Below are 72089 nucleotides of genomic sequence, written 5' to 3' on the forward strand. Positions count from 1 at the left end.
TTTGTCCGGCCAAGTAATTAATGCTATTTGCGGCAAATCTATAATAAGTCACGTGAAAAACAAAAACGGATTGAGCCCTTGAAAGAAAAAATAAGCATAATAGACGGCCTTACTGCTAAGAAATTTTCTACCAGGGTGAAAGAAATGTTTGAAGATGCGAGATGGTGGTTATCTCTAATTTAAGAGCCATGCTCTTGTCGGTGTAGCATTCTCCATTCTTATCTATCAAAGGCCAATTCCTTATATTGAGAGTTATTTCTTCTTCTTATCGTGTCGATGGCAAACTAAATAGTATCGGCCCAAAACTTGGCAACAAGTATGGCGCTATCTGCAATAATTTCGATGCCGTTATGGGACGAGACTGAAGGGGCAAGGATACTTAATAAGATACAACGAATTTATTAAAAACATCATAGAAGGAAAGCTACAAAAAAGAGAGGAAAGAGATGTAGGGGAAGACCAAGAAGAGATTACATGGAACAGATTAAAGAGAAGGCGAACGTCGTGTCTTATAAGGAAGTCGTTTATGGTGTAATGCATAAAAATATTAATATTGAAAACATATAAAGTATATACACAAAATATATACAATAAACTCTAGCTAGAAAATTATGACACTATTCTTAAAATGAAACACGCGGAAGAAGTCACAGCCAGAAAGATGTTTCCTGCGAAACAATAGTCAACAAAACATGTTGAGTTGAGATACGACGGAGTTGCCCATTAGAGGCGTTAGCTGCTGTCTGTACTTCGTATAAGCTACGAGAATTTGTAGTACTCTTGAAATGTCCCATTTTAGTGGCGGAACCAAGAAATTTCCTGTTTCGTTACTGGAAAGTTTACATCGGAGGTTTTGCATAAGCATACGATGCCATTTACGAGGCACACTAGACGTTTTGTAGAAATACGTTAAGTTTTCATAATGAAATGTCACAACTTATACCTGATCTTATACGTGCTGCTTTGGCAATACTTACTTAAATATTTTTCGTGAAACTAATACTTAGTCAAAATTTGTTTCGTCACTGTTTAAAGTTTTCTTACAGAAAAATAATGAGTGAGTAGTCGTTACTTGAGCCATGTCAGGGGCCTTTAGCAGCTCAATAATATCCCTAAAACCGGGGTTGATGAAGTTGGTAATCCACCTCACAACCCACACGATTAAAGAAGATAAAAACTGAGTTGTAAAAATGACATAATTAAATAAAATAGCAAAATAATAAGTAAGTAGGTAGGTACATGATTACGAGAAGAAAGATGATCATAGATGCCTGATGTCTCGTATAAATATTTACATACACGAAGCTACTTACACTGTAGCTACATTTATAGTGTACCAGCGGACTCTGTACAGCAAACATCGAGGGCTTTGTCCAATAAACACAGCAAATGCTATCTACGGTAGACAGATGTCGTACGGCTACTGGTTGAAGCCCTCGATATAAACCGCAGCGCGCGCGGCGCGGTTGCTGTGCCGCGAGGGCTGGTATACTCGTAACCTTTGCGCTGCAGTGTTGATGGATTATCCTCTCTCTTCTTTCTCTAATTAACAACTCAGTTAACATGTATAATGTATCTATTGTTGCAGTGCAGAGTAGAGAGCGCGTGGGGCGCGTGCGCGGCGCGGGGCGTGCGGCGGCGCGGGCGGGCGCGGCGCAGGCGCATGGCGCTGCTGTACCGCGCCACGCGGCTCAAGGACCGCGTCGACACGCACGTGTTCACCTTCGTGGTCACGCGCTCCGCCACGCGCGAGCCCGACCGCGATGTCACCTCCAAGGACTTCTGCTGCGCGCACCAGCGCTGGGCCGTCGCGTTCAGCCGCTCCGATACCTCGCTCGGTTTGTTTCTGCTTTAATTCAGAACGTAATATAAGCTCTCGACTATGTCTCAATTGGAGTTAAAGGTACATCCATCGCAACATGAACTAAGTACCCACACCTCACCGAGTTTCTGTTAAACCAACGTTATGGTAGTGAGCTATATCGCCGTCTAGGTCGAGTCAACTGACAACTGCACTTAAGATAAGTAAATTAATAACTCATTGGTGCAAGTCTGGTACCGGGGTACGAAACGGTGCACCCCGTTTGAGAAGCAAGTCATAGAGCCTTTTTTTTGAAAAAATGTTACTTATACATTATGTATGACAATTGACATACATACAGATTGTCTCCATTCATACTTCCGTTTCGCGCGAAGGGTCCAGGTTCGATCGTCGGGCCAATTTGGGCCATTTTACTTGGATCTGGAAGTCCCTCCACCCAACACCAAAACATTTCAATCATTAGGATTAGAATCAGTGGAAACAGCTAGCAGTACTTATAACTACCACTATTTACTTTATTGAGTATAATTAATACATTTAGAGGAAAGAAAATGAAAGCGCTTATTATTTATTTATTATTTGGGTTTGAGAGGATTCGAACTAATGTAGCCCGAATGGCCACTGCGACCTAGCTAGATCTATTGTAGCCAAATCCCTACACATATTTAAAACTCCTGTAGACCAATCCGTTCGATTAGATCGAGCGTCTTTTTGGGAGCAGGCTCCATGATCTCCTGGGGATCCATCATTTGGCCCCCCAGTGCTCGGCTTCTACTGTATATGAGAGCGTCACAGCTGCACAGCAGGTGTAATGGCAGGTGAAAAGAAAAACAGAATCTGCATAAAGGGGACTCGGTCAGCTCCATTCTATGTAGGTGCTTGTTGAGTCTACAGTGTTATTAAGATCCCTACCCGTCCCCTAGTAAGAGTAAGGAAATGAAAGCGTTAACCACTTGTCTTGTCTTCAACAGGAGTATACCTCGTATGGCGCGGCGCTTGCGAGGGCATGCGCGTGTACGTGGACTTCACGTTCACGCTGCTCAGTCGCGACCACTTCACGGCAAATGAGGGGTTCTCCGGGAAACAGGTCCGCTTCAACGCGGGCTGCGCGGCGCAGGGCCGCGGCCGGTGTGTCTCGCTCGCTGAACTGAGGTAAATAACTGTCACTAATGTTTCGAGGAACAGCTGTCACTTACATAAACAACTTCCAAAAACACAAAGAAAGTCAAATATAGATCCTCGCTAATAAAGTCAGATCTAGCCTATTATAAGAGTAACAAAGATCTTTCGGCGATGGTCAAAAGCAGAATTAATGCCTTCCTAGGAAACGTCATTGTGATGGAGGCTTTATAATCCGCACGCGTGTTTGCGTGTTTTTTTTTTAATCCGTGAGACGAAACCATTTCCAGTATGTAGATAAAATTTTATCACGGTCATTTTATCGATTCTAACTATAATTATGTCATTTTGTGTCGATTGGTGTTAATAAGTGAACCCAAATAAAACAGAACAACATGACTTATCACGAACGACTTACAATAAAATCATGTAACTCCCATGTTAGATGATTACCAAACAAACTTATCGATTTCAACAAAATTTATTGAATCGATCGATAATTTTATCACGTTGCTCGTGTAAGCCCAGCAGGCGTCGCTACGAGAATCGCCAATAGCGTTAGCGACGGCAGTAGGAAACTTTTTCGGCAGAACTCCCTTTCCATTAAATAGTGACACCCGTGTGACGGAGGCTTTATAATACTCCGTGAAAAGAACGATTTATCTGGCGAGTTACGATTCGTCAATAGTAATGTCAGTTGGAGAATCTATAGGCTAGTTTCCAACTAGTCAATTCAGTCACTTTTTACTAAACGTCAAAACACGAAATTACTATGGAATTCGTATGAAAAAGCACACTGTGTCGTCATAGAAATATGTGATGAAATGTCGGGCGTTTTTCTTAATTAAAATTCATAAATCGATTAATCGATTAAAGAGAAAAAAGATTTTTCGTTAGTTTTAGATCTGTCTTTATTTAGTAATCAGAATTTCATAATTTATCTTGAACCTAGTACACGATCCAATTTCAGCAGCGCGTACAGCATTTCTATGAAAGTCATTCTAAGACAGTTGTTGGTTAGGCGATGCACCTCAGCGCCCTCTATCAATGTCCTCCAAGTACCACAAGATCCTTAGGCCTTATTTTTGGATCGCTCGCTTTCAACTCACGTTCGAAAATATATAAGTCTACCCATCTCACGCATCACATCGGAACTTGTCATTTGGAAGATGACATAGGTAGATATCACGCATGCGAATTGGAAATAAGATTCCTTGTCGGTCTAATATTTCTTGACATTCCAGCACCAAGTTCGCGGACTCGCGCGGCGAGTTCCAGCTGGAGTTGACGATGTCGCGCGTGCGCACGCTGTACTCGTGCGAGTTGCGCGCGCCTCGGCTTGACACGCCACCCATCGCCTTCGCAGGGTTCGACTGGTCCGTGTCGGCTACTGGAGGTGCTGGCAAGGCAAGTACTCAGACGCACCTGACAGCTATCAGACTAAAGGCGGAAAACGTAGTGTAGCATACCTTGGGCTAGATGGAGTAAAACGGTGAATGGTTCTGTAATATTGGCCAATTCCCTGTCGATTGGCAACGCCATTATTGTTTTCTTGTTTTTGTTTTTTATTACTTAGGCTATTTATGCTTTTATTTTTTCCCCTAAATCATGCATAGCAGCGTAACAAGCTTTTGGGTAGACAAGTTTAATATCGTCTTTTTATTAGCTATTTCCTTATCGTAACAATAACATTAGCTCTTGTCGGTATACGTAGTATTCTTCATTTAAATTCGAATATTGGTCTTTATTGTACCAAAATAAAAGAAAATTAGAAAAAGCATATTTCTGACTTCTTTATAAGACACGACGATCACATTCTCTTTAATTTGTTCCATGTTATCTCTTCTCGGTCTTCCTTTTCCTCTCTTTTCTCCTATCTTGTCTGCCATGATGAGTTTCGCAAATTTATCGTGTCTTATTAAGTGTCGAATCATCTTGTCTCTTTTATCCCCGATAACTTTAAATATTATTCAACCCTTAATTTTGCCACCAGGAGCCCCTAACTCTTCGCCTCGCTCGTCTCTCGGGCGAGGGCCAACGCTGCCGCGTGAGATATGCGCTCGCTCTCGGCGAAGGCGAGCGACGAGTTCACTCTGGGCCGCTGGAGTGCGTGTGCGACGCCGACGGGCGCACTCCGCCGTGGACGCCCAGGCCAGCTGCACGTTTGTCGCACAAGGGTATGCGGCTGACCATCGAGCTGCTGTGGGCGAGGGCGGTCGCTGAGCTGGCGGTCTCTGCTGCCGGGAGAGCTGCTACCTGCTACGATCGGGATAAACAGGTAAGGAAGGATATTGTACAGAGAGATAGGCAGATTCAACTGTGAAGGTAAACACAGAAGAAAACAAGCAGATACTACTACTTGAGTGTCCGTCAGAATTGCCAGTACCTACATCTACTATTCCAGACACCAGAAGGTAATATTATAACACCTCTCGTCAATCCTCTATTGTTCCTAAATTCCTAACATTTACTAACATGACATTAATCCTACATCAAAATGTTTTGTTTGTATATCCTGTAAATGCACACACTATTCTATTGTATAACCCCTTACGTCCCCAGGCCTGGGCCCTGCGCTGCGACACGCACTCCGAAACGGTGCGCCTGCACATGCTATACCGCGACGTGCACCACGTGCCGCGCAACCACCTGCGGTACGTCAGCTGGTCGGCGTGGCTCGTACGCTCCAACGCGGCGCCTGGCGAGCCTGATGCTGAGGAGCTGCCTGGAGCACCCTTCGAGCATTACTATGCGCAGGTACGTGACACGTTACATATATTTTTTTGACGTAACTTATTGTAGATTTGCCGCAGATGGCATTAACTACTTGGCCGGAAAGCGCTGAAGCTCTTACCCGGTACAACATTTAAGACAACAGGCCTGAGAGTGCCCAGTTGGGCGCGAACTTCGGCTCAGGGCGTCGTCTGAGAGGAAAAATATTTGAAAGAATTAATCGACCCTACTGGGTCGATAGCGATAAGCGCTGATTGAGGGAGACACGTTATAGAAGACGTTGCCGAACTATCGATACCTGGTTCTAACGATTGCTGACCTTGAAAATCATCTATGTCGATAGTATCGACGGCCAACAAAATCGATGATTGCGTGTCTTAGTAAATAATAAATTTCTCATTGAATCTCGTTTCTCAACAGGACAGCGCAGATGAAGGTTTGATGATGGAGACTTCTCTTCGCGTGGAGGACGTATCCCGTCCGGGGCCCTTCTTGCACCCGGGCGGAGAGTTGCGCGTACGCCTCGAATGGGGCGACACTTACCTACTCTTCCAGGCCACTTACCACGTCTATGATGACTTGATCCGATTGCATGCGCATCAGATGAGGTACGTGAATTTATTATTGTTTGTAGCTTTAGTTCGGTTTAAGGAAATTGTAAAGGTGACCAGGGGGTTAACCAAGTTGCCTACGATTATAATCGTTTGCAACTTAGGAGTAATAAGATTTTCAGATATAAAAGAATTTCTAGATAAATGGAAGTAAACAGACAGACAGACAGACGTGTTAATAAACAGACTTGCCTGAAAAATCTCTGTATCATAATGAAATCTGTCGCCAAAGCTAGTAGCGTCAAAAATTTATAATAGCCAGACGGATATCAAATTGAATTGATTTGTTTTTTTATATGAATTGATTTACATTCTATTAAAATTCCAATCATGATAACTAATTCTCATTACCATAACGTGGTTTCAGGCGAGAGATCGCAGCGTTGCAGTCGGAAAACTATGCGCTGGAGCGACAGCTGTTCAGCTACCAGAAGAGCCTGGCATACGCGCAGGCGCAGGCGGGCGAGCCGGCGGCGGAGGCCGGCGGGCGGCGCTCCCCGGCAGAGCGCAGCCTCTCCACTGACACGGAATACGCGTAAAGCGTCTGCGCAGTCCGCGCTCCCAACGCCGCCTGGGGCCACAAAATGATGATGACAGCGGGCGGCGGGTAGCGGATTATGAAACATAATCTTTATAGCCCTTGCTGGCGGTTCCATGGTCGCCACAACTTCTGTCCGCTGTCATAGAGTTTGCACCCCCAAGGCGCGCATGCGCGAGTCTCGCTCTCTCTCTCTCGCGTGCTCGCTCGCGCCCTCTTCTATCTTTTCGACTGACTCTGACGTTTTTGAGCGATTTATCTATTTTTCTAGACGTTTTATGGCGAGGTGCGCCTCGTCCGCACCGCTTCCCGCCGGTCGCCTGCACTCTCGCCGCTCGACTCTATCGATAGCCGATTATTATACTCGACTACTTTTCTATTCGTCTGTACATAAAATATATTTAGATATTATATATTATGTATATTTCTTAACTTGAAACTCGAATTCATATACTGCAACAGTCGATTTATGAATAAAAGTCCATAAACTTTGGTTTTTGTGTTTTATTTCCCGCTCTTAAGAAGTGTTTGCCAGTGCATCGCGAAGACAAAAGAACTGGAAGAGTTCTTATGCGAATGAGCACTCATAAGTGGAGTCAGTAGGGAGAGATGTGTCAATAAGATGGTTTTATTGAACGGGGGAAGTTCTGGCGGATTCGCAATAAGAATGGAAGCGGCGGCACCGCCAGAGTCAAGTGTTGGGGGAGTAAAACGACGAAGATGCGATAAAAGCGAACGTAAAGAAAGTTTATCACGATGTTATAATTATACAGTTATGGTAAGCGGTAAGTATGACTAATACCAACAGAAAAATCATCTTACAAATAAAAATATAAAATAAATAGTAGTAAGATGCTTATCTACAAGGTGTAAAGAGGTTGTCTTAAGCTGGATAATGTATGCCTATAGAATAGCCTCCGCAGGTGTGATGCTCTGTCGCGGAGCCACCACCTCCAATTCAGTTGAAAACGATATAGATTACTGTACGTACCATGTACATAGTGTACGTGAAAAGATTTTATGTGTACGTGCTATAATTAGAAAGAAAACAACAAATTAAAGTGGCTTCGCTGGAGAGCATACTCCCCAGCGGAGCCACTCAGTTTGCATACTTCGAGATGTTTTCTTCCTGTAAATTGAAGTATAGTTTGATGTACGTACTACGTACATAGTGTACGTGAAAAGATTTTATATGTACGTGCTATAATTAGAAAGAAAGCAACAAATTAAAGTGGCTTCGCTGGAGAGTATACTCCCCAGCGGAGCCACTCAGTTTGCATACTTCGAGATGTTTTCTTCCTGTAAATTGTAGTATAGTTTGATGTACGTACTACGTAAATAGTGTACGTGAAAAGATTTTATGTGTACGTGCTATAATTAGAAAGAAAACAACAAATTAAAGTGTATATGACGGCATGAACAAAACGTGAAGCGCTGAAGATTTTAAGAAACAATCTCCTTGCGAGAACTTTTTATCTATGCACAAACTACTAAGAGAACCTATTTCAGACGAACGTCTCTCATACAAAACAAAGAGCCTCAGAATTTAGAGTATGACACTTGATTTGACATATAAAATTATATTGCCACACGCAAAAATAATTGTGGGGTTGCCATAGTAATGATATGGCACGGCGTGGCAGTAGTGATAGCTTTAAATTATTTAGATTACTTTAAATTTTGATGACAAGGTTTGGTGACGGATCGGTATGGCACTGGCAATTTATGTCAAATCTGTCATAGATACACGGCCGGAAATGTTCATACAAAAAAATTGTACCATAGCGCAAATGTACCGAGTTTAGAAAATGACAGCTACTTCACCCCTCTCCTACTTCATTTCACCCCTCTGCGATCTTCCGCCATCTTGGGACAATCTTAGGTTAGGATATAAACATAGACACAAGGGCAAGCGCTGCCCGCCCGGCGTCCTAACCAAACAAAATCCAAAATCAATCATTGTTTCATTGTAAGTAGTTTTATAAATGTAAGTGATCGAGTGAAATTTGCGTTGAATAAATTCCGTAGTTAGCCTCTCAACTAGAAAACTGTGATATCCATACAGTATGAGTGTAAGATAAGTAAGCGAAAAGACGAAAAGACGCTATATTTCACCAGTTTCCTAAAAGTGAGCTAGGAAGAACTCTAGAAGTGCAGAAGTTAAAGTGTTTGTGTGATGACAATTTGCGAAGGCTTAGGACTACTGGGAACAATTGTGTTTGCCATGCGGATTGCACAAAGACATTTTTATTAAAAACTTTCCGGGTCTCTCAAGATTAGCAGTGTTATTATAAACAAAATATTAAAGGGTACGGTACAGATGTCTCTAGATTAGAGAGTTTAGAGGAAAGTTTGCCATTAATGCAAAAAGGCATATTTAAAATAATAATAATAAAGCTCTATTTCAGAAAAAAAAAACCATAAAATATAAAACAAAATTAAAAAATAAAATGTTATACAAGTAAAATGCAGTCTTTTTTTAATAAACCTTGTCATCAAAATTTAAAGTAATCTAAATAATTTAAAGCTATCACTACTGCCACGCCGTGCCATATCATTACTATGGCAACCCCACAATTATTTTTGCGTGTGGCAATATAATTTTATATGTCAAATCAAGTGTCATACTCTAAATTCTGAGGCTCTTTGTTTTGTATGAGAGACGTTCGTCTGAAATAGGTTCTCTTAGTAGTTTGTGCATAGATAAAAAGTTCTCGCAAGGAGATTGTTTCTTAAAATCTTCAGCGCTTCACGTTTTGTTCATGCCGTCATATACACTTTAATTTGTTGTTTTCTTTCTAATTATAGCACGTACACATAAAATCTTTTCACGTACACTATGTACGTAGTACGTACATCAAACTATACTACAATTTACAGGAAGAAAACATCTCGAAGTATGCAAACTGAGTGGCTCCGCTGGGGAGTATGCTCTCCAGCGAAGCCACTTTAATTTGTTGTTTTCTTTCTAATTATAGCACGTACACATAAAATCTTTTCACGTACACTATGTACATGGTACGTACAGTAATCTATATCGTTTTCAATTGAATTGGAGGTGGTGGCCCCGCGACAGAGCATCACACCTCCGCAGTCCAGTGGTTGAGCGTTGCGCTCTTTCCCGGGTTCGAATCCCGGTAGGGATTATCACAAAAATCACTTTATGATCCCTTATTAGACTTATAACATTGCAAGCTGACTCGATTGTTCGAAAAGTAAAATGTTAGGCACGTTAAGTAGTAAGCTAAAGTCGTTGCATGACTCATCACAGGGGCCTTTGGACCTTTACCCGGCACTAGACCCCGGACTCAGAATGCTCCTAATACTTTGTATACATATAAACTATCATCATAAAAAAACTCAGGAGCCTGTGACAGTCACTCATGTAGAAGATAGGAAACAAACAAATAGAATTCTGACAAAGTGTAATATAAAATAAAATTTTAATACAAAGAGGTTTTGGATTTTTAATTATTATAAAAGTTTCATTCTGATTTCTGAACGAAAACGTCAATGTCACGATGACAATCGGACAGCTGACTGACAGTGACAGTCACAAAACGTCAAAACAAAACCACGCGCTTGCTCACAAGGATCTTCTACGCAGGCCATTGTCGAAGAAATCATTGTGACTGTTCTTTTTATTTCGGCATAAAAATGGCCCAGGGTAAACTAAAGGTGAAAAGCAAGCTCCCTTCAGGCGCTAAACAGAAGAAAGGCAAAGGAAAGGCCATCACTAAGCGAAGCAACGCCCCGGCGAAAAGCAAAGGTGAGTAGGCCATTTTTCATGCGATGTTACATTATGGAGGCTACAAAATTGTAGTACTATAACAACTTGTACCCATTTCATAAAGTGCTCCTTTCAAAAGGTGCATTATTCACTTGTAAAACAACGCACTTAGTTGACGATTGCACAAGTGTGGATGAAACTAGAGGGGTATAGGTAAAGATTGTCTTTTGTTTTCATATTCTCGCCCCTTCAAATGTTTCGCAAATTTGTCAGTAGTTATTGAGTAATTAATAGTAGGAACGAAGTATTCGATATAGGCGGAGACTTCTATCGTTATTATAGTGAGCAACATTTGAATAGTTTTGAGTCAGCCACGTTATAAATTGTTGATTGTAATCGGCGTCTCTTTGCGCAGTTTTTATTACTGACTTTTCTTTGGTTATGTTTGGCAACTAATAATTTTAGCTGAAATGTATGTAGGGATTCTTATTTATTTATTTCCTGCTGAAACATTATAACATTAGTTAAAGCCAAGTACTAATGTGTAAGCCAATTACACAATAACTACTTTGAATTTTGTCAGTAAAATTCTGGAGAACTGACTTTGATTCATACTATTGTAACTGACTTTAATCAAAAATATTATCTTGTAATGATGTTTTTCCTATTTCTAGGTTATACTTATGTATCCTATTAAACATATATATGTTAAATATATAACATGATTAGTTTTACATATTTATCATCCCTTTCTAACTAGGCAGTGTACTATAGCAACTTGTAGCCATCTCATAAAGTGCTCCTTTCAAAAGGTGCATTATTGCTGCTGTCATTTAAATATAGGGTTTTGATAATCATCCATCACATTTTTAACCAATTAAGGTTTTTGTGACAGCCTTTTAGTCCATAAAATAAGTTCAAGTAGCACTAATTCGTATCCTTTTCTATGTTACAGCTCCTGCAGTTGAAAGGAACAAGATGAAAGCTAACGTTACCAAGATGGTGAACGCAGCAGCCGAGAAGCAGCTCCGGTCCCTGGCCACTGATACCCCACAGCTGTCAGCCGCACAACAGCGAGTAGCGTCTGCCCCAACTGCCCCCGCACCCGCCAAATGACAAAACAACATCCTCTCTTTTGACTACACGACCTTTGGCGCTACAATGATCATATTCCAATTTGCAATCACGATCTTCCACTCTTTCTTGCGTGTCATCTTCTCCAAATGCAACAAGAGTGCAGTGGTACACGACAACGAACTGTAAAGCGAATTGTTTTTTGTTTGCTTTTAGGTTAGGTTATTTTTAAATAAACATTATTCAACGTAATAGCTACTTAAATGTCTTGAAATGTTACACAAAATAATCGGCTTATCGGTGTTACATGTTGCATTAGCCGTATGGAATATAATCTGCAAAGAAAAATAACAAAAAAATAATAGGTTTTAGTAGTTTCATCGATGTATTCAAAATCTGAATGTCATTTTAATGGTAAATGTTAGTTGCACAGAAATAGGTAGCAAATATCTTGTTTTCTCCTAACCTATTTAAACTGTCTTTCTTTAGGAGTTATGTTTTAAAATCAACCTATCATATCTATCGAAGAGTTATCTATCTGTGCCTACCTGTTGATTTGTAAGATGAACACGAATTATAATTATATTTATCTCTCAGAGTTACTGTTTAAAGCTTATGATATTAAGTTTGCTGACTGCTGATAGATATGTGTATGAAATTATTGATATTTATTGACTGTTTTATTGTAGGTGTTTGAGCTGTAATTGTAGTAACTAGAAGCTGAAACGTGATAATTTGTATAGAATTTTTTAATAACTTTTTTTTAAAAGAAACCTCCATGTTAACATGGGTACTCAGTTCATCTTGCGATGGATGTACCTCTGACTAACAGTTCGGAAAATAATTATCAGCTTATGTTGTGTTTCTTCTAATCATATTATCCCCTGTTGTGATGTAAGGCTCCAACAACCGATTTCCACTCCTCGTGACACATTATACTTTTAAAATATTTGTTTTTTAATTTTGTGCTATGGTTTGGATTCTACTATTCTTCTGCTTAATTTTTTTTTTAATTATGATTAATAAGTAAGAGACACTTTCTGCCTCGGATTTCACTAAACTGTAGGACTGTAATGATGACAGTAATAATGAAGGGTCAAAGATAAATTATAAAATGCTAATCTAGAAATAGAAGCCAGGCTAACATGGTCTAAAATCAATATCATTATTCTGCTTGGCTTCTTTTCGAAATTTAACTTTCAATTAAATAACAATAAGTACGAGTTCTGACTGCTTTTATTGATGATGTCACAAAACAGATTTCCATACAAATTCCGTAGAAATTTTCGTTTAAATGTTTCGTGAAAAATATCTCATTTTACTAAGTTGTCAAATAGTTATTTTTTAATTGTAGTTAGTTTTAGTCTTTATGCAAAGCTTCAAGGCAAGTTAGGCATTTAAATATACTATTTTATTTAACTGCTTACTGACAATTTTATGTGAATTAAAATTTACTATTTTAATTAACAATTTTACAATACAATACAAATATACTTTATTACACCAAAATAAATGAAATTATTTACAAAAGACTTAACTAGGTACAAGGCAAGTGGCGGCCTTATCGCTTAAAGCGATTTCTTCCAGACAACCATAAGGCGAGGAAATATGTAGGTAGAAAATTTAAAGATTTTATGATATATATTTAATAGTTTTTCAGTTTTTGCTTTCTAGTCACTAAAGTTACAGCTTTTTAACATTCTTAACGATTAAGAACTAAATGTAAATAAACTTATCAATGTGATTAAAAAATATACCTACTAAATAAATATATTGTCGTTTTATTAATTAGAATAATAATATAAGTTCGTAGGTGTTTATAATACGACAAAAAAATACATGTTGGTTCCGCAACCAACAAGACACCAGTAGCGTTAGTTTATTTAAACCTATAGTTGAAAATAAATCAATAGTAATCATAGGCTATCGATAGTTTCGCTATACGGATAGTATCGATACGTCAAAATTGTCGATAGGACTACTGCACGAACTATCGATAGTAATAGTCGGAAGCAATGCCATGCTATGTGACTATTATAGGTGATTGTCGCAGCTGGTCGGGCTTTCAGATTATCGTGTTTTCTGTCCAGACTTGACCTTATTTCTTCTTGGAAGTCAGACACCTTTTATTGGACAAGGCGTTTCCATTCCGGACGCTGGCCTGCTTGCGCCTCCCAGCGTAAGAGCTCGATGTGGCACCGTGTGGCTGGACAAATGGGGAGCGCTGAGGGCTCTCACCCGGTGAAACATTTAAGACAACATGCCTGAAGGTACCCAATTGGGCGGGAACCTCGTCCCAGGGAGTCGTCTGAGGATAATATTTACTACATACATACTTTTTTTTTAATAACGAAGGGGAAATCCTCATGGGATACCTCGCCACCCGGGGGAGCGACGAGGTTATATCGGACTCCTACCGACTAAAACCCCTCCGATGGCCCTCTGCTGTGCATGTCGGGGAGCTCCGGGGTCTCTGTCGAACGCACCGGTGCTCCCCTCGCACTTGCTTTCACTAAAGCGCGTCCCGGGGTAGATCCCCACCCCTACGCCATCCCAGTTTTACGGCGATGCGAGGCAATATCGCATTGCCGTCCATCCCGGAGATCGTGTGTTGAGTGGTTCGGGCCCCCGCCCTTACCACTCACGATCCCCAGTGTCCCCTTTCAGTCGCCTCTTACGACAGGCAGGGGGTGCCGTAGCCCTATTCTTGCGCCCGGAACTACAGGGCGGACTACATAAATACCTACCTAAACTCACGGCTATTTCCCACTGAATAAGCGGAGACATTTGCATCGATCCTGACACACTTTTCTTGCTTCCTTCACATTCATCAATCGTTTCATTCACGCTTGCTGGTTCAGAGTAGACCGTCGTCATCATTAATTAATTTAGGACCCCCGTTCTTGGCGGTGTAGCATTCTCCATGCTACTTTTATACGGAAAAATAAGACAGTGGTTTCCCTCTTGCCTTCCGCCCGCAATACTCTTGTCTGACACGAGTGGGATGGCGCCCAGAGTAGTCTATTTCGAAGCCGTACTAGAACTCCTCTCCTCCGCCTCTAAATAGTACTGACAATTACTGTTGCCCTCTGTCAGGTGCCAGGTTACAGTCCCTGTGACTTGCTCCTTCCGTCCTGCAGTGCCATATCGATGGATCTCGTCTACGCTTTTGTAACCGTTGAGGTTTTCACCCGTATCGTACTAAACCTTTTTTTTTATAAACTTACTTTTATCATCATCCCCTAGCATTATCCCGTTTTTTACAGGGTCCGCTTACCTAACCTGAAGATTTGACAGGTCCGGTTTTTTACAGAAGCGACTGCCTGTCTGACTTTCCAACCCGCGAAGGGAAAACCATCCCGATACAGTTTAGGTCACATACCTCCGAAAATGCATTTCTCGGGAATGTGGGTTTTATAAACTTACTTTATTGGTATAATTTTCGTTCTGTATCCTCACCATCTAACCCGTCGTAAAGGAAACAGCTACTGACGCCAGTGAACGCAATTTTCCTAATAATACCACCACTCGTTATACGCTTCCTGTTTCCATTTCATTACACTATTAGATTAATAAGAAGGTAATTATGGATATAAAACGAATTATATGCAGTCAAGTGCCGTCCCCGAGAATATTCCCAAAGCGAAAAAGTAACTGTTGTAAAAACTTTTTAATACTTAACCACGGAACAGTGGGCGCGAAACGCGCGCCATACAAGTACGATCAAATAGTTCGAACTTCAGCTTTGCATTAGTATATTATCACACGGAGCTCCACAATAGTATATTAAAAGGTTGCCTTGTGCATTATGATCTGCAGGTCAAAAAATCTATTATCGACTATCATACAAGGAGATCTCTCCTTATCACAGGAACGCTAAAAACCATAGTATGATCGGCTATTTATCAACATTTTGCTTTTGTTTGCAGTATCTTACGAAAAGTAATGATAAAATTGCAGCCTAAAACACATAATATACTTTGCCGGTAAAGTGGCTGTGGAATTAGAGAAGCAGTAGAGCTAGGTATCGTAGTTATCTGTCTGCAGGAGTAGTAGTAAAAGAGAGTGGGGTTGAACCTGCGACAGCGGTTCTCATGCAAAATGCGCATTAGGGCCTTTCCATTCGCTTTCTTCTATTCCGTGATAATAACTTAGAACATTGGCTGCTTCTCTTTTTCATACATACATACATAAACTCACGCCCGCAATCCCTAATGGGGTGGGCAGAGCCACAAGTAATCAAAGACAACTTGCAGCCACTGTTGATACGATGTCGTAAGCTGGATATGATGAACCTTATGGTGATAAGGGATCAGCCTATCGCCCATAATATTAGTCCATCATGTTAGAGGACACAATCCCTCTGTCGGTTTTTACGACATGCCCGGGAAGACAAGCAGCTGAACATGTTCTATGTTTTTTATTTGCTCCCAGAACAGCATAGAAGCTTCTCTCAAAAACTTCTTGCTTCTCTTTTTCAAATTGTTATTTCTAGTACTTTGGTCATATCTGCCTAAAGGTTAGGTAATAAAGCTCTTTTAATATAAGTCTTGCTCCTTTTTACTGGCGGGAACGTTCCCAAAGTGAGAACATTCCAGAGAACAGCGCATCACTGATTATATGCAGTAAGGAAGGCGATGCTATTCCAGTGAATTGACAATTAAACGCAAAGATTTTATATTATTATTATTATTATATTTGTTTATGTACACTAGCAGCTCAGAGCTGATGCGCATAGGAAATGCCGCTTTTATTATGCAAATGGCTATGTTTAATTATACATAGAAAAATGTAGACATCCGTGCTTGTTCTAGGGCGAGTTGATACAAGTGATAATAAAACAACTTGCAACCGCTCTAGATAAGTAGGTAAGAAGAGGTCTTAAGATGTGTAGGAGAGTTTATTTTGCACCTTAGGGGTTAAAATGGCCACATCGAAGCAATTCATCTGAGAAAGCAATGTTGCAATTTGACATTTGCGCATATAAAGGTAAGTCCGCAATGCAAACAAATGTCAAATTTCGATGTGGCAATTTTAACCCCCGTTATATCATAAATGAACTTTATATCACCTTCTATCTAATCCTATAATAAATGAACTACTTACTTACTTATGTTTATATATGGAATGCATTTCTTTAAAGCAGAATAAGTAAGTAAGTAACTTAAATTATTGCGGTATAAATTTACATGACACTTCCAACTCAGAACTCATCCGGATAATTCGAAACATTTTTAGGTTTTGAGGCCAGAAACGGATTAAGATGTCAGGCGCATTCTTAACGTCTGGAAATAAATCGTATATGTTTTTTACATTGTTATTTTTTTATTATTTTATGCTTTTTTTGACGTGACTTATTGTAAATTTGCCACAGACGGCATTAACTACTTGGCCGGACGAATGGGGAGCGCTGGGCTCTCACCCGGTACAAAATTTACGACAACAGGCCTGAGGGTGCCTAGTTCTCCGCGAACTTCGGCCCAGGGCGTCGTCTGAGATAATTATTTTGGAAATAATTACATTAAGTAAGTATATTTCTTCTTCTATCGCGTGAATTGTGAGATGGATGACCAACCTCATCAACCCTGGTGTCAGGATTATAACTGAGCCACCAAAAACTCCTGACGTGACTCAAGAAACGACTACGTACTTACATCAGTAAGTAGTAACCGGGATCAAGGTCGTAACGCGCCTGCCGAAGCACGGATCATCTTACTTCTGGTCAATCAGGTGATCAGCTTACAATGTCCTAACCAAAATTACCCAAACCTGTCCTATTATATTTATTAATAATGGGGCAATGAGAAAATACGCCCAATAGGGAAGGTCCGTGCCCCAGCAGTGGGGACGTTAACGGGCTGATGATGATGAGAAAATATGTAATTATCTCGTTAAATTTGTACAAAGCCATCTATATTGTTTTTGATGAACGTAGCGTGGAAAGGTCCTCATTATGTGACTTATTATCTACTTATTTTGAGTAATTAGTTTGACCCCTAAGTGTATCTTAGTAGGATTTTACCTAGTTTAGGGGACAGCGAATCACTTCCTTGTATTTTAAGTACAACCATTGTAAACTTCTCTCCCTTAGGAATAAGGTGAAAATCTACACGACTTGCATCCGTCCGATCATGACCTATGCAGGGGTAGTTTTCGCTCACGCGATCCCCTCTCAAATTCACCGTCTACAGGTAATACAAAATCGTTTCATGCGGAAAGCCACGGGAGCTCCGTGGTTCCTTCGCAATGAAAATCTGCACATTGACCTAGGTCTGCCAACCATTGCCCAATGGCTCAAATTAGCTTCCAAACGTTTTTTCGATTCTGCTCCGCACCACCCAAATCCCCTGGTAGTTGCGGCTTCCGAATACATCCCGCTTAGGGACGGTACTGAAAAGTATCGGCGTCCGAAGGACGTAATATACGATCCCGACGACCCGATTACCCTAGCCATAGAGGCAGCCAATCAGCTCGCGACACCAAACACTTCAGGACCCCGATACCGACCCCGCCGGCGTGGTCGACGATTTCCCTCATTCAGCGCTTATCGCTATCGACCCACTAGGGTCGATTAATTCTTTCAAATATTTTTCCTCTCAGACGACGCCCTGAGCCGAGGTTCGCGCCCAACTGGGCACCCTCAGGCCTGTTGTCTTAAACGTTGTACCGGGTGAGAGCCTTCAGCGCTCCCCATTTGTCCGGCCAAGTAGTTAATGCCATCTGCGGCAAATCTACAATAAATCACGTTGTCTTTGATTACTTGTGGCTCTGCCCACCCCATTAGGGATTACGGGCGTGAGTTTATGTATGTATGTATGTATGTACAATAAATCACGTCAAAAAAAAAATAAAAAAATTTTAAACTTCATTGTAACAGTTATTTTTTGGAAATTTATTTATTATTGGAGGATTGGAAGAATTGGAGCTCGGTGGCGCAGCGGTAAACGCGCTCGGCCTGCGATTGTTGAAGTTAAGCAATTTTCGAAAAGGCCGGTCATAAATGGGTGACTACAAAAAAAAAGTTTTCACCTCGAGCTCCTCCGTGCTTCGGAAGGCACGTTAAGCCGTTGGTCCCGGCTGCATTAGCAGTCGTTAATAACCGCCAATCCGCACTGGGCCCGCGTGGTGGTTTAAGGCCCGATCTCCGTATCCATCCATAGGGAAGACCCGTGCCCCAGCAGTGGGGATGTTAATGGGCTGGTGATGATGATTTATTATTATAGTTTTGTCGCATATGGCATTAACTATTTGGCCGGAACTCCTGTAGTCGAGTTCAATGACATGTCCGGGATAATACCTGAGTACCTATTTAAACGCATACTATGTTAAGGCCCAGTCCAACAGATAATTTTCTCATAAAACTCACTCTTGATGTCATTATTGAAATGATAATTGTTTCGAACAAAGTAAGCAGCGTGGGACAAAGTTGCCAATGCGTAGGCGCAAGGCTTAGTCGATGACAGGTAAGTGGTTGTTGATCGTAAAAAATAATATCTAGGTATTTAACTGTAAGCGCTAAAACGAGAATTTTTGTGCTCTAAAATGTCACACTACCTACTCAAATTACTTGACTACTTATGTTTTTTTTTTTTTTGTAAAAGCGATGGTCTTGATGGATTTAATGGTGAGAACAGAAAAAATGATCATGTTTTTCGTTACAGGTACTTGAGTGCCTTAGTGCGCAGAAATATACCAATCTTTTGAAAAAAAAAGTAGTATTCTGTCGTAGAACCACTGTTCCTGCCATCCTAATATTAAGGCTGCAGTCTTCGCAAAAATGGAAGCCGTGGTAGCTCACTGAGGTCGCAGGTTCGGTTTCAGTACAGGCCTATACCAATGATTGTCGAATTTGCTTTTTAAATTCTTGTTTGGGTCAGAAATGATTATCACGTGGTCAGCGGTGAAGGAAAACTGAAGGAAAAGCTGCAGCGCGTCGGGGATGTTCGCGGATGCGCGGGTCGATGGTTTCGCCGCCATTATCAGGAAGCGGTGCGCGTCCCTACTAGCGCGCGTCCGAGGCACCACCAGCACCAATTTGAGTGTGTTCGCAGACAGGTGGGACTCTCCACTACTGCGCAGGTGGATGAAGCTCCATACCGACTGACTGACAGGACTGATTTGTGCATTATTTTTAGTTACTAATATTAGAGAGTAAGAAAATTGTTACTAACAAACTATGGACAAATGTCTGAAAATAAAATAAATAATAATAATAAAAACATCGTGAAGAAACCCACATTCCCGAAAAATGCATTTTCGGAGGTGACCTAACCTGTATTGGGCTGGTTATATTTGACTTTGACTTTATAAGTGCAGGTGTTGCTCCAGTGATCACGCAGCATCCTGATTATATGCAAATCGATGACATTACGTGCCTACTAGCTTTAGCGACATCGGCGAGAACTGGTCACTCTTCTCCATTATGTCTATGAGTGGTATTAACATTAATAGTCACGACTTCAAGGGTGCTAGTAAATTCTCGACGAGAATCGGCTTAAGCCGGATATATGGGACTTAATACTTAAGGTCTCCTATTTTAAGTTTGGCGTAATGTAAAGTGCATTTAAAATTAATTTTAAGAATTAAGCGAAAACAAGTCTGCCTTTTTAAACAGCTTGCACCTATGAGTTATTAATTTATTTAAGTGCAGATTTCACTAACAAGTTGGCCTGAACATTATAGACGGCGATACGGCTCACCACCTATCACGTTGGTCTAATAGAAAGCTCGGTGAGGTGTAGGTACTTATATATTAATATCTAAGAATATTATATATCTTCTTCTATCGTCGTTACTTAAGCCATGTCAGGGGCCTTTAGCGGCTCAATAATAACCCTGACACCAGGGTTGATGGTGTTGGTAATCGACCTCACAACCTACACGATAGAAGAAGATTATATAAAATATGTTGCTACCTATATTGCTCCTCCTTATTTGGCCAGTTGTTTGTAATAACAAGGGTCATCATTTATACCCAAAAACAAAGATAAAAGTTACATATATCTGCTATCCATGAAATTAGAAGGTTAAACAAAGGCAATTTTTTACAGTGCCATCTATATTATGTTTGAGAACCGTAGCCTGGAAAGTCGCTCATTCAGTTTCACAGCACGTAATCATAATGCACGTTTAACCTCTGTCAAAATATAAATTGATTTATTATATTTTTTCAAATAAAAAGGCCAATAGTTCGTGTATTGGCTTTCTCTATTAATTATGTAAACACCAAATTAAACATGTGTACTTTTTCTCTTGGTATGATGTCTCTTTCATTGGTCACATATCATTGACATCGATTATCAGCACTTTTATTTTCTACCGGGTCTGAGCCATCAGCGCTCCCCATTTGTCCGGCCTAGTAGTTACAATAAGCCAAAAAAAAAAAACAGTTGTTTTTCGTAATCGTTGAACAACTTGGCTAAGGCCCCAGGCCGGTAAACAGAAGAATGAATTCTCTTATGTTATATATTATGCTATAATTCTTTAATTTTAATGTCATATCTAACATGAATTGTTACGGGCGATAGGCTGATCCTTTCAAATTTTAAAAATATCTTTATTCAATAGGTAACATAGTTACACTTTGAATCGTCATTTTTTACATAACGAACGTCTCATCCGCCTAAAACTACTGCAGCTTCACACAACCTGCATAGCCGTAATGCCTTTATCACCATAATGTTCATCATATCTTAGGACTTCATATCAACAGAAGCTGCAGTTGTTTATAATTACTTGGGGCTCTGCCCACCCCGTTAGGGATTACGCGCGTGAGTGTGTGTGTTTAATTTAACTAACAGCCTCTGTAGTTGAGCGTTAGGCTCACGATCCGGAGATCTTGGGTTCGAATCACAAAAATATCACAAAAATTACTTTGTGATTCCTAGTTTGGTTAGGACATTACAGGCTGATGACCTGATTGTCCGAAAGTAAGATGATCCGTGCTTCGGAAGGTACGTTAAGCCGTTGGTCCCGGTTACTGCTTACTGATGCACTTAAGTTGTGTAAGGGGCCTTTGGCGACTCAATAGTAACCCTGACACCAGGGTTGATGAGGTTGGTAATCCACCTCTCAACCCACACGAAAGAAGATTTAATTTCGAAGAATCTTGACTAATAAAATAACAATAAAATCAACAAATTAATGTTTTAATTTACGATCTGTTCGATAGAGTTGTCACGTCGTTGTAGTAAACACGTATTTATAGCTTTTACCGATGAATATGGAAATATGCTAAATACTAAATACTGGATGTTAGTAGCTTAGTAGCCTCCCTAGGTGAGAGCAGTAGAAATTCTTAGAAAACCAATAAATAAAGACTAAAACCTAGGCATTTTAGGAATTTATGCAAAATAATAGATTTGCATATTGACATTAATCTAAAATAATTTCTCAAAAATAGTTTTTTTTTATTTATTAATAGATTTTTACCTTTTTTTTTTAACGTGAATTATAGTAGATTGAAGCAGATGGCATTAGCCACTTGGCCGGATAAATGGGTAGCGCTGAAGGCTCTCACCCGGTAAAGACTTTTACCAACAATCTCAAATTTGTATGGTTTTTTGTTTTTCATAACAAATGAATAAAAAATATTTTTAATTGAACTCGTTGATGTCTTTTGTATAGAGAAGTGTGTATTATTCTTCACTATTTTTTTAAATCGTTCGAATAGGCGTTAATTATTTCGCTACGACATTTTTATTATCAAAAATTTAAATTTTATATTTCTTAATAAGGCCTATACTGATAATAAACATTTTATTCGATTTAATTTTCTCATTGTGAATTTCCCTAAGCAAGTAAGTGCTATAAAAACATAAAGCCTACTCCGGCCAAGTAGTTAATGCCTTTTGCGGCAAATCTACTATAAGTCACTTTAAAATAAACTATTAGGCATCATAAACAGCCTATACGCGTATATGGCCCACTGCTCGACATAGGCCTCCCCTTAATCAGCCGGAGGGGTTATGGAGCATACTCCACCACGCTGCCACTGCGGGTTGGTAGAGGTAATTTTACAGCTAATAGCCGGGACCAACAGCATAACGTACCCTCTGAAGCACGGAATCATATTACATTTTCAGACAATCAGGTGATTCAAGCCTGAAAAGTCCTTCCAAAAAGACAGTCTCACAAAGTGATTTCGACATTGTCCCCATCATGAATCGAACCTGGACCTCCAAATCGTGAGCCTAACTCGCAAACCACTAGACCACGGAGGCTGTTATTAGGTATATAAAAATGTAAATATATATTTAACGACAGCAAGCATTCAGCTGGCAAATAAGTCGCATTATTGACTTACTTCTCAACCGTATATAACGTCATATTCCTAGAAAACAGACTTTGATCAGCTGAGCTTTCCAAAGCGATCGCTTCCTAGAAAGTGTCAAAGAGGAACCGGTCGCAGACTGGCCGGCGCACGCGCAGGTTTCAGGGAAATCTGGGCTAGTTCTCATAGGTGGTGGTGAGTTGGCGACTTTTGTATTGGTTAAATGTCTCAATCGCTATATATGGCGTGACGAATTCAATGAGGGGTTTTCCAGGCTACGTTCTTCGAAAATAGTATAGATGGCGCTGTACAGACTTTCCTTCGGTTTACTTTCTAATTTCAAGGATAACAGATATATGCATCTTCTATATTTGTTTTTGGGTGTAAATAATCACTCTTTTTTATTACACCCAGGCACAGTTACATCTTCCACCCATTATTATTCTGATCAAAATGAAGAGAAACTATATATGCAGCAACATAATTCTATACATAATATGATCCAAATATCAAGCAACAATTATTTTTATATAAGTATGCTTCAACCATAACATTTTATTTTGGAATAACTATGTACCCGAGTAATGATAACATAGGTAATTATCACGTGAAAGCTGTACAACGCGATCTATTTTGTTTTTAGTGAACTTAGCCTAGAAAAATCTCTCATTAAAATAGAGATTCATTCAATTGACTCTATTTGACGTAACATAAGCTCACAACTATATATCCAACTGGGCTAGTCAGAAACAGAACCAAATCAAGGTGAACTAACTATCTACGCTTCACCGAGCCCTCTATTTTATTTTATACTTTTACGGTACTAATTTAACTGACGATTCTTATATATTATATGGATAGATGACATAGAATACATACACATACATACTTAAAATCACGACCGTAATCTCTAATAGGTTGGGCAGAGCCACAAGTAATCAAAAACAACTTGCAGCCACTGTTGTGATACGAGGTCCTAAACTGCATGATGAACCTTATGGACATTACATAAACTGCCTATATACGTCCCACTGCTGGGCACAGGCTTCCCCTCAATCAACGGGAGGGGTATGGAGCATACTCCACCACGCTGCTCCATTGCGGGTTGGTGGAGGTGTTTTTACGGCTAATAGCCGGGACCAACGGCAACGTGCATTCCGAAGCACGGAATCATCTTACTTTTTCGGACAATCAGGTGATTCAAGCCTGAAAAGTCCTTACCAAACAAAGGACAGTCTCACAAAGTGATTTCGACAATGTCCCCATCGGGAATCGACCCCGGATCTCCAGATCTTGAGCCTAATGAGCGGCTGCTTATGGACATTAGTCAATATATATATAGTTCGATCTAACCTCACTGCCATATAAGTGGTTCGTAGAGAAACGCTCGCATTAAAACATAGACAACATAGAGTATGAAAGAAGAACAACCACCTATCCTAACGGCAACCAATGAGTAAGAATGCAAGCATATCTGTTGGTCCTCGCACTGGTCGAGAAGACAATAAATACGAGTAACATTATGAGTGGCCGGAGTGATACCACTAGGATCAACCACCCACCACCAACCAACCACCTTTTTTTAACGTTGGGAAGTGCGCTACGCATAACTTTTACCTCGTTATGTAGGACTTTCCGGGTGTAGGACACTATTAGGTAAATTTTATTATCTATACAGTTCAGGGGATTATTGTTCCGGTTACGGTACGATATTCTGTTAAAAAAACCTGTCGAAGTAGAGGTTTTTAAGCATTGTCTGTCGAAGCAATGACTTGTCGATCTATATGTTTTCGGAGTTCGCTACGTGTCGAAGTAATGTACTGTCGAAATTCAGTCCGCAAGTCGTAGGCACCCGGTAGATCCACTAAAATCCAACGGTGTTCCTTCTCTCCGCAAAGTAGCAGGGTTACGGGTACGCTCTCGCACACATCCGCGACCCTGCCTGAGGATCAACCACCTACCTCATCAGCAACCAGTGAGTAGATGCGGAATATCGAGCAACTACCTGAGCTACCCTAATGGCAACCAGTGAGTAGGTATAGATGCAGAATATCAGTCGGTGGTCCCCGCACTATGCGGGTCGGGAGGAGACAATAAATCCGGTTTTGCAGCGAGTTGCAATTAAACTAGTGTCGCTCCACGCCGCGCCGTGCGAAAGTGAAGCGAGTGGTTATCAGAGAATACGCATGTGCAGATAGGTTGGTTGATAGAGGTAAGATTTTTTATGATTCGTGGTTGTTGTGTAAAATTTTAGATCAGACCAATTTAGAATTCAATAATTATAATAAAACACTTTTTTTAATTTCTATACGATAACCTGATGAGATATTTATCTCGGTGAACAGATAATAAAAGGAATATTTATGAATCATGGAAATCAGAAAACATTATGTCAAAGACATAATCCAAACTTTATCTAGTGGAATCCTCATTAACAGGGTAATGAGAAGAAGTAAACTAAAACCTGAATTAAATGCTTATTAGAATATAAGTTAATTCAATAGGTGATCCTAGTCTTCCAATTAGAATGATATAAGACACAAACAATAACTTTCAAATAACCCTTAACCAATCTAACTAAAAAGCTACACAAAATCCAAAACAACCCAGTAGGGCAGTGACATCCCGTCTGCAATTTTCCGTCTGTGGTTGCAGCGCGGCGCGCGGGGGGGCGGGACTTGCGCGGGCGCCCAGTCCGCGCTCAGCCGCCGGCGCCGCCGCTCGTGCGCACGGCCGCTGCATGCCGCGCTAGTATGGTGTACCCCGAGCCTACCCGCTGGGGCGCGCCCGACCCTGCGCTCGCGCCCCTCTACGATGACGTCTACAGAGGTCAGCTGATCCCCCGCTAAGCGACTCCCTTTGTCTCCCAAACCCACACTCAATATTTGCAAAGCTCTGTTTACAAACGCCCCGCTCCTTTGTGCCGCTGTTGCCTTAAGCCTTACCCATAGTGAACTGATCCTCCTTGAATTATCGTACTAACCTCTAAAGTTTCACATCTTCAGTTTTTGTTCTAATCTAGTACCTACTTATACTCACTAACTTCTTCATTCAGCTTCAAAAGTCAAAAGACAATGTTTTGAAAACTTGGCAAATAATTTGCGCAACTTTGTAACAACAAAAAACAATTTAAAAGTTTCAGCTTAGTTCCTACTAACAAACCCAGGTTTATTTAGAAAGTTTTATTTTACTTACTAAACTGCTTATTCAAGTTTTCATTGTACCAATTATTTTGCAACAAAATCAATGCTAAACAATTACCGGCGCAACAGTAAGTACTTACCTACCATATCTATAAAAATATTAAAGTTAAAACAGTGAAAGTTTAAAAAGAAAATCAAAGTGGTTAAAAAGTAATATATACAATTTATTAAATCATCTAGTTTAGTGAACGACTTTCACTAACTGCCGTTTTAAATTCAAAAGTTTATAGATATAAAGCTCGTGGATTTGCTTCAAACTGTGCCATCGACTATGAATACGGGACACGCAGGCAGACTAGTAATTATTTCGATCTAACTGGATTCTGAAGTCTGTAGACCCGTAGTTAGACGATGTATGTTGCCTCATGATCAGCTGATTCCCCCACTCTATACCTATGAGCTTTATCTGTTTTTGTTGGTTATTCCGATGTTTATAATTCGAGCTTATTAGAGCATTGTGTTTAGTCGTAGCAAAGCTCTCATGAATATAATGTCAACTGGAAGTACAGTTTCTATGTCTAGATTATACTTTTTTGTAAAAAAAATGGTGATTTTTTACATTCTAAGATTATACTTTTTTAATTATAAAATGGCCTAAGCCATTGTTATAAGGCTCTCTCTTTCAACAGCAAAACAGTTGAGTGTTCGTTGGTTCCAAACAGAGACTCGTCTTTTACAGTTCCATACTTTTGCGACGGAAAATTCCACTTGATATCAACTCAGAATCACGGTCTGAACCATCCCTCAAAGTTTGCGTTACGATGTCGCTAAAACCCTGTATAAAAAAAGCCTTTGTCAGGGTACACGTTGATGTACAGTTGGTTACAAGTACAATCGTGGCGAGTCACTAAACAAGAGTATAGATCCTAAAACCGGCGGTATCAAAGTGTCAGTAGAGTCAGTACAAACATGCAATCGCACAGTTGTACCACTTGTACCTAATTGTCCCCCGGTTTAAGGCCTAACGGGTGTTTTATTGTACAACTTTATTTTCTTCTTCTAATTCTTTTATCCCCTGTTGGGATTTAGGGCTCGAATAACAGATTTCCACTCCACGCTATCTTTTGCAGCCTCTGTAGCTTGTTCCCATGATATGCCGAGAGTTTTTAACTCTCGGTCAACCGAACGTTGTCAGGTCTCTTTGGACCGCCCTCGCTTTCTTGTACTACTCATCATCATCAATTTAAGAGCCACACTCTTGTCGGTGTAGCATTTTCCCATTTCAGTCTATCAAAGGCTTATTCTTTCCTTGACTTCCCTATAAGACACGACGTTAACCTTTTCTTTAATCTGTTCCATTTAAGCTCTTCTTGATCTTCCCCTTCCTCTCTTTCCTTCTAGCTTTCCTTCCACGATGTTTTTTAAAAAAATGTGTCTTATTACTCGTAGATGTCCAATCATCTTGCCTCTTCTGTCCTCAATAATTCTCAGTATACAACATCTATGGAACTTAATTGATGCGCAGAAAAAGGTTTTTGCCTTCAGCTTTCTGCGTAAGTTCCCTATTTTGGAGTCTTATAAGGCTGCTTGAAGGCGTGGTAACTCAGTTGGGAAAACGCTTGACTCTCAGTGTGACGTCACAGATTTCAATCCCAGCACGAGCCTAAACTAATGATTTTCTACTTTGTTTCGAATTCATATTTGGATCATAAATGATTATCACGTGATAATCAGCTCAACGGTGGAGGAAAACATCGTGAGAAAATCCACATTCCCAAGAAATTCGTTGCGGAGGTATATGACCTAACCTAACCTAACCTGTATTGGGCTAGGAAAAAAACCGGACATGTCTAATCTTCAGGTTAATTAAGCGGACGCCGTGAAATCGGGCGGTGATGTGGCTGCTTCAAAAGTGACTGCAAATTGTCTTCTAATTACTTGTGGCTCTCCCACCCTATAAAAGATTACGGTCCTTGTCTATTAACCCGATAGTTTCAGGAGGTAATATCCACAAGTTTGCAGGCAAGCATAAAACAACTCTATAAAATGGTCAACTTGCAAAGTTTTATTGATTAACTGCACAATTTCTGTTGCCATAGACACTATTAAGTACCAACTAGTAAGGTAAGTACGTCGCTATGTTTTACAGCGGAAAATCTCCAGACCAAACGAGTTTTTCATCCGATTTTCTGAACAGGGAGGCAGGCGAATAAAAACTAGAGTGAAATATTGAAAAGGAAACAAATATAAAAGTTATCGCTGAGCTTTTTACATAAAAATGTATTTGATTGGGGTAGAGTTTCGTTTTATTTCTCAACACTTCAAAATCTAAGCAATAAATGTGCCTAACGGCCTCCGAGGTTCAGTGGTTTCAGCGTTCAAATCCCGGTGGGGACACATCACGAAAAGTGATCCCTAGTTTGGTCATAGGACATTACAGGCTGATCACCTGATCCGAAAGAAAGATGCTCCGTGCTTCGGAAGGCACGTTAGACCGTTGGTCCCGGTTACTACTTACTGATGTAAGTTAGTAGTAGTTACAGAAGCCACGTCAGGGGCCTTTGGCGGTTCAATGGTAACCCTGACACCAGTGTTGATGGCGTTGGTAATCCACCTCACAACCCACATAATAGAATGGGGCCGATTGCTTAATGTAGTTTGCCAATTCTAATAGTAGTTGCATCTCTATCTTGCATTAGTCGCAAATAAAGAACGGAAAATAAAGTTTTGCCCGCCAGAATCGGCAGCACATATCTTCATTTTTATATCCAATTCCATATTCAAATATTATCTTTGACGGATAGAAAGTGAGGTGTACATTTATAACCGTTAAGAGCTGGTTCAAGTTGCACCTGGTCAATGTCCAGACTTGCTCGAACGTGTCCAACTTGGCTCAAACATGTCCAGGCTATAAAACTGGGGCTTAATCTTATTTCTTGACATATTTCATTACAGCAATCATATTTGAAATATGGTAAAGAAAAATACAACAGGTTACCGTGTGGTAAACTCCACTCTATAATTATGGATTAATAAAAATTGAATTGAGACAGGTTTTTAGCGAAATTATACTATGAAAGTACATTTTGACAGTTTAATGTTAAAGAACCTGTGATAACTGCTCGTGTGCAGTTGTTGTGGTTAAGGTCTACCGCGCGGTCGTAACACTTGTTTTTAAGGTCATAAGACCCAATGTCCTATTGTCTCCAATATTTAACTATTCTATCTTTGTAGCATTCTACTTTTTTAGGGAAAAATAGGGCAGTGGTTTCCCTCTTGCCTTCCATCCCGCAGTACTCTGTCTGACGCGAGTGGGATGGCGCCCAGGGTAGTCTATTTCAAAGCCGTACTAGGATTCCTATCCTCTGCCTCTGAATAGTACTGACAGTTACTGCTGCCTTCTGTCAGGTTCCAGCTTACAGTCCCTGTGATTTACCCCTTCCATTCTGCATTACCGTACAGATGGCTCTCATCTCCGCCTTTACCGTTGAGGTCTTCACCCATATCCCCGGATACCAATGTCAAAATTAGTCAAAATTATAAAAACGACCAACTGAAAACTTTTAAAATTTGGTGAATTCCACCGTTGTACCTAATTTTCTTTTTTTGGAATTATTTATGTATTCATGTGTACAATAAAGAGTTTAAATTACCCTTATAATGTTTTAGTGTAAGTAAGTGTTACTAAATCTGAATAAATAAATATATCACTAATTGTACTAAACTAGACGATCTGTTTTATAATACCTATCGCACATATTATTAGGTACCAAAGCAAACTAGAACACTCCGAAAACCAAACACTTTCCTGCTCCTTGTTTTATCTGTGAATCACAAGAAGAATTGGCCTTTTATACTGGTGTCATCGCACCTCCGCAAAGGTCCTACCTTTACCTTCATTAGCATAAAAAAATGTCCAAGTCGGCCCCACTCGGCTGTCGACGGGAGAATAAATAATGCAGTGCACAAAACATACAACGAACCCCGCTGCACAAGTTGGTTTTAAAGTTTAGCCGGTCGTCCTGTTTATTTAGCTCACCGTTCGTCTTTTTTTACGGAACAGTAGGTTTTCTTTGTAAGTAGAGAGCTCAGCCAGCAAATCGAATTCTTTTCAAAAATTTAAATTTTAAAAATACGATGACGTCATCACACTAATTCGATGCTATATTTCAATGGACGACATTCGAATTTTCAAATTATTAAAACAAAGTAACGATCTTCTCTATTCTGTGATAGTGATGTGGAAACTGAAAACTTAAACAGCACGTACGATGCGGGAGAATTTTAAATATGCTTTCATTTTTTTTACTGACTTATTGTAGATTTGCCCAGCAGTGGGACGTATATAGGCTGTTTAATGTTTATGTTATGTTATGTATTGTAGATTTGCTGCAAATGCATTTAACTACTTGGCCGGTACTTTTAATAACACTATAGTAACATAATATATTATAAGTGACTTTCAAGTATTTTTTTTAATGCAGCAAATAAATCTATTTTGTATGAAGTGTTAAAAAAATAATTAAAAACATTAGTTTTTTAAAGTATACAGTCTTTCTTTCGGTATTAGTCATTCACGATGTAACTAAATGATTTAAAATCGAAATAAATCAAGTGCGTTTTCATGGAACAAATAATTTTTGAAATCCCTGAATTTTATCCTTCCCTTTTACAAATTAAAAAAAAAACTATTACTCCTTGATTATACCAGGATTATAGCTGGAAAAATATTATTATTCAGCCATTACTTTTTAAAAACTGAATATCTCTATTATGAATCAATATTCTCAAGGCGCTTGTAAACACTAGGGAGATGTTCTCAAGTCCACAACGAGCTATATTTAGCATAGGTACCTCTGGGCTGACTCACTGCACAGACATACGGGCAGACGTGTTGGCTGTTGACCCAATGGACAGGTCCTTCATCTAATATATACGCGGATCTCGCTCTTATCCAATTTCACGTCCATTAGCCAAATCGAAAAAAAAATCGAGTCCTCTAATTTGAATTTAATATTTGTAACTAGTAAATATATATATATATATATATATATATATATATATATATATATATATATATATATATATATATATATAAGTAGGTAAGTACTAATGTTATATATTTATGTTATCTAAATCATCATCTCCCTGGCATTATCCCGTTTTTCACAGAGTCCGCTTACCTAACCTATCCTAATATAGATATATGACAGGTCTGGTTTTTTTACAGAAGCGACTGCCTGTCTGACCTTCCAACGCGCGAAGGGAAAACCAGCCTAATACAGGTTAGGTTACAAAACTCCGAAAATGCATTTCTCGGAAATGTGGGTTTCCTCACGATGTTTTCCTTCACCGCTGAGCACGTGATAATCATTTATGATTCAAACATGAATTCGAAAACAAATTCGACAATCATTGGTTTTAGCCTGTGCTGGATTCGAACTTACATGTTACCTGTATGTTATGTAAATACTTAATATAATATGATTATATTAGGAATCTAAATAAGGAAACAAAAGTTTAAAAACTAAAACCCGACTACGGAAAAATCACGATCTAAAAAGTATGAAACAAGAAAATAGGTACGTACATTGCTCTGATTTTTCACTGAATTCTTCCGAATAGTGATGTTTAGAAGATAGCGAAACGCCGCGATAGTGTATTAAAAGGTCGTCTTGTACATTGTAACCTGCAGGGCCAAATGTCAAATATCGACTATCATGGTATAAGAAGACCAGGTATGCTCAAAACTGACAGCTAGCATTTCAAGGTTAGCACAGCTGACGTCATCCGATCCTGCGTTGCCATTGCGTAAAAAATAAATTACCCACGTCCAACGTTTTTAATTTACTTTACAAGGAAATTTTAAACTTTTAGTAAAATATTTACGTACAGTTTTAATGATTTTTAATTTGTAATTAAATACATTAGTCAGTAATTCGCCTAATTTTCAATAATAACATTTTCGTCCTCGGAATGTTGCCAACCGAATGGTAACACTTACGTCATCAATGGTATAGCAATGGCGGCTTGTCATAGGATTGAGCATACCTGGTTTTCTTATACCATGTCGACTATCATGCAAAGAGATCCCTCCTTATCACAAAAAGCTAAAAACCTCTTCCTTCTATTCCGTCATGTGAGTCATGGACATTATGCACGCTCAGACGATGGTGGCTGTTGACCCACTAAACAAGTCCGACTGGAGCCGAAAGCGTATTTATTTTTTTGCCCATGACTGTACCGACTCTTATGTATTTTTTATATACTTACTGTCATTGGACTGTCGATACGTTTACTTTAGTAAAGTATTTGACGGGGTAAAATATATATTTTGAAATGCTAATCTTAAAAATAAAAGCTACTCTAAAATAATCAAAATTCAGTCTCATTTTTCTTTTCGACTTATTATCGTCTTTTGGCCTCTATAGCCATAAACACGCCGAGTGACCGGCCATCCTGACGTCAGGACCGCCGGTCACCTTTAGATGTTATTTTATTGCTAAAATACGTTAGAAGCAGTTCTCTAGTGATAGGCACTAGACGGCACTAAATGGGCACCAATTATTGAGCACCATTCCAACTTAAAATACACCGACAAAATGCGAGTGACTGTCGTTTCTGACGGACACCAAAATTAGTATAAAAGCTCTAACATTAATTGAGGAGCTCGGTGGCGCAACGGTAAACGCGCTCGGTCTGCGATTGTTGAAGTTAAGCAACACTCGCGAAGGCCGGTCATAGGATGGGTGACCACAAAAAAAAATGTTTTCATCTCGAGCTCCTCCGTGCTTCGGAAGGCACGTTAAGCCGTTGGTCCCGGCTACATTAGCAGTCGTTAATAACCACCAATCCGCATTGGGCCCGCGTGGTGGTTTAAGGCCCGATCTCCCTATCCATCCATAGGGAAGGCCCGTTCCCCAGCAGTGGGGACGTTAATGGGCTGGTGATGATGAACATGAATTGACTCTTAAACACTTAAATTGATAATTATCTGCGAAATTCAAATTTATCTAACGTTCTACCTAAACCGTTAATTCCAGTTTTAATGAGTATTAAACTACGGTTTTATTACTAATTATTACAGTCGATTAGATATACGGTTTATCACTAATTGAAAACTAAGCAAGGAGATTAAACGATTTGTGATAGCAAACTTTTCTTGTTCGCTCTTGCCTTATAAGGAGGTAGGTAGTCGCCACCGTTCGTGTAGGCGGTCCACACTCCAACCTCTAATGAGGGGCTTTCCAGGCTACGTTCCAAAAAAAAAACTATAGATGGCACACATGTTGACCTCGTTTAACCTTCCAATTTCATGGATAACAGACATGCATCTTTTATCTTTGCTTTTAGGTATAAATGATGACCGTTACACCCATGCAAAACACATTTTCCACCCATTATTATTCTGTTCAAAATAAAGAGAAGCAATATAGGTGGCAACATAATTCTATACGTATCTGATCCAAATATATGCCTATGCCGTTACATTATATTTTTGAATAATTATGCACCCGAGCAATGAGAAAATAGGTAATTATCACGTTAAATATGTACAGCCCCACCTATTATTATTTGGGGAACGTAACTTGGAAAGTTCCCCAACAAGCCATATACTTAATTTCATAAGCGTAATTGGTAAAAATACCAATAAATCCACGGAAAAATAAAAAAAAATCAACCATAATTTATTATGCAAATTGACAACGCACATATTTGGCGATTCTGCGTAATTTTGAACTTGGTACTACTCTGTGACAACGTCAAACAAGTCTTGACCGTTGACACATATCCTGACAACTTTCAACGTAATTTTGACGTTACTATAAACTGCGAATTATATGACGTTTTTATTATTATATTTGTGTTTAATATGTTATAAAGTGTACCAGTCGGATTCCCACCGGCGCAGGCGCCGTGGGCCGCGTAATTAAGGCCGATCACCTCGCGCGGTCAGAATCAATGCAAATGTTCCTCACTTTCGTCGGCTGTTCAAACGCTCTGCTTTTTGCATTCGAAATATCTTAATTTATTGACGTGAAATATATTACGATACTTATTTTTTTGTCCCCAAAACGAAGATCTTTAGTAATTAAATGCCTGGGTGGGTTATAAAGTGCTCGTGTTTGTTTTATTATTAATAAATTATCGCACACTAATAGTAATTGAGTCTTATTATATGCTTAGCTACAGTAGACACTGCTATACGATGGCTCGGTAAGCATATACCGCGTACACATTTAAAAAGTGATGGTGGTTTAGTTTTTGAATGTGTACGCGGATTCCACTTCCAGATTCCAAATTCGAATTCTTTTCCGCCTTTCTCCCGTTTCCGCACTTACTCTAAAGTAATCAAATATCAAGATGATCTGATTACACTACGTACAATATTTTCCCGTTCTTAAGCTTTCTATACCCGGATCATTGTTACGAACATCTTGTGGGATCAATTGTCGCTCGATTGTCTTTATACTTTCTAGCTTCATACAATTTGTGTAACGCGTATCGAGTTACCGTGTGAACGAATTGCATTACCTCGTCGTAAAATATTGTGTGTATTTTGTACTTAATAATAGTAAAATTCTTTATTAATCCGACAAAGTACAATTTAAACTAACTCAAGCGAGCGATTACAGTTCACAGTGCCTCAATGAAATATATTTTTCGCTTAAAATTAATAAAAAAATATACAAATAGTCCGTTTAATACTTCAGATGTTATATTTTTCGTATTGCATAAATCTTGATTAGTTATTATTACAAATTCAGCTGAAAATAATGAACCAACTGAAAAAAGGTAACGTCAAAAAATAATAAGAGATTTATTTTTTTTTTTTTTTATCCTAGCTGCTGGATATTGCTTTCTTCAATGAAAGTTTTTTTTTTTTCTTTCCTTGACACCTAATAGTCCAGTTACGTAGTTGGTTAAGCGCCATCTAACGAGTTCTTTAGAACTATTTTTTTTTAATTCTTAAAAAGAAAACCTCCCATTACTTACTTTTTGAAAATTTACACATTATTCGCTCGTTTGTCACATTTTTCCTACTCTAACACCGCAACTATTAAAAATATAAGTAACCCTGCGTATCAAATGCAAATGGCGAAAACATTAAATTGCCCACACCTCCTTAAAGGTCAATTCAAACAAGATCGATAATGACTTACTGTAAATATCACTGAGATTCTCTATAGAAGTTGCAAAATCACTACAACTAATATGGCAGGCAAACAACCAATTACTTACATAAAAATAAGTTAAAGAAAATAATTGTACTAATGATGAGTTCTCTCAACTTTAATATTTAACTAAGTACCTAATTGTATAAGAAAAAATACGTACCTCACTGTATTTGTGTGTTTTTTCGCATTATGAATAAGTACTTAAGTATTAGATGGAATTCAAAAGTAGAATTGAATAACTTTACCGCTACTTAAAGGACGACGAAAAGAGAGAAAATTGGTAGTTAATTCATCATGCACTGAATGTATCTGTGACTACTCCAATTAGGAATATAGTTGAGGTTATTTGTTGTTACAGTCATAAAAGACTTGAAGAAAATGAAAATGCTAGGATGTCTCACGTGTCTTTGAGAAGTAGTATTTATAAAATTAGAATTATTCTGCTTTCTCTATTTGGGTGAATATCAAAATGTGCCAAGTTTGGTGGCGAACTGTCATATAATTTTTTCGTGAAAAATTCCACCGAGGATCCTTTTGGATCTTTTTTATGTCGGAACCCAATTTTTCACGAAAAGTAATATGAAATTTCGCCACCAAACTTGAAATTTTGATATTCACACGTTTCCTCTAATTTAATTTCAGAAAGATTAGCAGCTAAACGCGTTCTGTGTTTAAATAAATACTTTTTTCGTTCCAAATCCAGCATAGTACTAAATACTCAAACTAAGCATAAAATAAACTCAGAAAATTCAAGCTCATTTTTATATTGATGTGAAAACCACTCGAGATCTTTGAACGATCGTCAACCAACTCATATGGACGCGTCAAACAGGTGCGGCTCGCGTGATCCGAGCGACACAGAAGAAAATTTCGCACGGGACAAAAAAAAGAAAGACAAGTTTCCTTAATGAGATTTCAGTTATGGTGCGCGGGAAGTCACAACTCATCAGTCAACAGAAGTAGTGTGTGTAGTGTGCGGGAGAATCGCGTCGTTCAATACCCTGCGCGAATATCGCGTCAGTGCGTGTGGGGGTTAACGACTATTAATGCGGAATTGTATTAAGTGTGTGCGGAAAAATACCCCGTGCGGAACCGTGTCAGTGTGTCTAGGGCTTTATGTCTACTAGTTGTAAATTTATTTGCGAAAAATCGTGCCAATGAGGTTAAACTGTATAATTAATTAATTTATATATTTATTCGGGATTACAACAGCTCAATATAATAAATACATAATACTTGTTAGGCAAATAACAATAACAGTGTTGTGAATTAGTATTTTGTATCTAATTAAGTTTCTTTTTTCTATGATGGTGTTTAATTTTATTAGTTGTTACTACTTTTTTGAATTATGAAAGAAACTTGTACGAGTATACTATCTACTTACTGAGTAGTGAGTGAGTAGTGAGAACTGAATTTTTGATAAGTACTATTTTTCAATAATTACTCGTATTTATGATTTAAATTAACTTAAGTACTTATTTCTTTGTTCAGTTCTCATCTAAGTGAATATTTGTTAAATTCTTTTAAGTATAAAGTTTCTAAATCTGAAATTATTACATAAATATTTATCTTTTTGACGTGACGTATAAGCCTTGTAAGGCGTTCATTACTTGGCCGGACAAATTATGTGGTTCTACCATTTGTGGAGGGTCTCCAGCTAGCTCCGTGCTATATGTATACTGCCTACGCGTCTGTGGACACCATAATGTACTCAGAATTGTTCTCTACCATCACTGCCTTCACTGATTATGATACAGGTATATTTTGTTACATAATGTACCTACTTACAACGGGTACGATGAACCTAAATGATCTTCAGTTACCACTCCTCTGAGGTCCAGTGGTTGAGCGTTAGGTCCACGATCCAGAGGACCCGGGTTCGAATCCCGGTGGAGATATACCACAAAAAGCACTTTGTAAGCCCTGGTTTGGTTAGGACATTACAGGCTGATCACCTGATTGTCCGAAAGTAAGATGATCCGTGCTCAAGGCACGTTAACCCGTTGGTCCCGGTTACTAATTACTGATGTAAATAAGTAGTCGTTACATAAGCCATGTCAGGGGCCTTTGGCTGCTCAATAGTAACCCTGACACCAGGGTTGATGAGGTTGGTACTCCTCACAACCCACACGATAGAAAAAGAAGATGACTTGTTATAGCAGAGAAAAATATAGGTCGTAGTGGCTCGTTAACCCGTTGGTTTCGGTTACTACGATGTAAGTAGTTATATGAGCCATGTCAGGGGGGCCTTTGGCGGCTCAATAATAACCAGGGTTCACTATGTGAGATATGGTTTGGTCCGGGTGACCACATTCACATTATGGTGACTCCTTTAAGCCCCATTTACATAGTGAACGAGTGCCCTCTGCACCGGTTCCCAGGTGGTATAGCCGAGCTGCATTGTGTGACGGATGCAGCAGAGACTTGGTTAAGGGAGCTTAACCTAGATATTTGATCCAAGCAGGATATTTGTCTGCCATACGCAATAGTAATAATAACCAGGGTTGATGAGGTTGGTAATCCACGTTATAACCCAGACGATAGAAGACTATAAGGAGACGATATGTAGTTATATAGGTCCTATATTATGTTGAATACCAAGTAATTACATTTGCAAACGTTTGCTATACGCTAACAGGTCAAAGCTAAATCAGCTGATCCTCGCAAATGTCACGCTAGTGAACCCTATCTGTTTGTGGATCTTCTTGTTACCGCAACTTAGGATATAATACTATGCAAGATATCCAATCTTTATGGCATTTCTTGATGTGTTCTCGTATATAGTAACTGTGGTCCTGTAGTTCATGGGCTTACTTCTCAAACGCAGCGCCTGTTCGAAGCACCAATGAGTTATTTATTTTTTTATTTGATCCAGGCAACTAAAGCCCACACAATATAAACCTTAACCTAAAAATACATATAAAATTATAATTATAATTAAAATAAACTATTTAGGGAATTTATTGCTCGTGTTCACCTCCCTTAATGACCTCCGTGGTCCAGTGGTTGAACGTTGGGCTCACGATCCGGAGGTCCCGGGTTCGATTCCTAGTGGGGACAAATCACAAAAAATACTTTGTGGTCACTAGTTTGGTTAGGACATGACAGGCTGATCACCTGATTGTCCGAAAGTAAAATTATCCGTGCTTCGGAAGGCACGTTAAGCCGTTGGTCCCGGTTACTGCTTACTGATGTAAGCATGTCAGGGGCCTTTGGCGTGTCTATAGTAACCCTGACACCAAGGTTGATGATGTTGGTACTCCACCTCACAACCCACCCGATAGAAAAACACCTCCCTAAAGCTAATTAATTTATCTAAAGTGCAGTTTTCACTAACACAGTTGGCTCGTTCAGTATAACAGAAAGCTCGGTGAGGCGTGGGTCCTTATTTCATGGATGTACCTCTACCTACCCCAATTTAGATGTAATCGTGAGCTTACGTTATGTTTGTGTTAATCGCCATATTAAAGGATATATTTCTCCGCAGCGGACGGCGTGCTGTCGACGGTAAACGTGGTGGAAGCTCTGCAGGAGTTCTGGCAAGTGAAGGCGGCAAGAGGAGGCGGCGCGGCGGGGGCGCTAGTCATCTACGAGTCCGTGCCAGCCGCGCACCCGCCCTATGTGTGCTATGTCACGCTGCCCGGGGGTGCCTGCTTCGGTAGCTTTCAGGTACGTTCGTGTAAAGAGAGTGGCTAGAGGATGATGGGAGGGGCGGTGAGGGAGCTCTAGTCATTTATCAGATACATGCAGTCAACGCTTCTTTAAAGGACACTTTATTTTTTACCTGGTCATAACATAACCCTGATAAAAAATCAGTGGTAGCCCAGTTGGTAGAACGCTTGGCTCTCAATTTGAGGTCGCAGGTTCGAATCCTAGCATAGGCCTAAATTTTTTCCAAATTGATTATCACGTGCTCAGCGGTAAAGGAAAACATCGTGAGGAAACCCACATTCCCGAGAAATGTATTTCGGAGGTATGTGACCTAATCTATATTGGGTTGGCGCATCTGTAAAAAAGCGGACCTGTCAAATTTTCAAGTTAGGTAAGCGGACCCTGTGAAAAACGGGATAATGCTAGGGAGCTGAGTCACCTAATACGTAGTATTTTGGACGTTTTTCTGCGTAAATAACAATCGCTGCGACTACTGGTTGAATCTCTCGATGTAATTCGCGCGGTCACTCGCTTCTCTGTGTAATTTCTCCGCAGCTCGTCCTTCGATCCTCGTCGTCACCTTTTGCTGAACTTAGTTCTCACCCACACAGAATTGCCCGACGAAAGCGGAGGCCCGCCGCAGCGCTGCTAAGATAGCGCTCATGAACAGCGTGTTCAACGAGCACGAATCCCGGCGAATCTCAGACCACTTCATCGAGAAGGCCGTGGCGGAGGCCCGCGCATCCTTCGCAGGAGATGCCGCCGCTCACCACCAAGACCCCAGCGCTGGTATCGCTGCCTTCAGGTCTGTTTATTACTAGTCAGATCAGTTATTCAATCAATCATCATTTATTTGCGGAAATTTTGCGGAAGTATTGATATCATTACTTTTTAAAATAATAAAAAAACTACCTAAATGTTAAACCACAATAGGCATGTGAATATCAGTAGAAATGTGTATTTAAAATAATAATAATTTAAAAAGTAAAAAATGAAAATCAATCATATTAAGTCCATAAGTCGTTTATTTATTCGTTTATAATTTATTTTTTGAGACAATGTAACATTATTCGTCATTATTAATTTAAGAGCCACGCTCTTGTCGGTGTAGCATTCTCCGTTCTTGTTTATCAAGGGCCAATTCTTTGACTTCCTTATAAGATACGACGTTCGCCTTCTCTTTAATTTGTTCTATCTTCCCATCTATGATGTTTTTAATAAATTCGTTGTGTCTTATTATGTGTCCAATCATCTTGCCTCTTCTGTCTTCAATAACTCTCAATATTTTGTCTCCTTTCTCTTACTCTTGCTAGCACTTCTTCATAAGTAACCCTTTCTGTCCAACTTATTCTTTCTTTCTTAATAGTTAATGGGTATGATTAAATGAAATGAATGTGCAACTAAATCTGCGTTGAGTCAAAAGCGTCTTTGTTTATTTTAATAAGTTCACGACTATATCCCAATTTGGGTAGTCAGCGGTACATCCATCACAAGATGATCTAAGTACCCACTCACTAAGCTTTCTGTTAGACCATCCATAAAAAGTATCAGTTGGTGAAGTATGACTCGCCCAACTGGGCACCCTCAGGCCTGTTGTCTTAAACGTTGGTGAGAGCCTTCAGCGCTCCCCATTTGTCCAGCCAAGTAGTTAATACCATCTGCGGCAAATCTACATCATCATCCGAATCCCCTCGCATCAAAGCTTATAGACCTCGTAAATGTGTTGAAACGACTGAAGAGAAGCCATGTTGTATAAAGTGGGAAGCTGTGACACTGGTTGTAGCTCCTAACACGTCATCTATCCACTCAACGAAACTACTTATAGTCTAGAGGACTGTTGTAGTTTAAACCAAGAAAAAAAAACAGAAGTATTACAACCTAGTCAAATGAGATACTTTTTAAGGCTGCTGCCTTATAAACAAAACATAACATAACGTCTTGCCGGCGTCCCCGATGGTATGGGATAATTGTATACACATCCACTCCTTGGCAGTTAAAAAAATATTAAAGTCCCATGAAATAGGGGGTGCAAGGGGGCGAGTCTATTGCTATTAACCGGGCACACATCCAGCAGGGCTAACATGCAATTCAATAAATTTTGTCGAAATCGGTAAGTTTGTTTCTTTCCCTAACTGGCACGTGATTTTGTTCGTATTTTGTCAGAACATGACTTATTTGGGTTCATATTCACACCAATCGACAAAACGACATAATTATATCGTCAGAATCGATAAAATTTGTGTGAATAAACGTGATAAAATATTATCATGATGCGCATGTTAGCCCTACTGGCAACCACATAACCATAATTAAAGCACATAGTAACGGGTTCTTACCGCGTTTAAATGGAGACATGAGACTCCCGATATTTCGACCATGACCACGGGATGACATCCCGTGATCATGGCACTTGCAACAGAAGTGTAGAACCCGTTACTATGTGCTTTAATTATGATAATAACCGCGTAAACTTAAAACAACACATAACCATATGTGCAACAAAATCTGCGTCGTGTGAGAATCCTCTAAAGTGGCTGTTGGTGCAGGTTTATGCTGGAAGCGAATAAGGGCCGGACGATGTTGGAGTTCCAGGAGCTAATGACGGTGTTCCAGCTGCTGCACTGGAACGGCTCGCTGCGAGCCATGCGCGAGAGACAGTGCTCCCGGCAAGAGGTACGTTATAAAAACATAACATTCCACTTCACACTTTATAAAACATTGACTTATAATAGATAACAGTTACTCCAGGATAATAATAATAATAATATATCGTTTATTTCAGATTTAAAAATCCATACATTAAAAAAGATACCACAAACAATTAAAATAGTAAAAATCAAATTCAGATTACAAAATAAACAATTTAAAATTAAAAATCAATAAATAAAAACGAAGTGGTTCTATGTGGTATGGCGGCCTATCCACACCTTAAGAAAAGGCGAGTCCCACCGGTCCACCAACGCCCTCAGGATGCCGTTAGGGCTGTCGCGCGTCCTCGCTAGAAAGGAAGCTCATCGCTTTCTAATAATGGCTGCAAAGCCGTCAATATGCGCTTCCGCGAACATTTCCCACGCACTACAACGCCGCGGCAGCCCCATCAGGACCCTGAACGCGTTGTTGTATTGGCGCGTTGTATCAATACCATTCGTAGTACCTACATTAGGCATCGGGACTTCCCTGGATGTAAGATCAATGGCCGATCTCATCAGCTCTAGTGTCAGGGTTACTATTGAGCTGCCAAAAACATGACATGAAAATATGATAAAGAGTTTTGTTTTCTAACTTACTAGTAATGATACCAGATCGATTTGATCGTCATTTTTTTTCTCTTTAGCACCCAGATAATTGCGTATTTCGTCTTTTACTGATTTCATAATTTAATATTATTTTTTAATATTATTCACAATTTTAATGAACCTAAACATTGTATGAAAACATTTTATATAATTGTACGTTGTACTCAAGTACTGATATAAAATAAACATTACCTACCATAAAGGTGGTGGCACACTACTCGGCGCGCGCGCTAGATGACGCGATGCGCGAACAGATGGCGCGCGAGTGGGCGGCGCGCGAACGCGAGGCCGCGGTGAGTGGCGGCGGCGTGCTACGGGCCGAGCTTGCGCGCGCAGAGAGAGAGCTCCGGGCTGCCCGACTAGCCGCGAGAGAGCTGCGTTTTCCTAAGGTAATATGGGCGAGCATCTTTATTTATATAGTATTAGATAGAAATGACAACTCATCAGAGAAGTCACTTTTGAAACAGCCTATGTAAGGCACTACCAACTCCGTTTGTGTCTTTGAAATTCTCACTTATTTATCTTCTTTTACTTACATTCAATTTCCTAATAAGTATTTTCGGATCGGTGTCTATTCTGCGAGAGATATGTACGAAATATCTGAGTAGGTAATCGGTAAAAACTGAAGACTAATGGAAAAGGATATCTTAATGTAAGTATTCTATTTAAAGCTGGTTTTCGATAGATTGTTGTGAAGTGTTGACAATTATGTTTGTTGCAGGAGAAACGCGACATCCTGCAACTGGCGGCGCGCCTCCAGCCGCCCCAGCAACAGTGATCTCACGCGTTATTTAACTATAGTTCGTATTATAAGCCCTTAAGTTCCAGTTTCCTTGCCCTCGCTCTGATGACGCATCTTCTGTAGATTGCCAGTATGTTTCTGTCTCTAAACACGTGAGTCTGAACTTGTGCGTTGCTACTGTTAACCGCGCGACATCGAGGCCTAAATTTGTCGCGGGATCGCGATAAAATTTGCGATATAGTTCAGTACGAACAAGGAAAAGTATTGGAATTCTTACAGTGTGAATAGTGTGTCGCGCGGATAACCGCATCAATGTACATAGTTATTAAAATTGTATGTATTGGTTGTGACTTCTTGAGTCAATAAATTATAAATTAAGATGTTTTACTTGTGTTTAGGTAGTATTGGTTTACAATGAGACTGAATTAAGCGAGTTGTTAAAAAATATCTCCCGATAAGTACAATCTGTTTTGCATTTTTTTTGGTTTTTGTTTTTGCGTGCAAAGTGCGGTTTTTCGTTAATCGGGTTGTATTTATCGGGTTGTTGGTAGCTCGCTTTAGGCTCACTTGTTTTAAGAGATTATACTTTTTTTTAATATGTCATCTAAATTTGTTCCCTTAGTGGCTTCTTCTATAATCTGTATCCCTTTGAGAGTCGTAGAAAATGTAGAGTAGAAGTCAATACTTGCATTATGTTTACTTTTCTTGTTAGTTGATATTATGAATTCCTAAGATAAATAAATTAGTTTTTAACAATATGTTTTTGTTTCAATTACTTTACACATAACTTTTCTTTAAAAGGAATATCCCACTCACAACTGTAATATAATGTAATTAATCTCATTTTATTAAGTTTGTTCAATTATTCATTCTTCTTCTTCCTCTATCATGTGGGTTGTGATGTGAATTCAACCTTATCAACCCTGGGGTTATTGTTGAGCCGACATGACTCATGTAAGGACTACCAACTTACATCAGTAAGTAGTAACCTGAATTACGAAAACAATATATAAAGCGAAAGTTGGTGGTAGGGCTGGCAGAGGAAGACCTAGAAGGACGTGCTTTGACCACATTTGAGATATCCTTAGAAAAGGTTCAGTACGATCTACTAAGAACCGGTGTGCGTGTAGGAAACGATTAATGAACGTAGAGGAAGCAAGAGAAGTATGTCAGGATCGAAGCAAATGGAATTCCATAGTCTCTGCTTACCCCGGTGGGAAATAGGCATAAGTTTATGTATGTATGTAATGCATATATGCAATCCCGTCGCACCATCGCATGCCGTGACTATTTGGCATTAAGTACCTCTATCTGAAGAAATCCGTCTTCATTAATTACGACTCCTTGCGCTTAGCACGCAGATGTGTAGATATTCGAACCGGATTAATTTATCCCTTCATTTACGTGCGTAGGTCTAAATTATTCTGTAATCGACAGAAACTCACAACCACATCCCATTTGGGGTAGCCAGAGGTACATGAACTAAGTACCCACACGTTTCTGTTAAGCCAACTTGATAGGTGGTGAGCCGTATCGCCGTCTATAATGGTCGCGCCATGTTAGTGAAAACTGCACTTAAGAATTAATGACTCATTGGTGCAAGTCCGGTATCGGGTTTCGAACCGGCGCTCCCCGTTTTAGAAACTTTTTATTTTTTATTAGGCACATCAACAGTACAAACACACAACAATTAATAAAACTACAGACGTGCACAACTTATGTAATTAACATGTATGTAGAATTTGTTTTTTAAAAAAAATAACGGAATAACAAAAGGTATGAAAAGTTACAGCCAGGCAACATTACAACAACATAAAAAAAAGAAGAATAGGTACAAGAAAAAACTACTATTTCTTTTTTTCTAAACTTTTAATTTCTATCACGTGGTTTTGTTAATAAAAATCACGTCACGGATGTATGTGGTTTCCACTTGCCCTATGGCCAACTAGGGAGCCGTGGTAGCCCAGTTGGTAGAACGCTTGCCTCTCACTTTGAGATCGCAGGTTCGAATCCAGCAATGATTGTCGAATTTGTTTTCGAATTCATGTTCGGATCATAAATAATTATCACGTGCTCAGCGGTGAAAGAAAACATCGAGAGGAAACCCACATTCCCGAGAAATGCATTTTCGGAGGTATGTGACCTGACCTGTATTGGGCTAGTCGCTTCTATAAAAAACCGGACCTGTCAAATCTTCAGGTTAGGTAAGCGAACTCTGTGAAAAAAACGGGATAATGCTAGCGAGACTATACTGAATAGTTTATAAGAATAAACATAGCCATGAACGACGGCAGCGTTAAAGAATATTTAGATTGTAAATTTTGATGTTTAATTTAGATTTCGATTTTTTTATTTTGGTGTTTTGTTATTTTAGTTTTAATATTTTATGAATATGGGTAGCTTAAGATATTTTATTAATTGTTATTTTATTATATAGGCAGTAGTTAACGTAATGTAACTTGTACCGTCCGCTCTTTCATTGTGTATGCTTGAAAAAGTAGAATTTGGAGATACTTACTATTTTTATGCACTGTAATCTGCAATGTACCTAACCTGAATTGATGCAATAAACGTTTATTATTACGGGGCACGTGACGCTGATTTACTATAAAAGTATCAAAATATAAATCCCTTTAAAATAGGGTATTTGACTGGGTCAAAGATAAATTACAGGTATAAAATGCTAATCTAGAAATAGAAGCCAGTCTAAAATGATCAAAAATCAATCTTATGTTACTTTTCGACTTATTTTCGATTTTTTATTTATGAATTACATATAATGAGTACCACGTTTGACCACTTTTATTGATGACGTCACAGGACGGTATTTCCATACAAACTCCAAGGGCAACTTTCGTTTTGACGTTTCGTGAAAAGTATGTCATTTGACTAGGTTGTCAAGAGGTTGTCAAATAGCCTATTTCGAAGTTTTCGCTCAATTTTGACGGCGTGAACATCTGGCAAAGATATGAGAACTGTTACCTGAAGAGTGAAGACTGAAGACATTTTCTGGGTGCTTCTCCAAAAAAGATTAAGATAACCAAAGACTAGGCAGAATGGGCTAAGTTCCCTTTGCCTACCCGAATGGGCAAATAAAAAAAAGTTTTTGGTATGAGGGTATAAAGTGGGTATAAATATGAGAACCGTCAATACGTTTTTCATCGAAGTCAATCTTATTACATTCCGTTTATAATCTAAACCATGAATTTTCATCGCTAAATGTGACAGACCGGATGAGACGTAGGCAACTCTACGAATCTACGTAAGTACTTCCAATAAGAATTACAGTCATGTCTCGGTGGTCGCGAGTCAAGTCCACAAAGCGGAGTGGAGTGCGAGTAAATATTGGCTGTGTGGCCCTTGTCTCGTCTGCCTTGCCGGTAGCGAGCGCGGCGCGGTGACACGTCAACGCGCTGCATCGCGTGTTGTATCATTCAAGAGTTGTGTCCCTTATGTGGGCCCTAACAACCTCGGTGGTCCAGTGGTTGATCGTTGGGCTCAAGATCCGGAGGTCCCGGATGCGCTTTATGAGCGGATGATCGGATTGTTAAAACAAATCCTACGAAGAGTTTTAGGAAGAGCATCAATCACACTGACAGAACTGCAGACGGTACTTTGAGATTGCGAGGCGGTAATTAATAGCAGGCCCCTCACATATGTAAGCGGTCAAAAGGATCTGCAACCGTTGACTCCTTCAAATCCCGGTGGGAACGTACCACAAAAAATACTTTCTGATCCCTAGTTTGGTTAACACATTACAGGCTGATCACCTGATTGTCCGAAAGTAAGATGATCCGTGCTTTGGAAGGCACGTTAAGCCATTGGTCCCGGTTGCTACTTACTGATGTAAGTACGTAGTGGTTACATGAGCCATGTCAGGGGCCTTTGGCGACTCAATGGTAACCCTGACGCCAGGGTTGATGAAGTTGATAATGCACCTCACAACCCACACGAGAGAAGAATGCGGGTCCTTGTTAATGAGTCCCTTACGCCGTTTCTTCTCGACAGTCATAACCCGTTCCGAAGTGGTGTGTACAGTCATGAGCAATATAATGTACCCACTTTAGGACTCTGTCGCACTAACATATTTGACATTTATTGACACTTACAGTTCAATTTGTCAAAAAAGTTAATGTGACATGGTACCAAAGTGTATACATATTAATGCTCGTACGTAGAGTCGTAGACACATACACATACACACATACATACATAAACTCACGCATATTTCCTAACGGAGTAAGCAGAGACTTATGAGTTTATGGTAGAGTCGTGGATTGTTAAGTAATATGATAACATAATATCATCACAACTATATTTCCTAAGGGGTAGACAAAGTTGTATAATTCTAAGGTTAATATATAGATTTTAAAAATCACTTATCTACTCGACAGTTTCGACAGTACAGAGGGTTAGAAAGCCCATGTCGAAGCAATTCATCTAAAAAGCAATATTGCAATTTGACATTTTAGCATATAAAAGTAAGTGCGCAATGCAAGGAAATGTCAAATAGCAAGCTTTTTATTTGGCCTTTTTTACCCCCCAAAATTTTGTCTGAACGATCTTGTCGAACGATTTTGTCATAACATTGCGTCACGCCTGTTTCCCAGAAGGGTAGGCGAAGGGGTAGGCGATATAATATACACACTCATTCCTCGCGTGTAATAGGAGGCGAGTCTAATGTAATTAAAAAAAATCCTGGAAACCATGTGATTGTCAGCAGGTATTTTTTTTTTTGGACGTAACTTATTCTAGATTTAGACATTAACTGCTTGGCCGGACAGCGCTGAAGGCTCTCACCCGGTACAAAATATAAGACAACAGGCGTGAGGGTGCCCAGTTGGCCGCGAACATCGGCTCAGGGCGTCGTCCGAGAGGAAGAATATTTGAAAGAATTAATCGACCCTAGTGGGTCGATAGCTTTTGTCAGCTGGAGCATGTGGACTGTATGGGTTGCTTGTAGGTTTGGAACAGTTTTCACTACGAAGTATACACCTTGGTACTTGAAAGAACACTTTTATTTGCGGTAACACGCGGAGCAAGACAGATCGTATAGTACAGTTGTTCAATATGCGACAGTATATCTCTATGGATCAGGTTCTAAATGAAAAAAAAACTTACTAAGTAGTTGTTACGTCCAAAAATTTAATCTTAAAATTACTAAAGAGCGAACTGGTAGAAACTACACAGGTAATTAATATTCATAAGACCATAACAATCATAGGACCCCGCGGTCCCTACAAACGGCCCTGTACTGCAGGTGTGTGATCAGGTGCGCCGGCGCACGCGGCTCACAATATTGACACGTGTCCCCCCTCTCTACCCGCCCCTCCGGCGATATGGGAGAGTGGAGACATAACTACCTTGTACCTTAGTCATTAGTGAACGTGGGACTTAAGGCATAGAATAAAGAATAATGCTAAGTACAGTCATGAGCAATATAATGTACCCACTTTAGGACTCTGTCGCACTAACATATTTGACATTTAGTGAGACTTACAGTTCAATTTGTCAAAAAAGTTAATGTGACATGGTACTAAAGTGTATACATATTAATGCTCGTGACCGTACATATAGAAAGGCGGTTCACCACCAACCCGCAGTGGAGTATGCTCCACACCCACTCCGGGTGATTGAGGGGAGGCCTGTGCCCAGCAGTGAGACGTATATAGGCTATTTATGTTACATATAGAACGATGAGAAAGATAACTCTTCACCTCGCACCATTTGGTATCTGACGCCGAGCTTTACCTTACATAAGCAAGCACCGGACATTTCATACAAAAATGACATTCTACATAAATACACTCCGCGCGTTGTTTTATCTTCTAAATTATAAAAGGAGAAACTGACTGACTGACATATCAACGCACAGCCTAAACGGCTAAACGTAGGCACTTGAAATTTGGAAGGGACGTAGCTTAGGTACCGCAGAGGTGCACTAAGAAAGGAATTCCCGGAATTCCCACGGGAACGGGAATTAGCGGGAAAATCCTTTTGTATGAAAATTCTAAACCGCTTAAGTTAGACGCTTGAAATTTGGCATGCAGGTACCTTAGTTAACTTAAAGCTTAGTTGTAACAGGATATTTCAAAAATTCCCACGGAAACGGGAGTAAGCGGGAAGAAACATTTGTATGAAAAAATCTAAACTGCATAAGTTAGATGCTTGAAATTTGATATGCACTCCCTCACACACAAAGATCTCTCTTTTATAACACGCCACGCGGACGAAGTCGCGGGCAAAAGCTAGTTTCATACAAAAATGACATTCTTGCCATTTGCGAGCGAAATACACTCCGCGCGTTGTTTTATACCTAATATTTTTTAACTGCTTTTCGAGTCATTGAATTAGTATTACAAAGAAATTTGATATGAATAAAGAATAACACTACATATAGAACGGCAACTCTCCGCTCCCCACCAGCGGCTGAGCTAGGTTTACCTCACCCCCTCTCGAACTTACTTTAAACTTCAATCGTATGGACTTCAGACATCACACATAGTTGCGCGTGTACGATAACGTCAATGTGTAGTGTCTGTGTAAAACTAGGTTTTTGTGTGAAGTGTCCGGGGTATGGTTTAGTTTAACTACTGAAGTTGACTGTTCCTAGAAAACTAGTCGTGTCTCTGTTTATAACATAAGTTTTAGTATAAAGTCAGACACACTACTAGCTTTAAAACAACGTAATAAACCAAAGAACATAGTTATGTACCCCGAAAGGATGGCGAGTTTGTGACATCGTAACGAAAACCTTGAGGGATAATTTAGACCATGATTCTGAATTGATATTAACTTGTATTTTCCGTCACAAAAGTATGAAACTGAAAGTAATAAAGAAAGATACAAAAAAATCCGACAGGGAATTTCACTCGATGTCGACTCGAGAATCATGTTCTGAATCATCCCAGTCAGCATTCGTTACGGTGTCACTAACACCCATGTGTACTTGTATGGCTACCTGTACGTACTTGTACGGGGTGTACATGACATCGTATAGAATTAAAAATAATTTAAAAAAATAAAAAATAAAACATGAATTTTGCGACGGGAAATTCCACTTGATATTAAGTCAGATTCGTGGTCTGAATGATCCCCCTCAGTATTCGTTACGATGTCACTAATTATACTTATAGATGAGTAATAACGAGAAGAAATCATGATGAATCTATGTATAACTAAGTAAATACTACATTACATTTTGACATTACAACAACAACAACATAGCATCACGCCTTTATTCAAATTCAAAATTCAAATTCAAATATTTATTGCATTCCATGTAGTACAATGGGGTGTTACATAGGCACAGAAACTAAAACATGGATAAACACAACACACAACAACTAAACTAAACAGGAACTATTCCCGAGGGGGTAAGCAGGGGTGTATTAGTACACCCACTATAGAATAGAATAGAAATAGTTTATTATAAAAGGGCGCCACACACAAAAAAAAGACAACAACTACATATCAAATTTCCACTAAAACAATTACAAAAAAGCTGACAGATGTTTGTCGAAATGATCATTAGGTGGTGGGGGACATCCTGAGATAAAAAGGCCTCACTCAGCACAAGTCGCGGCGTGAACCACGACGCTCATATTATGTGGACCCTGTTACAAATGAACCCTATTACAAGGGCTAGCAATGATTTCGATAGTATTGTTGTGTGTCGAAGGAAAATTCCACTTGATATCAACTTAGAATCATGTTCTGAATCATCCCTCAAAGTTTTCGTTACGATATCACCAACAGCCTGTATAATCATACATACACAAGTAGACAATTATAGATAATCGATGTAGATAATGGATATTTTTTTGCGCAATCTGTAACGTTAACTTTCACGTTTACGTTTCATCTCACTTATATTTCGTTCATGTATTATTAATGACTTATGACTCATTTTGTGATGATTATTCAATTTGAGAGATTTGTGCTGAGTTTGTGACTAATGATTAGCTGTCAAGTGAAACTGATGACTTTATAGAGAATATGTTTAAAAGCATTGTGATTTGCGTATTAAATTAGTCGTGTCTTATTAAGTGTTCAGTCATCAAAACAAAACATAGAAGGGAAGCTATGAGGAAAAGAAGGAAAGGGAAAACCAAAAAGAGCTTACATGGAACAGATTTAAAGAGAAGGCGAACGTCGTGTCTTATAAGGAAGTGAAAGAATTGACCAGACAAGACAAGAATAGACAAGTAGAAATGCAGTCCCGATCTCGCGAGATCTCGTTTAAGTTTTCGGGAGCAATCCCGAAGCACATTATGACGATTCGCGATTGACGGGATTGGGCGAATCTCCTTGAGTTGTACTTTTTGTTTTGATTATGCGGATTTGCAAAGAAAATTTTGTTAGTAATATTGAAGAATAAAGGTTTTTTCAACGGCCTCCGTGATCCAGTGGTTATGAAAAAAGTGGTTATGTTATGATCTGAATGTATGAAATGAATGTATACATAGTTACAATTTAGCAAACTAATCATCCGAATTACGTAGTTCGTCTTGAAAGTGCACAATTTTACCTTAATCTCGCTACATTTAATCCAGATGCTCTAAACCACCACATAACGCCAACGTAAATCAAATCAATTTATTTACAAGTACACATAAAAATACAAGAAGGTGGTAAACTAATTTACATAAATTTTGTAATGTGTACACATCTGCCTGCATACAAGCAGGTAAGTACATTGAAAAGAACATACTTATTGTTATGGAAAATTATACAAAAATATACTTATTATACTTACTTATTCCAAATATTTAACTATTTTTGAATTTAAAATATAGTAACATTTATTCACAAGCCATTTCGTTAGGTTAATTTTGAACTTGTTTCCAGTCAGTATTTTTATTTCATTGGGCGAATTGTTATATAATTCAATGCACATATTTGGTGCATTTTTTTAATGCATGTTAGTTGGAGTATGTGGTCGATGTAGTAAGTTGGCAAAACATGACCTATTAGCCCAGTCATATTAGGTAAAAAAAGGGGTCAACCTCGGAATGAGAGATAATAAGCTATAAATTGGTATGGACCTTTGTTTTGTCGTTTTAAATGTTGTCTCAAAAGTCACAAATGATACCGTGTCCGCGTCTTAAGATATTGAAGGTCAAAGGTCATAAAATTTGGTTTTTTGTGAATATCTCGCTTCCTATTGCTTAAATGATATTTTTACCTATAATAAAAGTTGTAGAGTATAAAATTTTCTACAATTTTCGTTTCATGTTTTTTTTGATACGATCAACCGTTTTTGAGGTAGAGCGCGAAGAGTGCGCAGCGCACAGTTATAAATGGTCCAATGCAAGGTCAAGCGTGAGTTACGCTTATCAGTACGTGATATAAAGTCTATTATTTATTAAATTATTATAATTATTAAACAATGGCCATTATTTATGTGCTAATTATTAATTGTTGATATTTTATTAAAGTCAGTAACTTAATTATTTATATTTAACTATTCAACTATAATATATTATTAATTCTGGAATATATATTTTCAGTTAAAAAGGCAATAAGGGGATATATTTTATGTATATCTTTATTTATCATTAAATATGCCATACTATACATTTGTTGAAATGTCAGTTTAAATATCATAAGAATTTTTATTGGTTTTAATTATAATAAAATTGTGAATAGAAGCTAGTTATCTTCATCTTCTTCGTCGTCTTCTTCTTGTTGTCGCTCGAAAACGTTCAATTCATTGTCATCATCCTCATTATCGGTCATATTCATCTCCAAACCCTCCAGAATTTCAGGATCGTATGCGTTTTCTTCATCGGGATTACTTGGATATTGTGCAGCGTTCAGGCAAGCTTGTCCATTGCACTGGCCACAAGCTAAAGAACATAGTAGCTCTGATTTTCGACATCCACAGCGGGAACCACAACCATTTTTGCAATTGCAAAATATTGTATTTAGTAGTTCGGTTGGTGCTGGAGGTAATAACGTTCTTATGGGCTCCAGGATTCCATTTTCAAGCATCCAGCCCCATTCTTGAGGTTCTAAGTCATTCCCTAACCACGTTTGAATCTGGTAGTAGACGCGATTTATATATTGATGCTACACTTGTTGGTGGAAGTGTTGACAATTGTACAGGTTTATTTAGTTTCGTTAACTTAATGAATTGCGTGTAGCGAAAATGATCAATGTTGTCCTCAGATTTTGGAGCATTATATAATGCCAACAAGATGCGTACTCCATTTTCAAAAAATGTTTGTACCGGGCAGTTTTCTTGTTGAAATACTTCCACCAGTTTATCCAAATTGGGAATTTTCTCCAATGCTCTGGTAACAGTTTTTTTTCCTTTTTTAAACAGCGCAGAAGTCGTGTCACAGCCACTAAATGCGTGTAAAAATAGAATGTGTTTTTTAGTACGCGGATATTGGTCAAAACTTTTGGAAGAGTATATTTGTGTCTTAACATTGCCTTTCCCAACTTTTTTAAAGAAAATTTCCTGTTGATGTGATTGAGTACGCCCAATTAAAATTACGAGCAAATCAATATCTTCTCCTATGATGACGGCAGTCTTTTGATGTTCTGATAATGCAATAGCTGTCTCGATGATGAGAAGGTCAATAGAGAAGGTCATAGGGTAGGGACAAGTATATCCAGGTATATAAGCATTGAAAAAATTACACGTTTTGAAGAAAACGTATGTAATGACGTTTTAACTGAAAATATATATTCCAGAATTAATAATATATTATAGTTGAATAGTTAAATATAAATAATTAAGTTACTGATTTTAATAAAATATCAACAAAAATATAAATAATGGCCATTGTTTAATAATTATAATAATTTAATAAATAATAGACTTTATATCACGTACTGATAAGCGTAACTCACGCTTGACCTTGCATTGGACCATTTATAACTGTGCGCTGCGCACTCTTCGCGCTCTACCTCAAAAACGGTTGATCGTATCAAAAAAAACATGAAACGAAAATTGTAGAAAATGTTATACTCTACAACTTTTATTATAGGTAAAAATATCATTTAAGCAATAGGAAGCGAGATATTCACAAAAAAACAATTTTTATGACCTTTGACCTTCAATATCTTAAGACGCGGACACGGTATCATTTGTGACTTTTGAGATAACATTTAAAACGACAAAACAAAGGTCCATACCAATTTATAGCTTATTATCTCTCATTCCGAGGTGAAACCCCTAAAATGACTGGGCTATATTTTGTCTCTGTAAAACACTGCTGAAAATTGCCCTATAAAAAACCTACCAAGCGCATTTTATATCACAATTTATCATACTCATACCAACGTACATGGTCGTATAAGTACCCATACCTTACTCCCAGTAAGTAGTTACATTCGGCGGACCCTTACAAAAACCCAGTAAAGTTGGTCCCACGGTGGCAGCCACCCGAAATGCGACGTACCCGGTCACCGACCCATCATCAGACACCATTTTATTCGAGGTCCAGAAAAAAATATCCGAGCAAAGAGACTCTATATAGTTGTAAAAGTATCGATATGCAACCTCTTTGAAGCTGTTTTTGTTTTATATACTTTTTTTAAGAGCTTTGTCGAACATTGTGATTGAAAAAGGTAGAAAAAACAAAATTTAAATTTAGAATTGCATAAAAGTTAGCTTTTGTTTTATAGCATCTCTGTTAGTACAAAGAGAAGGGAAGTTTTGTTTTTATTTACTTACCGACTATTTTTGAAAATTATATTGTTTATTTTCATTTTATTCGCCGGTGATTAATAATCTAGTGGACATCTAGATGGACAGCAAACCTATAAATAAATAAGTAGGTGAGAAATTTTATTACTTTTTAAAGTATATACCTACAAGCCTTTCGTTCATTAATCTATCATAATATCTATCTATCTATAAGTATATTGTAGATACCTAAATATTATTTTATCGTCAGATACGAAAGTAACAAGTCACGACAGTTACGAAAACACCCTGTAAACTTTTATCTATGCTCCCATTAAACATGTCTAGACATATGCGCAAGTAATTCGCGATTCATCGCCTTAGCAAGCCTATCCCGGTAAGCAGCTCACTTCACTCCAGTCGATGGACACAACCGGCTCTAATTTAGCAGTATAATGTGCGAATGTTAAGGCGGCGGTGGCTACCTGTCGTTGCAAAAACCGCGCTCGCTCCCACGGCTGCGTACGCGCACAAGCCGCACAACGCCGAATCGAGACGGCCAATGACCCGAATAATGCTAATTTGACGACTATCGACGATAACGATGCCGTCTGCCGAGGTCGCCCTGCGTTCCTAATTCGAATATACCTATATGTTTATTTTGTATGTATGTATGGGTGTTCTTTTTGTGGGGTTGTATTATGTAAGCGGGGCTGTGTATGGGTGTTTTGCAATTTGAGTGGTGGTGATAATATTGCTGATGGATGTGGGGGTAAGAGATATGATATTTTTAAGAAAAGGTTTTTAGAAAATGTAAAGATTTTCACTAAGGGTCCTATCTTACTAGGACGCCATGGTGACGCCACGACGGTTGACTCAGCGCCAACTTACAAGCCCTGTATTACAAGAAATCATGTAAAAATTTTCATTGTTACAAGAATGTATTTATCAAAACTACACATGTAAATTACATGTTACAAGTGACAATATTTATTTCACAAGTATATTTTACAATCCCTTGATAAACGTAATTTACACGTAGTTGTGAATAACTTGTAGCTTGTAAACGTATAGACTTGTAACTTTTGATAAACACGGCACAGGTGAGGTACTTAGCGTATATGTATACAACTGTATACATTTTGTCAATGGCGCGGAAACTACCCAATTCCTTACAAAACTGAAAATTCTAACAGCGAAAAACAATCGGAGAAAACGTTCATGTTCCTGAACGTGTCGTTACAACCGACAAAGTGATTGTTCCTTCCTAACACGATGGAGCATCACCGGCACTTTCTGTATCACATAATGTACATACAGTTTTTCAACCTGTAAATCATTTTTGTCTTAGTAATTACTTATAAAACGGTAGTTTCTAACTAGTCAAATCAATTACTTTAGACTAAACGGCAAAACACGAAATCACTGTGGAAGTTTGTGTAAAAAAGCAACGTGGGACGTCATGGTCTCGTCATATAATTTCATAATTTATCTTTGACGTAGGAAACTACCCAATTCCTTACAAAACTGAAAATTCTAACAGCTCGTACAATTCACAAAATCCTGATGTGCTAAACTCAACTTACCACAGATATTACACATGAATGGTTAGCCATTATTTGGTAAGCCTCTCCGCTTCCTATTCTAATTAAATATTATAATACTAGCGACCCGCCCCGGCTTCGCTCGGGTGCAATGCTAAGGAAAAAATGAAATTAATTACGATATCACATTAAAAACCTCAAAAATAACAGTATTTCTCCACTATTTAATGGCTATTATTATTATACATAAATAAAACTCTTGAATCACTCTATCTACTTATTAAAATAAACCGCATCAAAATCCGTTGCGTAGTTTTAAAGATTTAAGCGTACATAGGACAGAAAAAGTGACTTTGTTTTATACTATGTAGTGATGTGCTGGATAGTATAATATGTTCTGGACGTGGCACAGCTGAACGCATGTATTCTAGCTTTTTTTTCTTTATGTAGTTATTCCCAATTTTATTCCAGCAGTAAAAAAGCGATACGGTTACCTATGATATGCTACACGTATTACAAAAACATACGGGTGACATAAAAAAATACAAAGAGAAAAGAGCAAAAAGCAGCCGAAGGTTGTGTGCATGCGGTTTCAGTTCTAATTAATCACAAAAACTACCTTGATCGTATTACAATCACAATAATTAATATATTTTATAAAGTCTATAAAGAGTACATAAAAAAAATCTGATCAGTTGATAGATCAGATAAGCTCCATGACACAACATTACTGAGATCTAACAGCTGATAATTTACACATAAACTTTTATATCATTCCAATTTCGAATCTGGTCACACCCACAACTGGTATTTTATAACATTGCAATACCTAATAGTAGTAATAAGTAATTAAATAGCATTTAGTTCGAACAGATTTTTGGATTTTAAGTTTGGTTAGAAATAAAAAAAAGAATGTATAAATAATTATTGGATGACTAGCTTTTCCCGCGGTTTCGCTTGCGTTAAATACAGTCACGGTTCCCCTTTCATAATGTACCAATTTTTAGCTTCTCACCTTGAAAATTGCCAAAAATCCCATATAAAATTTCACCCCCTTTTTAAAGGGGTTGGGGGCAGATTTCAAAAAAAAAGTTGCATTATTATTTTTTTTGACACGATATTATTGCGGAAAGCTCCATACACACTTCCACCCCCCATTTTAGGGAAATGGGGGCTAAAAAGAGACAAAAAGTAGTCTACGTCGCTCTCCATTCCTTCAACTATCTCAACTTAAAGAAACACGCCAATTTGACCCTCTCTTTTTCCGTGAAAGACGGACAAATAAACAGACAGACACACATATAAAAATATTCAAACTTAGAACGCTTATAAAAGAGTGGTTACGCGTTAGTGGCTCTGCCCACTCTATTTTGTGATCTTACATGACGAGTTCGTGCATGTACTGTATTATAAATAGATCTAAAATAAATACCATGAAAATCCTCTTACTTTTAGATTTCAAGCTTCGATACGCGCGTGTATTATGTAATTTTCCACTTAAAACAGACGAGACTGAGCGCTAGCACGAAATTATCGCATGAGCGAAAAAAAAAACGTCGCCGATCGTACACATCCCTCCGAAAAATAATCGAATACGCTTCGCGTTGAATTAAGAAACTTCAAATTAAGGCGCGCTTCACGAAAAAATGTCGAGCCAAAACGCAGTACAATATTACTTATAAGTAAAAAGTAGTAATTGTGTTTGGCCACTGCAGCAATTTCGGCTTGGACTGATGGGCTTTTTGCGACGTTGTGGGACTTGCCGAAAATGTCACTTTAATTGGCCCTGGTACATGATAAACCACTTCTGCCGAGCTTAATGTGAAACAGTACTAATAATACTGTGAAAGATTGGAAAGGAATTTGTTAATTTACAGTCGTGACGTAATATGCATTTTTAGTCGCTAAGTACCTGCGAAATATTTAGTTTTCTACGCAACTAAGTAGGTTTACAAGTTTTCTATCAAAACAATACCTTTTTTCGTCTGTCGAATTGTAGATTTGCCGCATATGGCATTAACTGCTTGGCCAGACAAATGGGGAGCGCTGAGGGCTCTCAATAAAATAATACATACTGAATATGTTTTCTGTATCATTTAAGTCGTATACTAATCGTTAAAACAAAATTAGATACTAGGTTATCAAACACGAGCATGTAAATTATTTATCATACTTAAGTGCATAAAACATAACAGCCTATATATACGTCCCACTGCTGGGCACAGGTCTCCCCTTATCAACCGGAGGGGGTACGGAGAAACTCCACCACGCCGCGCCGCTTCACTGCGGATTGGTGGAGGTGTTTTTACGGCTAATAGCCGGGACCAAACGGCTTAACGTGCCCTCCGAAGCAGGTAACCATCTTACTTTTTCGGACAATCAGGTGACTCGAGCCAGCAAAGTCCTTACCAAACAAAGGACAGTCTCAAAAAGTGATTTCGAGAATGTCCCCATCGGGAATCGAACCCGGACCTCGGGAATCGAGATCGTGAGCCTAACGCTCTAATCACTAGACCACAGAGGCTGTTTATCATACTTACATATTTTTTTAAAATCTTATTTTAAAAAGGCAAATACTAGGAATAACTTTGTTAGCTACTAACTAGTTTTAAATGTAATCTCTCCTCTAGACTCTAGAACGATCAATTTAGTTTTTTTTTGTCATTACTAAGTCTAGACTCTAGACTTATTAGTCTTATCTGTCATGCTCATTAGTGCTACATTTCAAAATAAGTACTGTTGTATTTTGTGATTCTTAGAACATCAGGAAATCAATATCAGTCGCGTTAACGCAACAAATAGAATCTTCTGTTTTTTTTTTTGCAAATATTCAATTACTTTACATTTAATGAGTTAAAATTCTGTTAAGTAAGATGTCCCGTGCTTAGGAAGGCACGTTAAGCCGTTGGTTCCGGTTACTACTTACTGACGTAAGTAAGTAGTCGTTACATGAGCCATGTTAGGGGCCTTTGTAATAAGGCTGGATTCCACATCACAACCCACACGATAAGGAGAGTTAAAATTGTAGTAAGTATATGCTTTTACTTATAATATGTGTGGGGTATAACGGAAGGGGACCAACAAACACGCTGGTAAGTTGCATACTGCTTTATTCATTATGAATTACCCATACCCACCACCGGTTGAGACGCAACCGCGACATATACCCTCAAATACATAACAAAAATAAAGAAAAAGAGTTTTAATTATTTATTAAATAAAAATACATAAACAAGTACATTCCATCCAACTACAATTGTAACAACACACATATTATTAAAAACAAAACATAAAAAAGGGATAATTAGCTATAAATAAAAAATGTCCTCCAGCTCACCACATCGAGGCAAAGTCCCCAGAATACTGGCCACGTTGCCCCTCTGCACCGCCAAACTGACCCTTTGGGCAAAATAACTGCCTGCTCTAGGGTCGGAAGTTGCCTCGATGAGGCGAGCTGAAATCGTCTTAAAGAAAAATCGTATCGTTTTGAAGAAAATAACTTTATTTTCACTTACACGTTGGTCAACAGAAAGCTCAGTGAGGCGTGGGTACTTAGTTCAACCTGCGATGGATGTACCTTTGACAACCCCAATTGGAATACAGTTGTGAGCGTAAGTACTTAAATGTATTTTTTTTTATTTGCAAGTCCAACTTTTGTAATTGTGACTAGGCCCTAATTGTCCCAGCAGGCATTATCAGGGTGAATTTATGTATTCATCCGAAGTAATTATTAGATTTTCTTCAAACCAATATATTATAATCAATCTGTCTTGAATAATAACTGTGATGTTTATTCATTGAATATTAATACGATAGATTCACTGAGTTGGATAAATAGGGCACGTTCATAAGCATTAGATGTTTAATTCAAGCTCATATAAACAGGTAAACAGATCAGATCAAATTTTACTCGATTGATCAAATCAAATCAAATATACTTTATTGCACACAACATACAAAACAAATTTACATTATTATTATTTTACATTGATGTGTCTAATAGCTATGCTCAACTATTAATATGTCATTATTATAATAAACTATGTGCGAGGATCTTTTCCAATAAGATTGGCTATATAAGCCACATGCGAGCACATGAACGTCGGAGTTGAAGCAGTCGCCGTAGCCGAAATCGGCTGGATCACATCATCATCATCAATATTTGTCTATTTTCAGGAGCTATGAATAATAAGAAATGGACTAATCCTTACTTATCCTGTTTTCGGATAACATATTATACCATCACGCCTACATACCAAATGAAAATATTAATTTCCTTGGTAAGTATACTAAGTTACTATTAACCTAACTCTTCTCTGCGACTCTGCGTGGAATCCACTCAAAAATATTCGTGGGCATGCCAATAACTACTTATTAACAAACACAAATTAAATTGTATTAGCACGTACTTACATAAAATAAGGAATTGTATTACGAATGCATACGGCCTAAACAAAGACTCATTACTTAAATTTATAAGATGTTATTGGAAATATTTAAAGTTGTTTAGAAAGCTTTACTATTTCCGTGCACTTGTTCCAATATTGTGCAGAGTATTTTTTTTGGAATATTCATGATGCCGCCTCTAGACGGACGTACTGTTGCCGGGAATAATGGATGACTTTGTGTGTTCCAAGATGGAAAGATAGTGACCGCCTTATGTAGTATCGCATATCCTAATTAATTATAAGCAGTAGGATTGTACCGAATTTGTTCTTAAATATACCTAAACAAAGAAAATCTTTATATGGTTTTCTACTTAAGTTGGTTATGTTTACTTGTGTGTAAGTACGTATACTTACTGTATGGGCTTTCCGATCATGAAACAAATTATTTATTATTATTTTTATGTCGTTGTCATATCTCAGAACTATGGATTCCTGGACTTTTGCAAACACATAGAAACACCCTATGACTATCTATCTATCTACTCAGTCTGTGTCCACCCACTGCTCAGCAGGCCTCCTCTCTTTTCTGGTCTTGTGCAAATCCATTGCTTCCCCTTAAGACAATTGAATTTAAATACAATAATGGTTATTATTATTATAGCGAGTAGATGGGATGCGAAGCGTTGCACATCGCGCGGTGAATTCAAACGTATAGCAATATATGTAGGCGTTCAGAAGCATACCACGCGTGTTTGATTGATAGCTTCGCGCAATGCTGTGCGTTTCCATCAACGATGTTTAAATTACCATACTGCTTTTAAATATTTGTTCTTAGATAAATCAGTCAATTGATAATTCTTCATTGCACATATAATAGGACATTGCAAACGGATAAAATAAGCACAATAGGCATCCTTATTGCTAAACAGCAATGTCAATATAAATGCAAAGTAAGATACAAAAATTAAATAATAATTGATAAATTTTCAAATCCCTTGTGACTTGTACGATTGCTTGTCCCCTTCGTAGGTATGCCCGGACCAGGTCACATTCTAATGTTGAATCTTCGGTAGGTACTCCAAAGTGCACAGCGCACGTGCACGTTCATTTAACGTCATACAACTTCCTTACATCCTTTACTGGCGGCATAGAATAATATAGAACGGAGACGGACATTCCCCGCCCCGCGCCAATTCGTTACGGCGCCGAGCTAGATTTACCTCACCCCCGCTGGGTTTCACTTTACAAATGGCCGTACGCACGTGTAGTGCTGTGTCGCACGCACTTACGCGTAAAGACATACTGTAATTTTTGTATGGAGTTTTTTTGTGCAAATGAACTGGGAGTGAAGAAGAAAGAAGAGAAAGAAACTTATCACCCTGACTCCCACCGTGTAATGTTGAGTAGGACTGTTTCCAACTAGTGAAATCAGTTACTTTTTACTAAACGACGAAACATGAAATTACTATGGAATTTGTATGAAAAAGCAACATGTGACGTCATAGAAAAACGTGAATAAATGTCGCACATTCCAATTCATAAAAGTCAAATAGAAAAAGAAAACGTTTTTGTCACCTTTAGATCTGTTTTTATTTAGTACTTAATCAGAATTTCATAATTTATCTTTGACCTAGGAAACTACACAGTTATATCGCTGTCTATAATGGTCGAGCCAGAGTTAGTAAACTGCACTTAAGTTAATAACTCATTGGTGCAAGTCTGTACAGTCATGAGCAATGTAATGTGCCCACTTTAGGACTCTGTCGCACTATCATGTTTGACATTTAGTGAGACTTACAGTTCAATTTGTCAAAAAAGCTAATGTGACATGGTACCAAAGTGTATACATATTAATGCTCGTGACCGTACACAAGACATTTCAGTAAAAACTTATTCTAAGGTGGGCAAAGGCCATAATGAGTTTGCAACTTCGACCGGGTAAGTGCAAGATTATCCGAGACCAATCTACTTGCAATTTCGACGGCACTCCATACTGTGCCGATCACTTTCCGTTTCGCCCTTTATTCCATTTTTACATACAGGTGGAGTGAAAGGGTAAGGTCATACGCTTTGTTTCGGGTTCGGGTCGGTCGTTATCCCTATCCGCCATACAATACATGTGTTACAAAATACAGCATCTTTCTGAGTGCTTGTAACTCAAGACATACATTATTTTGGATTTTGAAAGTATCCGATCTCGCGAGATCTCGTCTAATTTTTCGAGATCAATCGGGAAGAGATCCCGTTTGAGATTGGCGGGCTTGGGCGGATCTCCTTGAATTACACTTTTTCTTTTTATTATGCTAATTTCCAAAGAAAGTTATTGTTTTTTAAGGCTTTTGCTTTCTTTCAAAAAAAATTGTTCTAATTAACCTCACTATCACGAACAAGCAGTTTTCATCGTTTTCAGCCATCCTACCTTTTTTTATGAACTAGACGAGATACCGGAAATTTCGGGATCTCACGGGATTGATATTTCCAATCCCGCGGGATCTCGAATTTGATCTCGAGTCAGGATTGCATTCCCTAGTGTGTGATGTGATGTGCCGTTCCCGGGAATGTGTTCCCGCCAGTAAAAAGGCGCAAAACTTATATAAAGAGAGGTTTATTGCACAACCTTAAGGCAGATAAGACAAGAGTACAAGATAGAACAATTTGCAGAAGAAAAGCAGCCAATGTCCTTACTGTTAAAGAGTTTTTTCAACGGGAACATTCCCTGTAACGTCACATATCTGGTCACAGCACGTGTCAAACTGGCAATGAACAACGAACGTGTCCTGCTCACCACATGATGGAGAGCAATCTGCATAATTGCATCCACACTCAGTCTGCTTAGCGCTTAGTTCTCATTCAGTTCGGTGGTCAATTTCCCAATGCGAATTTCGCTTAATTCTACTGTAGGTTTAAATAGTCGTAGGCACACTAAACGTAACCTAGACATGTTCCTAGCTCTATTTAATATTTGTTCAGCCAAGCTGTGAACACCTACTATTCGAGGCAACAGGTTTTTATAATTAAAATATAATAATATATTAGTGAAGGTAAAGTAAGGTGAAGGTGAAGATACGGTAAGGTGAAGGTAGTGAAGAAAAAATGTATTCAATATTTTTTTTTGTTAATTTGCCCACTGCGATCATACGGCCACGCTGCTAAGTAGTGCAAACATTTCTTTAATTTCTATAGAGTAGAGCATGTATTTGATGGATGTATGGTGTGAGCAAAATTGACAAGATTGAATAGTAGGAATCAGTATATAAGTCCTCTTATACTAGACACTTAGACTTCCTAGTCTGAAAGTCGTTTTTTTTTTGACGTGACTTATTGTACAATGGCCACAGATGGCATTAACTACTTGGCCGATCATATGGCGTTGAGGGCTCTCACCTAGCCTGAGGGTGACCAGTTGGGCGCGAACCTCGGCTCAGGGCGTCGTCAGCGGAGATCATATTTGAAAGAATAAAATATATAAAATAACAACTGACAAAATATGAATGGAAAAAGAATATTATGTCGACCCCATATAGGACGGAATAAGGGCAGGATGATGAAGGATTCGCATCATTCTCAAGTCATCACAAACCTTTTTTTTTATTATTATTTTTTTACTTGACTTATTGTAGATTTGCCGCAGATGGCATTAACTACTTGGCCGGACAAATGGGGAGCGCTGAAGGCTCTCACCCGGTACAACGTTTAAGACAACAGGCCTGAGGGTGCCCAGTTGGGCGCGAACCTCGGCTCAGGGCGTCGTCTGAGAGGAAAAATATTTGAAAGAATTAATCGACCCTAGTGGGTCGATAGCGATAAGCGCTGAATGAGGGAAATCGTCGACCACGCCGGCGGGGTCGGTATCGGGGTCCTGAAGTGTTTGGTGTCGCGAGCTGATTGGCTGCACCTATGGCTAGAGTAATCGGGTCGTCGGGATCGTATATTACGTCCTTCGGACGCCGATACTTTCAGTACCGTCCCTAAGCGGGATGTATTCGGAAGCCGCAACTACCAGGGGAGCATCACAAACCAACTAGCATGATAATCTAGCTAAAATCACGTAAATTATCTTGGTAATTTTCCCGTTTATACCCAAGTACACGGTATAAACTTAAATTATGTTATTTTATGCACGCAGTTTAGCTTCCAAATGTTTCCACATAGATCTGATATGAAGCCTTATTATCTGAGTAACTGAATGTTATCTCCTCGTATTTCTATCTCTATTATACCGTAAGTAATATTATGGTTTTGCGGGAGATTTGCGTTTACTGATTGTCTTTACCCGCCTTCACACCAAGTGATACCGACCCGATAATGTCTTTGACTTGAATAATGACTGCTCTATAACTGAACGGTGAGAAGGAGACCGTGGAACAATAGGTGCATAATGCACGATAACTTAGAAAATAATTGCGAGAAGATTGAAGATGGGATTTATTTTACGCGACTATTGTATATTTACCGCAAATAGCATTAAATACTTGTCGAGGGCTCTCACCAGGTACAAAATTTAACACAACAGGCCTAAAGGTGCCCAGTTCGATGTGAACCACGGGTCAGGGCGTTGCCTAACAAAGTTTTAATTGAAAGATTGAATCGGCCCTAGTGGGTCGATAGCGATAAGCGCTGAATGACGGAACTCGTCACCACGCTGGCGAGGTCGGTCTAAAGGTTCTGAAGTGTTTGTTGTCGCGAGCTGATTGACCGCCTCTATGGCTAGAAATTGAAGATGGTAATTGCTATATTATTCCACGCATTTTTTGCATACTTACTTGTGAAAATAGATTCAATTCCGGTACCGAGATTCGAACCGGCGCTCCCCTATTGAAGAGCAAGCCAGTGTACCACAGGAACACAGTGACTACCTATTAAATACTATGTCATCATCATCATCAGCCTATTAACGTCCCCACTGCTGGGGCACGGGCCTTCCCTATGGATGGATAGGGAGATCGGGCCTTAAACCATCACGCGGGCCCAGTGCGGATTGATGGTTATTAACGACTGCTAATGCAGCCGGGACCAACGGCTTAACGTGCCTTCCGAAGCACGGAGGAGCTCGAGATGAAAACTTTTTTTTGTGACCAGCCTTTGCGAAAGTTGCTTAACCTCTAACAATCGCAGACCGAGCGCGTTTACCGCTGCGCCACCGAGCTCCTCAAATACTATGTAATAACAGTAAAAAAATAAAATGGAGAGCACTGGTATCGGACTTGCACCAATGACTTATTAGTTTTCACTAACACCGTTGACTCAACCACTATAGACGGCCATATGGCTGACCACCTATCACGTTGGGCTAACAGAAAGCCCCGGTGAGGCGTGGGTACTTAGTTCATCTTGCGATTGATGTACCTCTGACTGCCCAATTAGGATGTTTATAATAAAAAAACATCATCTACCTAGCATTATCCCGTTTTTCACAGGGTCCGCTTACCTAACCTGAAGAATTGACAGGTCCGTTTTTTTACGGAAGCCGCAGTGGCTTCCGTAAATCTCTGTCTGTCTGACCATCCAACCTGCGAAGGGAAAACCAGCCACATTTCTCGGGAATGTGAGTTTCCTTACGATGTTTTCCTTCATCGGTGAGCACGTGATAATAATGATTACGTGATGATCGAAACATGAATTCGAAAACAAATTCGACAATTATTGGTTTAGGTCTGTGCTGGATTCGAAGCTGCGACCCTAAAGTGAGAGGCAAGCGTTCTACCAACTGGGCCACCACGGTCATAATAAAAATTATAATACTTATTTTAAAAGAGTACTACGGTCGGCGAATGTAAATACAGCAATAAGAACAGGAATCGCGGTAAATATCGTTGGCTACCGTTTGCTAAATACTTACATAAGCGGTTTCCTCAGACGTTAGACGGCACTTAAGCAATGCTGGTTCTAATGTTGTCCCGCAACTGAACTCTGCTAATACCAGATGGAAGATTATGAAGCTGGGATGCTTTTATGCATAAAACACGGTTTACTTATGTTTGACATAATTTATTTTGCTATAATTTCATTTACGGCAATGCAGGACTGTAGCCTGGAACCTGACAGAGGGCAGCAGTAACTGTCAGTACTATTCAGAGGCGGAGGACAGGAGTCCTAATACGGCTTTGAATTAGGCTACTCTGGGCGCCAACCCACTCACGTCAGATAGAGTACTGCGGGGCGGAAGGCAAGAGGAAAACCCCTGCCCTATTTTTCCCTAAAAAGTAGAGTGGAGAATGCTACACCGACAAGAGCGTGGCTCTTAAATTTGTGATGATAATTTCATTTGTTGTAATTTCATTTCAACATAATAATGTATTTGTCTTAATCAAAAGAACTGCTAATCAAAGGGCATAATCTTCATAATATATAATTTTAAATTACATACTCTATATGTCACACAATTTTTATATTCAGAACGATCATAATGCCTAATTTTCAGAAATAACTAAAAATAGAATAACCAACAATCTCTATTGATATTTTGGTTGTGCATGTGGGTATATGGGTAGCCATACATGATAATTATTAACGATAATTATTCCCCTATTCCCAGTAGTTTTACCAGAGAAGTTTTACCAGTACTATTGAGAATTTCCTTCCCTTTAGGTATCTAATCTCTCACTTTCTCTAGCATGCAAGGAAGCGAGCAGCAGTACTTTGGGAACCACTGATTTAGAGGATATCTGTTATTATAGGCTATTGATTAGTAAGTATCATTATAAAACAATTAACAGAAGCTCTTGTTATCCCAAATAAACATAAATAAATAAAGTATCATATGTATGTGACTACAAGTTGTGTTCTGGTCGCTTGTAGCTCAGCCCACCCTGTTAGGGAATGCGGACTTGAGTTTAGTTTCCAAGTAGTCTTATACACGATGCCGTCGACCACACTCGACTCTCCTCGAAAGCCAGAGCACAGCGCTACTAACAATGGCGTCGCGGCTGTTTGCCAAACAAACTACTCCTGCGCACACAACCCACTACTAGACACCCGCAGTCTTTTATTTCTTGGGGTTCCCCATCTAAACGTTAAAAAACCGTAACCAAACCGGACCATCCGTCTGGAGCTACGATGACTTGGACAGACAGATAGGCAACATGTCTGAAATGTCCACAGGGCTGAGAGTAGAGAAAGAAATTGAGGAGTAAGTACATTACTTTAGAATCTATTCAAGGTACTAAAAAAAAGTTTTTTTTATTATCTAATAATTTAGTTTATATTCCATATAATACCTCTATGTTCAGGATCTTTGACAGGTTTAAAAAATATACGGGAAATTATAAATATTAAATAAATACATCGTCATCAATATTATTTCCCTTTTCTTCTCTTCCTCCTTCTTTCCTTTCTTTTTTCTTTTAAATGTATGTTTTAACAAAGACAAAATAGTATAAATAGAATAATATAAAGTATACATACTTAGTTAAGTATTGCAATAAATAATATTTCTTTTCTTTCTTATTCTTAAAAAAGCTACTTTTTAAATATAATTAAAATTGTATAAATAATAAATACTACGGAACCACACAACTCGAACCAAATAGTGCACTTAACCTGTCGTCCTGCGAGTGTTTACACTAGCCTGGCATGGTGGAGGTTGTAACAAGTGTCCGTGTAAGAGAATGGTATCACTAACTACTTACTACTTTTTTTAGTTCGCTGTGATGTGGTTTAGGCCTACATCATAAACTATATGCATCATACATTTAAGCGAAAGGTGATTGGTAAAAATAGTAAAAATATAGTAATCGGTAAAAATCCCTGTACATAACGTAACATAAATAGCCTATACAAGGTGTTAGCGACATCGTAACGAAAACTTTGAGGGATAATTCAGACCATGATTCTGATTTGATATCAAGAGGAATCATCCCCCTCAGTATTCGTTACGGTGTCACTAGCACCCTGTATACGTCCCACTGCTGGGCACAGGCCGCCATTCAATCAACTGGAAGGGGTATGGAGCATACTCCACCACGCTGATCCACTGCAGGTTGATTCTCCCCATACAATTTGAAAAATATAATTCTGATTCATTAGCATAAAACAAATGTTAATAACATGATGAAGTTAGTAAACTACTTAAAAAATACATATATGAGTGCATAAATTAAAAAAAACAGTATAATTATGGTAATTAATTATCTACATCACATCAAGCTTAGTAAAACGTTCAATAAATGCAATTTCTTTCAAATTATATTTCCTAAAACAGTCATCTATTTGATCAGATTTTTTAAGGTCTGTGAACATTTATAATAACAGTATTTCTATTCAATTCTGTTTTTAATACGATAATGTGCTTTATCTATCTCCTCATCTGTACTCTACACCATATTTATTATCTCATGATTGTTGACTGATTCACACAGAGGTAGGAAAGAGGAATAAGCGAAACGTGCGTGTACCATGTGCCTTTATGTTTTCCAACTAAATATTAATGTGTGTAAATTTTAATGTTGTAAATGTATATGTGTGTCGAAGGTTTTACCTAAGTAAACTATTTTATTATTATTATTACGTGTGTCGTGTTTATCAAAACTTACAAGTCTACACGTTCACAAGCTACAAGTTACTCACAAGTACGTGTAAATTACTTTTAACATAAAAAATAAAGGGATTGTAAAATATACTTGTGAAATAAATATTGACACTTTTAACATGTAACTTATATGTGTAGTTTTGATAAACACATTCTTGTAGTAATGTTTTTTTTACAAGTGAATTTCTTGTAATACAGGGCTTGTAAGTTTCGGCACTGGTCTGGACTTTATTTGCAGTTAGAACGCGAAATGGGTACGCACCACGATTTTAATAAAACTACACAACAACAATAAAATTAATTTGCTGTAACTCGTTATAGACCTGTGGTATATGGCATTAACTACTTGGCCGGACAAATGGGGAGCGCTGACGGCTCTCACCCGGTACAAAACAATTTAAACGATACATTGTTTTAAGTTTACGCGGTTAATATCGGGAGTCTCATATCCCCATTTAAACGCGGTAAGAACCCGTTATTATGTGCTTTAATTTAAACAATAGCCAATTGAAACTACTTAATTGTTTATTTTTTTAACGTGACTTATTCTAGATCTGCGTCATATGACATTACTACTTGGTCGGGTAATAAATGTGGAGCACTGAGGGCTTTCACGTAATCTATACTTATAATAAATCTGTAGAGAGGTCAATTCTGTACATTAAATATTTTTTCAAAATAACTATCAGGGGGTGATAAGTGGTCGATACTGATGCCAAAAATGCAATCAGTAAAATTTTTGTCTGTCTGTCTGTCTGTCTGTCTGTATGTTCCTTATAGAAACAAAAACTACTGGACGGATTTTAATGAAACTTGGTACAATTATTCTTCACACTCCTGGACAGGTTATAGTATACTTTTCATCACGCTACAATCAATAGGAGCAGAGTAGTGAAAGGAAATCCTTATGAAAAATCTAAACCACTCAAGTTAGACGTTTGAAATTTGGCACGCAGGTACCTTAGATACCGTAGAGGTGCACTAAGAAAGGAATTCCCGAAATTCCTACGGGAACGGTGTCACGTTCTTATCACGCGAATCAAATAGGTTGTACTTACTAGGGTAAATAAAACGGTATATAGAAATAAAACCAAGTTTATTGACATTAAATCCCTAGCAAGTACATAGATCGGATCTCTGGGTCGCAGGTAATTTGATACTGGCTGAGCACCCTTGGTGCAGTAGGAAAACTACCACTTCCCTGTAACTCTTCCCACGACGACACGGGGTACACCGGCGCGCGCAGCAGGGCAGCAGAAACGGTGGGGTAAGTACAGGACCGAAAGTGGATCCAGCGGGTTGTAGAACCCGAAAGGTGAAGCGGTAGAGGTAAGTACAGGACCGGTAGTGGGTCCTGCGGTTGTAGAACTCGAAGGGTGAACCCTGGAACCCGGAATTAGTCATTTCAAGAATTGTCCGAATTCCCCGTCTGACTGCCACATGCCGATTCCTTAGCTTGATTGAAGATGGGAAGTGGATAGCAAGCAAGCTTAGCAATCTAAGATGTGGCTGTCAGCAAATTACACACAATAAAAGTGAATTTAGCAAAATAAATTTAGAAAAAGAACAAAGAACAAGATAAATTTATGGTAGGTAGTTGTTTTAAAAAACTATCTAAAAAAATAGTAAAATTGAATATTTTAAGCTGAATAATTTTAATAGCAACGATATTAAACGTATTTTGTACATTAATATTGTTCCATTTAAGAATTATTTAAACAAGGAAAGTACTTAGGTACAAAGATAACTTTAAGTTGGTTAAGTAGAATTAATTTAGAAAAATTGACAATTTAAATGTTGTTTTGAACATAAAAGATTGCTAATTATGATATAAAATAAGCACTAAAGCGTGAAAATACATTTACACGATGATTATGAAAAATGACAGTCATGCAATGAACAAAGAAAGCATGTACTAGTCTACGTTGATATTTAAACTAATAAAAATAGTAATTGCTACACTTACCCAATTAATGGGGATAACACAACACTATAAATTATTATATCGTAGACAAAATTAGTAAAAAAACGTATTTAAAAAATATACGAGTAATCGAGGTGTTCTCGCTACAAAGGCAGAAGGATTGTGTCGAACATCCGACCGGAAGAGTAACGGCTCGGCTGTGGAATGTAGGTACGGCTACCTACGCAATGTGATAATTATTAAAGTCGTACAATATTAACGGAATTATTTTGTAAATAGCTATGTTTTGTTAAATTAATTAGTATAAGTTTATTTATGTAATAATATTTTAGTTTTAAGCAGTAGTTTTTAAGTGTTTTCAATGATAACTTTTTGATAGTTCCTAACAGAAAAACAAGAGCAATTACACTCAGTAGTAAAACGCGGCAGGCGTTACAACGGGAATTAGCGGGAAAATCCTTTTGTATGAAAAATCTAAACCACTCAAGTTAGACGTTTGAAATTTGGCATGCAGGTACCTTAGATACCGTAGAGGTACACTAAGAAAGGAATTCCCGAAATTCCCACGGGAACGGGAATTAGCGGGAAAATCCTTTTGTATGAAAAATCTAAACCACTCAAGTTAGACGTTTGAAATTTGTCATGCAGGTACCTTAGGTACCGTAGAGGTGCATTAAGAAAGAAATTCCCGAAATTCCCACGAGAACGGGAATTAGCGGGAAAATCCTTTTGTATGAAAAATCTAAACCACTCAAGTTAGATATTTGAAATTTGTCATGCAGGTACCTTAGATACCGTAGAGGTGTACTAAGAAAGGAATTCCCGAAATTCCCACGAGAACGGGAATTAGCGGGAAAATCCTTTTGTATGAAAAATCTAAACCACTCAAGTTAGACGTTTGAAATTTGTCATGCAGGTACCTTAGGTACCGTGAAGGTGCACTAAGAAAGGAATTCCCGAAATTCTCACGGGAACGGGAATTAACGGGAAAATCCTTTTGTATGAAAAATCTAAACCATTCAAGTTAGATGTTTGAAATTTGGCTCGCATGTACCTTAGATACTGTAGAGGTGTACTAAGAAAGGAATTTCCGAAATTCCCACGGGAACAAGAATTAGCGGGAAAATTCTTTTGTATGAAAAATCTAAACCAATC

General features: G+C 38.7%; 3 protein-coding genes across 3 annotated transcripts; all 3 read left to right on the forward strand.

Moving 5' to 3' along the window:
• The first annotated feature begins 1663 nt into the window (after positions 1 to 1663).
• LOC126378469 (uncharacterized) lies at positions 1664 to 7202 on the forward strand. The gene is made up of 7 exons (XM_050026854.1): positions 1664 to 1838; positions 2794 to 2974; positions 4186 to 4348; positions 4935 to 5219; positions 5504 to 5698; positions 6095 to 6282; positions 6653 to 7202. The coding sequence occupies exons 1-7, from the start codon at positions 1664 to 1666 to the stop codon at positions 6822 to 6824; spliced, it is 1359 nt and encodes a 452-aa protein (XP_049882811.1). The 3' UTR covers positions 6825 to 7202.
• A 3181-nt stretch (positions 7203 to 10383) lies between these two features.
• Positions 10384 to 13398, forward strand: LOC126379102 (uncharacterized). The gene is made up of 2 exons (XM_050027688.1): positions 10384 to 10592; positions 11509 to 13398. Exons 1-2 carry the CDS (start codon positions 10481 to 10483, stop codon positions 11667 to 11669), a joined length of 273 nt encoding a protein of 90 aa, XP_049883645.1. The 5' UTR covers positions 10384 to 10480; the 3' UTR covers positions 11670 to 13398.
• Positions 13399 to 25603: 12205 nt separating this feature from the next.
• LOC126378825 (protein limb expression 1 homolog) lies at positions 25604 to 43668 on the forward strand. The gene is made up of 6 exons (XM_050027253.1): positions 25604 to 25728; positions 38709 to 38890; positions 39484 to 39677; positions 41419 to 41545; positions 42372 to 42557; positions 42890 to 43668. Exons 1-6 carry the CDS (start codon positions 25653 to 25655, stop codon positions 42944 to 42946), a joined length of 822 nt encoding a protein of 273 aa, XP_049883210.1. The 5' UTR covers positions 25604 to 25652; the 3' UTR covers positions 42947 to 43668.
• The last annotated feature ends 28421 nt before the right edge of the window (positions 43669 to 72089 follow it).

Source organism: Pectinophora gossypiella, chromosome 2 (genome assembly GCF_024362695.1).
Source record: "Pectinophora gossypiella chromosome 2, ilPecGoss1.1, whole genome shotgun sequence".
NCBI lineage: Eukaryota > Metazoa > Arthropoda > Insecta > Lepidoptera > Gelechiidae > Pectinophora > Pectinophora gossypiella.

Excerpts from the sequence above, each read along its gene's own strand:
- LOC126378825 (XM_050027253.1), top strand. The coding sequence starts at position 25,653 with ATGGTGTACCCCGAGCCTACCCGCTGGGGCGCGCCCGACCCTGCGCTC. Across the intron at positions 38,891-39,483 it reads CCTGCTTCGGTAGCTTTCAG|AATTGCCCGACGAAAGCGGA; the intron begins GTACGTTCGTGT and ends TCACCCACACAG. Across the intron at positions 42,558-42,889 it reads GAGAGCTGCGTTTTCCTAAG|GAGAAACGCGACATCCTGCA; the intron begins GTAATATGGGCG and ends TGTTTGTTGCAG.
- LOC126378469 (XM_050026854.1), top strand. The coding sequence starts at position 1,664 with ATGGCGCTGCTGTACCGCGCCACGCGGCTCAAGGACCGCGTCGACACG. Across the intron at positions 2,975-4,185 it reads GTCTCGCTCGCTGAACTGAG|CACCAAGTTCGCGGACTCGC; the intron begins GTAAATAACTGT and ends TTGACATTCCAG. Across the intron at positions 4,349-4,934 it reads CTACTGGAGGTGCTGGCAAG|GAGCCCCTAACTCTTCGCCT; the intron begins GCAAGTACTCAG and ends TTTTGCCACCAG.
- LOC126379102 (XM_050027688.1), top strand. The coding sequence starts at position 10,481 with ATGGCCCAGGGTAAACTAAAGGTGAAAAGCAAGCTCCCTTCAGGCGCT. Across the intron at positions 10,593-11,508 it reads CGCCCCGGCGAAAAGCAAAG|CTCCTGCAGTTGAAAGGAAC; the intron begins GTGAGTAGGCCA and ends TCTATGTTACAG.